Source organism: Pongo abelii, chromosome 3 (assembly GCF_028885655.2).
Source record: "Pongo abelii isolate AG06213 chromosome 3, NHGRI_mPonAbe1-v2.0_pri, whole genome shotgun sequence".
NCBI classification, from domain to species: Eukaryota; Metazoa; Chordata; class Mammalia; order Primates; family Hominidae; genus Pongo; species Pongo abelii.
In genome coordinates this window covers 143,187,128-143,259,216 of record NC_071988.2, presented here as the reverse complement: position 1 = coordinate 143,259,216, position 72,089 = coordinate 143,187,128, and the positions used below count along the sequence as shown (strand labels likewise).

Genomic DNA, 72,089 nt, shown 5'->3' with positions numbered 1-72,089 from the left:
GACATACTATTAACTAAAGTCCTTTTTTGTTCACATTTCCTTAGTTTTTATCAAATGTCCTTTTTCTTTCCAGGACTTTATTCAGTATATAACATTTTATGTTGTCATCGTGTTTCCTTAGGTTCCTTTTGGCTATGACAGTTTCTTAGACTTCCTTTGTTTTTGATAACCTTGAAAATTTTGAGAAATATTGGTCAGGTATTTTGTAGAATGTGTCTCAGTTGTGACTGGTTTGATTTTTTTTTCCTGATTAGACTGGATTTTGGGGTTCTATAGAGGAAGACCACAGAGGTAAAGCACAATCCGCATCAAATTGTATCAGGTGTATATCATATCAGCACGACATCACTGTTGGTGATGATCTAGATTACCTGGCTGAGGTAGTACTTGTCAGGTTTTTCTACCATAAGGTGACCCATTTTTCCTGCCTTTCCATACTGTACTATTTGGAAAGAAGTCGCTATGTGTAGCCCACACTTAAGGAGTGGGAAGTTCTGTTTCACTTCCTATGATCAATTTTCAATTAATTTTTGTGAAATGAATACAGTTTATGTCTAGTTTCATTTCTTTCTGCACATTACAATTATTGTAGCACTATTTATTGAAAAGAATATCCTTTCTCCATTGAATTGCTCTTGTACTTTTGCTTTTGTCAAAAATCAGTTGGCTATATTTATTTGTAGGGTCATTTCATTTCACTTCTTTTTGTTTTGTTTTGTTTTGTTTTTTTGAGACAGAGTCTCGCTCTGTACCCAGGCTGGAGTGCAATGGTGTGACCTTGGCTGACTGCTAGGTTCAAGTGATTCTCCTGCCTCAGCCTCCCGAGTAGCTGGGATTACAGGTGCGCTCCACCACACCCAGCTAATTTTTGTATTTTTAGTAGAGACAGGGTTTCACCATGTTGGCCAGGCTGGTCTTGAACTCCTGACCTCAAGTAATCTACCCACCTCAGCCTCCCAAAGTGCTGTGATTACAGGCGTGAGGCACCACGCCCGGCCTGTTCATTTCAGCTTAAAGGTATACTTCAGTGTGACTGTTGAGAAATTAGTTGATTTTAATTTTGTTTCCACTAGTCTGTGTAATCTAAATTTATTAAAATTTTTTCCTCTAAATATGTAGTTATCATCTTAACCTATGAAAATGGTGCCTCTTAATAACAAACAAAAGATCTTCAAATTCATTTTCGTCTTTCAGAGGTAAGAGTAAAACAATATTAGGGTGAGAAGGGGAATTTAGAGACCCCTCACTTTAACAATATTGTTTATCCTGTGAGAAAAGCTGAGATGCTAGTGAATGACTTGCTCCAGGTCACACAGCTGGTAAGTGACAGAGTCACTAACCAGCAATCAGCAGCTCATGGACGACTCCAGCCAGCCCTCCACTCCACGTGGCATCCTGGTTCAAACAGGCTTCTGACTTTTCAGCTCTCTCTCCAAGCACACTAATCCATAGATAACATGCTTCTCAGGTAACAGTAAAAGTTGATATCATACACAAGGCTAACCGGAAAACTAGCCCAGGGGAATAATTTTGAGAAGCTAGGTTGGCTGAAACACAGTGCTAATGAGGCAAATTCCCAAGTTCTTGCATCCCACGAGACAATTAGCTTATTTTTTATTGGTAGCCAAACTGCAGCTATAAAACTTTTTAACAAGCTGGCAAAGCTTTACTTCTGGTCACAAAGAGAACTCAGTGAGAAAATGCTAGTTATATGTACATTCCACATTGTTTTTGGGAAAACAGCTCAATGGACATATCCTGCTGATACTGAATCAACAAGATAATTTTCATATCAGAAAAGCAATAGTGTACCTAACCCTGTGTGAGTGGGCATTATGTTAGGTGATAATTCCTGCTGCTCTAACAAAATACCTTAGACTGGATAATTTATAGACAACAGACATTTATTTCTTACAGTTTTGGAGGCTGGAAAGACCAAGATCAGGGTGCTGGCAGGTTCAGTGTCTAGTAGAGGCCTTCTCTCTGCTTCCAAGATGGGGCCTCATTGCTCTGTCTTCCACGGGGGACAAATGCTGTGTCCTCGCATGGCAGAAGAGCAAAAAAGGCCTTGCTATCTCCCTACAGCCCTTTTATAAGGTTGCTAATCCCATTTATGAGGCTCTACCCTCATGATTTAATCACTCCCTAAAGGCCCCACCTCTTAATACTGTAGCATTGAGGATTAAATTTCAACATGAATTCTGGAGTGAATACAAACATTCAAACCATAGCAATAAGATTACTTTATTAATAAACAGAGATATGAAGAGATTACAAATCATTTAATAAATGGAGAGAGAGACAATCTTAACTATAAACTTGATATTCTGATTCCACAAGATATGTGTGCTAAACAGTTTGATCACAAGATGTTTCTAAGTCTTTGGCACATCATTCAAAGCAGCAAAAAGAGATGTTCGAAAACAAAAACTAACTCTGTGAGTTGGATTAATTTTTTCTTTCATTACATTTTATTCAGAACTACTACCACAATCACCTTGCCAGTTCTTTTAAAGCACATTTGGTTCCTTAAAATTTTTTAAATCATTTTCAAAGTCATTATAATTAATTATGAAAGTTATCACTGGCCAGGCAAGGTGGCTTACCCCTGTAATCCCAGCACTTTGGGAGGCCAAGGTGGGTGGATCACTTGCGGCCAGGAGTTTGAGACCAGCCTGAAAAATGTGGTAAAACCCCATCTCTACTAAAACATACAAAAACTAGCTGGGTGTGGTGGAGTGCACCTGCAGTCCCAGCTACTTGGGAGGTTGAGATGGGAGGATTGCTTGAGCCCAGGAGGTTGAGGCTGCAGTGAACCATGATTGCGCCACTGTACTCCAGTCTGGATGACAGAGACAAACCCTATCTCAAAAAAAAGTTATACTTTATTGAGCACCTACTGGGTGCCTAAACTATCTTAAGCATTTTTATGCTCATTATTCTCATGCAATCCTCACAACGATCCTAAGAGGGAGGTTACATTCTTATCTTCATAACATCGCAACTAAGTAGTTTATGTTCAAAAATTCATCGCTGTGCTTACTGCATCCCAAACTCAAACTTCATCATGTCCCTGACCACAGCTAGTTGCCTATGAGATTGAGTCAATTCCTTAATTTGTACTAAGGTAAGTATGATGACAAATGTTTGATTTATCTGTATAGAAGAGGCTTGGGGAAATCAAATCTAATGGTAGATTTTTCTGGCAGCAAAAAGATGTTGGGGAAGGGAGTTGGGGCAGGAAGGCGATTCCTGCCTTTGAGTCCACTGTCATTTCAAATATATTCCTTAAACGTTTATCTGGTAAAGTGGTGAACCAGGTATGTGTGTCTGTCAACAAGAACCATATGTGTCAGAGAAGGAAGACTTTCTTTATTCAGGGAGTCCTGCTGAAAAGAGTAGAGATCTACAGTGGGGTGGAATTCTCTGTCAAAGTTCCCTACTCACAGGTTAGATAAATGAATTAACTGTGTAGTTCTGCAGCTAAAAATCCACAGGTGGCAATTTTAATAATTAGAGAGTGTCCAGGCAGAAGTTTATAAAAGTAACTTAGGTGATGGTTAATATTGAACACTGTTTTTGGTCAAAGTTTACATGCATGTTTTTATTTTCTATTTTTAGTCTACTTAAAATTAGATACATTTCTTCTCAATCTTTCATATACACAAGGAAACATTATTGGGCAATTAATAGCCTAAATTGCATAAAAATATATTTCTACACAATTTAGGCTAAATTGGAACTATTTCACGTTCACATAGTTTGGGGCCATGAGAAAAACAGAAAAAAATTTAGTGACCAAAATAATTTTAAGGCTGGGCACAGTTCATGCCTATAATCCCACATTTTGGAGGCCAAGGTGGGAGGATCGCTTGAGCCTAGGAGTTCTACTAGCTGAGGCAATATAGTGAGATCCTGTCTCTACAGAAAAATAGAAAAATGAGCCAGGCATAGTGGTGTGTACCTGTATTCCCAGCTACTTGGGAGGTCTCAGGCGAGAGGATTGCTTGAGCTGGGGAGGTTGAGGCTGCTGTGAGCCGTGATCATGCCATTGCACTCCAGCCTGGGTGGCAGAGTGAAACGCTGTCTCAAAAATAATAATAATAACAATTTTAATTGTCAAACTTTTTACATCTCTTTAATCAAAACATTATCGATCTATAGCTCTTGTAGTTGTGTAAGATACATGCACTATATAGTATCATGATTAAAAGTGAGAACTCTGGGATTGGACTGTCCGAGTTCAAATTCTAGCTCTGCCATCTATTAGTCATTTAACTATAAGCATTTATTTAACCATCTTGTACCTCAGTTTCCTCATTTGTAAAGTGGGCACCACAATAGTGTTTATTTTACAGGACTGTTGTGGGAAATCAGAGTCACTTAGAGCAATGTCTGGCATAAAATGAGACTTCAATAAATGTGAAATATTGTTATTATTACCTTTTTGATATACGTTATGCTCCACAATTCATGCCTATATTTAGTTTTAAGTAATGATAAACACTTATTTTATCTATTTTTTTCTGAATATATTAATCATACTTAAAGTTTTTTTGATAACTGAAATATCTGAATCAGATCATCCCCTTGGTTTTTAGATATTTCCTCTTGGTTTTTAGAAATTGTTTCTAACTCCTGGAATGCCTGCTAAATTTTGATCCAATGCCAGACTTTGTATTCTTTAAATTATAAAAGCTTTGGGGTAATAGATTCCTCCAGAGATGCCCTACCTCATCCTCTGCTAGGGAGCTGATCACCTGAATCCAGTGAGAGACAGAACCAATTCCAGACTGCATTATAGATTTTTTAAAACTAGACTTTTTTTTTAGAGCAGTTTTAGGTTCACAGCAAAATTGGGTAGAACTTATAGAGTTCCCATATATTCCCTGTCAACCCCCCGCAACCTCCCTTACTATCAATATCCTACCCCAGAGAAGTGTATTTTTTACAATTGATCAATCTACATCAACACACCATTATCATCCGAAGTTCATAGTTTACAGTAGGGTTCACTCTTGGTACTGTACATTTTATGGGTTTTGACAAATGAAAAGAGATATGTGTCCACCATCATAGTATCATAAAGAGTATTTTCGCTGTCCTAAAAATTTTCTGTGCTCCACCTACTCATCCCTCCCTACCCCAAGCCCCTGGCAGCTACTGATCTTTTTACTGTCTCCATAGTTTTGCCTTTTCCAGAATGTCATATTGTACATTACTGTTTTTGTGAGTCTCTTTTCCATCTCAGATTCATCCCTGTTCCTAGAGGGTAGCTCTCCTAGAGTTCCCTCTGAGAACCTGGGATGTTCACTGAGGCCCTTTCCTCCTGGTGAGCCTTTCAAGACTGCAAAACCTCTGCTGTATTTAGACACTTTTTGCTTAGTTGCTTAATATCCTGCTCCATGCAGCCTCAGAATTTGGCAAATGTTTTGATAGGAAAACAGGTCAAGTGTCAGACTCAGTTTTCCATTAACCTTTCTCATTGGGTTTCCAGCCTCATGAGATTTGGATTTTTCCAGTCCCCAAAACTGGAACCAAAAATTCTGCTGTCTTTACTGCCTCTTAGAGGCCTTCTGCCCAAGTCTGTTGCCTGGATTCTTTCCCTCTTGCCAAGTACTCTGAACTAGCAAGTGCCCCAAAGGAAAAATCAGTTGTAAAATGTCAACATTCCTCTCTAAGTTTTCTCATTCTCCAGGACTTATTGCCCAAGTCTGAGTTTCCTAATCGCTTCTTCAATGCCCTCAAACAGATGCTACTTTGTGTATATTATCCAGCTTTTCTAGTTGTCTCAGTGAGAGCAATGGCCTTCATCTCAGCTGAAAGGGGAGGTCCCAATATACGTTCCTGACAGATGTTTCTGTATTTCCTTATTACTTTGTTAAGATTACAAATATTATTTTAAAAATCCCCCAAATCTACTTGTTCTACTAACCATGTCTTTGGTGTTTTTTGGTATGTCATTCACAAGTATAAATCTCTACTTTAATATGGCATGTTCCTATATAAAAAGTATTTGGTCATTTGTTGTGTAAATACTTGTTTTATAAGTTTTTTTAAATGAATTTTAAAATAAGTCTCTGGGAGTTGGAATTACCATATTGTATAGTGTATATAAATTTCAACTAACCAATAGAAATATTGAGGAAATATAATTTTATATTAATATTTTAATAACTATATTTAATTTCAATATTGAGCTTTCATTTTACTTGGATGACAGAAATTAAATCTCAGTCAATTTTAGGATTTCCCAAGGATTTCATTTAAGAACGAAGGGGCTTACATAGTGCCAAGGCATCAGGCTGGGGAAGGATCTAATGGTCAGTGTCGCCTGTCATGTTTGCTATAATTTGAATGTGTCCCCCAAAGTTTATATGCTGGAAATGTAATCCCCAATGCAACAGTGATGAGAGGTGGAACCATTAAAAAGTGATTAGGTCATGAGGGCTCTGCCCTCATGTGTGGATTAGTGTCATTATTGCAATAGTGGGTTAGTTGTAAAAGTGAGCTTGGCCTTCTCTTGATTTCTCTCTCAGCACCACGATGCCTTCTGCAGCAGGAAGGCTCTCACCAGATGTGGCTCCTTAATCTTGGACTTCCCAGCCTTCAGCTGTGAGCCAACAAATAAGTTTCTGTTCATGAATTACACAGTCTCAGGTATCCTGATGAAGTAGCACTAAATGGACTAGGATAGCGTTGCATCCATTGACATGGGCAATGCAATGTTTCCTCATTGAGCAGTCCATTCGGGCATTTCTTGACATTAATTCCTATCTAGGAGGCTCTTTAGATCCTCTGGAATTCTCTGTTTACCTTGTTTTTATTCTTAAATTCGAAGGAAACTTTCTGCTGCACCTGTGCCATTCTAGAGGGAGAAACTGGTCCCAATTGCCTAGGCACACTAACCATTTTTTCAGCAGGACTTTGCTGCTCCCCTGGAGCTAAGCTGTGATTCTATTTCAGGTCAATCTTCTCATTCTAGGGGAATGGTACAGGTATGCTTCACAATGTTATCATGATGCTTTGCCTCAGTATTTCCTCTATGCCATGAGTCCTTTCAATTTTCCTAAAGACTTAAGCTTTTGAAACTCAGGATAGAAGAATAATTTGCTTTTTATTGTTCTATGTGTTCTCTGAAACAATGATAATAGATTAGCTGAAAAGGGGAAAATAAAATACTGGAGAGAAAAACAAAGCCGGACGCTGGTTAACATTTAAAAAATGTCATTGTGCTATATGTGTATTCATTCAATAAAACCTTACTTACTGAGGTCCTAACATATGCCAGGCATTATGCTAGATGCTGTACTGTAATAATGACCTAGTTATGGTCTTCACCTCACCTCAGTTAGCTTCAAATCTAACAGGAAATACATACCGACAAAAAAAGAGGCTATTTCACGACTTCTGGCTAAACATGGCTGAGTGAACATATGTCCACTGACCCTCCTTCCCAGAATTACAGAAGAGGAACAATGAAGTACACAAAGCTATAAAGACAAAACTGAAATACTTACACGAAATACCTCTATGTAGACAAGATAGAAGCAGTAGAATTTTGGAAACTAGAAAGCAGATGAAGTAGTGGTAAAACCGACTTAACACACCAGAGAAAGCTGAGGTGAAGGATGCTTTGAACTATGGAATCTCAGAACTACTTAGAAATATTAACATAGGGGGTACAGGTAGTCCTGAAAACGGGAAGATAAGTTGCAAGTCAGTAAAAGAAATGAATTGGCAGCCAAACTTACTTCTCAGGTGGGAGTTGTGGTTGAGTTCTCTATGGGAAGCTAGCTGAAAACAAAAACTAAAACAAACAAACAAACAACAAACAATAAAACAACCTTGCCAGATCACTTTACAAGAATAAGTGTCAGTCTGTTCCTGTCACTTTTTTATTGCCTTGTTTTAAATATAAGCAGATAGCCAAGGATCACCAGACACTTAAGGAAGGCCTATGTCATAACAGAACTGAATCTTCAGGAAAATAGAGCTATGTATGGACCAGAAGAAAACATAAAAACAAACGAATGAACAAATGAACCAAAAATTTCGGAAGAAAATCTGGAAGGGAAATTGGGAAAATCCAGAAAGTCAATCAAAAATAGAGAAATGAAAAATAGAAGAGAAAAGGAAAATAGTAGAGTTCAAGAAGCTCAACACCCAAATAAGCAGGAGTTCCAGAAAGAGAGATTATCAAAAGATAGGGTAGGATATTTTCACAGAAATAAGCAAAAACATTTTTCCTGAACAGAAGTCATGAGTTTACAGATGGAGAGAGCTCACTTTGTGCCCCGCATAATGCATAAAAAACAAAAACACACAAAGGCATGTCATGAGAAATTTCAGAACCTTGGAGATAAAGAAAAGAGCCTATAAGTACCCAGATATTCAAAAGACCCAGCAGTGGAAAGATACCAGACTTCTCACCTGCCACATGGGAAAGCTAGAAGCCAGTGCAGCCATATCTTTCAAATTCAGATGGAAAATGACTTCAAATCTTGATTCCTATTCCTTGCCAAATTTTCTAACACGTATGAAGACGTATTAAAAATATTTGACATGCATGGTTTTTAAAAAAATTATGTCCTTTTTATTATTTTTCAGGAAAATATTAGAGCATGGATTCCACAAATTGAGGAAATAAACCAGGAAGAATACAACATAGGATCTAGGAAACAGAGAACTGTCCAGATACATTGACCGATTGTTCCAGTTTGCCTTAGCCTTAGGGATTGCCAGATCTGGGTTATGAAATTGGGACGGTTCCTGGCAAATGGGAATAGCTTTGTCATCCTATGTCCACAATAACAATGATGGGAAGTCCCAACTGAAAGGCTGGTGGCCGATAATAGAACAACTTGACCAGAGAGGTTAAGAGAGTGCTTTTTTTAAAATTTATTTTTTATTTTTTATTTTTCTTTAAATAGGGTCTTGTTTTGTTGCCCAGGCAGAAGTGCCATGATCACGGCTCACTGAAACCTCAACCTACCAGGCTCAAGTGATCTTCCCACATCAGTCTCTTGAGTAGCTGGGACTGTCAGTGCATGCCACCACACCCAGATCATTTTTAAATTTTTTTTGTAGAGACAGGGTCTTGCTATGTTGCCAAGGCTGGTCTTAAACTCCTGGGCTCAAGCAATTCTCCCCACTCTGCTTCCCAAAGTGCTGGGATAACAGGTGTGAGACACTGCACCAGGCCAGAGAGTGCTTTAGAAAGGATGTCTCTAGGGAAAAATGCATACACATACCTGTGTGTGGGCACACGTATGTGTGTGTATTGCCTGTTGAATTTGAATGCATTAAATAAATTCTTCTTTTAAGGTTGTGTTTAGAGGTAAATAAGTTGTAGGCATCCAGGACATGAAACCAATGAGAGTAGTGGAAATAATAAGGAAAAAAGTTATAGATGAAAGAGAGTGAAATCAGAGGACATTAACACGGATCTTCTATGAATTATATTTATGTAATCATGGTAATGTAAGCACTGAATATTGCTCCAACCAGAAACTATAACTATTGAAATGATGGAGGGACAGAAAGAGATAGACAGAGGAAAGCTAAATCATTATCTTTATGGTTGGAGATAATGGTATGGAGTTGATAGATACTATTCTAAAAAAGTCAACATAATCATGTTATTTAAAAACATAGAGGTCAAGTCCAGAAAAAATGGTTAAAACAATTAAAAAATTTTTGCTTCTGGAGAATGGAAGTTAGTGGGAGTGAGACAAGAGACTTTTTTTTCTTTATTGCTAACATGGTAAAAAAATTTTTGACTTTTAAAATTATGAAATGAATATCTTTAATAGAGTAATATATTTTAAAAAGAAGTAATTACATTCTGCAACTCTTAACTTCATTTATGTAACATATTGATGTTCAGAGTTTTACATTTTAGTGTAGTCAAATTTATTAGTTTTTCTTTTACAATTTGTTCTTGCGGTCTAAATTTCTTCATTAATACGTCAAAACACAATGTAGAGTGAAAAAATAGCTAATGAGCATGTATAGTGCATACCATGTCTAATTGTATTAAATTTGAAATAAATCAAGCAATACTATATTTGTATATGATTAGATATATAAGTAATAAATATATGTACAGGAATAACAATGTTAACATTCTGTGTCTTTAATATTTTATTCCTCTATTTTTAAAATTGGTTTCATTAACAAGGTATTTAATTGTAACAAGGTTTAAATGGTAGCAAAATACCTTTACATTTCTATAGTTTTAAATATTTCATAGTTAAAAAATTAATAGGCAACCATAATACCCTATGGCAAAGCTTAGAGGAAGGTACCACAGAAGAAGGTACTTGGTGCTAGATAATCCATAGAAAAGTACCTAATCCAAATTAGGGGGGCTGGTAAGGAAAGGCTTCTGAACAAGGCAATGACCTGTAAGCTACAACCTCAGAGAAACATATTGGGACTGGGGGTGGGCCAGGATGTGGTGGAGATGTAATTCTCTAAGAAGGTAAGGGGAGTTGATGTGTTAAAGTCGTCAGAATCAAAATGGAGTCACTTGTGCCAAACTCTAACAAATACGGCCAAGAGGCTGAGAAGGGGGAAGGTTCTCAGGCACATATGCCTATGATAAGAATGATTACAAAGACTTTCTGAAGAGGGTCTTATGCACGTATCCCTATAACAAGAACTTTTGCCAAGGAGTTTTTTTTAACTTTTTTTTTTTAAGTTCAGGAGTATATGTGAAGGTTTGTTATATAGGTAAACTCATTCATGGGGGTTTGTTATACAGATTATCTCATCACCCAGGTGGTAAGCTTAGTACCCAATAGTTATACTTTCTGATCCTCTTCCTCCTCCCGCCCTTTATCCTCAAGTAGGCTCCAGTGTCTGTTCCCTTCTTTGTGTTGAGTTCTCATCATTTAGCTCCCCAACTTATAAGTGAGAACATGCAATATTTGGTTTTCTGCTCCTGCACTAGTTTGCTAAGGTAATGGCTTCCAGTTCCATCCGTGTTCCTGAAAAGGACATGATCTCATTCTTTTTTATTTGCCAAGGACTTCTCAAACTAGCTAGCCAGATGCACAAGAACACTTGCCAGACACTATCTTCACTAATGAACTGGCATCAACTCCTGCCACAAGCCCCTGTAAGCAGTGTTCTCTTTGCCTCAAAACAAATTACATCTACTTTTCTCTTTTGGTTTTATAAGCTTTCCCTCAATCTCTTTGGATATACTTATGGGCCCCAGAGCTCGCATATCCCAGATTTGCAAATCCCCTGCGCATTTCCAAACAAACTCAGTATCTCTGAAAGGACTCTCTCGTGATGTAGGCGAAATGATAAAGGATCCATAAACCATGATCATGATGACGAACTTCATCCTAAGAAGAAGGTGAGTCATAAGGGATGTTGAGCTGCAGGGCAAGAGCGATCCTAGAGACCAGGTGAGGAATCTGGTGTCTGTATTTCACTGGTAGATGCCCAAATTCTTTACAAAATGATTTCCTCCCCACATGATGCCTTCTGCCTCAGTGGCCTCACCGTTTTCACTTTTTCTGTTCTCCCCACATCGGGCCAGATCGCGATTCCTTGTTCCCAATTGCTGTCCCGTATTGTCATGCAGAGGCCCCTGGCCTTCCCCAGTCTTGGCTAAGGCTGCCAATCGCTCCCCTTCTGTCCCAGCAGCAGCTTACATCTGTCCCTCCGGCAGCTGTGAGGCCTTGTCAATGTGGTTTTTTTTTTCCTCTGGCCTCCTTTCTTTGCCAAAATCTTCTTTCTGGCCCCCTGGGATTCCTGGACGCTGAGTCACCCGCGGACCGCTGTGACTCCCGCCCACTGCCGCTTACTCATCTCCAGGGCTCTGCCTTGCCGGCCGCCTCGCAGCGGGGAGGCCCAGACCCCGCCCTGTGAGTGCGCTCCGTTCAGAGCAAAGGCTCAGGAGTGAGGCAAGCTGGATGGTGATTTTCCTACCAAGCCCAGCTGGAGAGAGGACAGGGCTTGTGCTCAGCATCAGTGGGTATTTATCATGGCTCCAACAGCTGAGGTTTACTCTTCCCAAAGGTAGTTTCTGAAAAATATTTGGAAATACTGATTTCGTTTCACTTGTGTGATGGTGGAAGCTCTATTTGACGTTCTGAATGCCCTGTTTATGTCTTCTCAAAGAGTGATTGCCTTTCAATAGGGATTTGAAACATGATTTGATTTTAGTATTACATACTATTTTTTCATGTTGTCTTTTTTAGATTAAGGTAAAATTTCCATGAGGAAAAATAAACATAAGTATTTATGTATTTATAATAAATATTTATTGAAATAATATATTTTATTTGTATTATACATACATAAATTTATTTATATTATACATACATAAATTTATTGTTTATAAACAATAAATAATAAACATAATTTAATCAATAAGTTTAATTTAATTAATAAGCATAAATTAATATGTTTAATTTAATTAATAAACATAAATTATAACAAACTATAATTGATGAAATTTGACAAATACATACACTCATGTAACCATCATCCATATCAAGATATAGAAGCTTTCCATTATCTCAGGAAGTTTTGTTGCTCCTCCTTTTAGTCAACCTCACCCTCAAAACTCCCCAAAGCCTTCCATCCCCCCAAAACAGCTAACTCTGATTTCTATTATCATAGCTTAGTTTTCCTGTTCCTGAACTTCATGTAGATGGAATCAGACAGAATGGTTTTTCCTCTGTCCTGCTTCTTTTGCTGAACACGTTTTTGAGATTATTCCATGCTGTTGTGTTCTTTTTTGTTGCTGGACATCATTCCATTATATAAATAAATCACAATGTATTTATTCTTCTTTGATGGACATTTCAGTTGTTTCTACAAACAAATTTTTAAAATGAGTAAACTGTATAGAAAGGTTTAGTACGTCTCTATATAGTGGAGAGTTTTCTTCCTGAAATCAAAATTACATTCCTAGCAGATTATCTAAAAAATTGGAGTTAGATTCTCTGTTTATATCCTATAGACTCAAGATAAAAATCTGAATTTCAAAGGAGACTGTGTTTTAATGCTCTTTCAATCCCTATCCTGAGTCTTTAAAGAATAAGTAAAAATATTTTCTTCAGAACTCTTCCTTTGCATATTACTTTGTGAATATTGATTAGATAATCCACTCAAAACATTCCTTACTGTAATTATTTTTACTGTATTTCAAAATGAAACAGAAATAAAAATAGGTCATGAGTTTTATTCAAAACACAGGTGAAGCTTGAGTTAGGAACACTGAGTACCCTAAACTTGAAACTTGGGTCTAGAATGTCAGTCATGTTGACCTCTGTAAGCAAACTTTGGATTAGTCATCTATTGTTCTGTAACAAATAGATGGCTATTTGTTAAAATTTGGTGGCTTAAAACAGTAAACTTTTTTTTTTTTAAATCTCACAATTTCTTGGGACAGGAATTCAAGAGCAAACTAGCAGGTGGCCGTGGTCCTAGTTTTTCAGCTTGCAGTTAAGGTATTGGGACACTTGGTCAAGGAGGAGCCTTATGAGAAAGAAAAAAATTAAGAGAAGATGGTTGCAGTGGGTTTTGAAGCAGGAGTAGGAGTTCACCAGGTGAACTAAGAGAATGTAGGGTGGGGGAGAGGGTGTTCGAGCAGGCAGGGGAGATAGCAAATGCAAAACCAGGAATTTTTTTTTTTTTTTTTTTTTTTTTTTTTTTTTTTAGATAGAGCCTCGCCCTGTCACCCAGGCTGGAGTGTAATGGTGTGGTCTTGGCTCGCTGCAACCTTTGCCTCCCGGGTACAAGTGATTCTCCTGACCCAGCCTCCCAAGTAGGTGGAATTATAGGCACGCACCACCACGGCCAGCTAATTTTTTGTATCTTTAATAGAGACGGGGTTTCACCATATTGGCCAGGCTGGTCTCGAACTCCTGACTTCATAATCCACTCAACTCGGCCTCCCAAAGTGCTGAGATTACAGGCGTGAGCCACTGTGCCCCGCCAAAACCAGGGATTTTTATGTAGTTTCTCAGCAAGAAAGCAGAGGTGAAGTAAGGTTGGAAAGAGGGACATGGAAAAGTTCAGGAAGGTCATTGTACACCTTGCTAAAGAGTCTCGACTATTTTTCACAAGCAATCTGGATCTGCTAAAAATCTGTTAATTTGAAGTATGGAACAACATGGTCATATTTGCATTTAGAAAAAAGTAAATCTTAAAGCAATTTGGAAAGTAAATTAGAGAGAGAGGAGAAATTAAGAGCCCAGCAGAAAACTTGCAGGAAACTTACAATTGGGTAGAAGTAGGCTAATACAAGCTAAGAAAGGTGTTGTTAGAATCTACTTCTTTAGATGTGGTGATGGGAGACGGAGAGGTGAGGAAAGATGAAGGATCCAGAATCCTGCCAAGATTCTGGTATGGATGACTGATCAACTGTGATACCTTTAACCAGGACAGGAGCTGTGGGGAAAAAGCTGGTCTTGGAGGAAAAATGATGAGTTAGATTCGGGCATGTTTGAGTTAGCTATGGGATATCTTGGTTGAGACATGAGTAGCAAGCAGGTAGATATATCAGCCTAGAGCTCAGGAGAGAGGTCTGAGCTGGAGATGGGGGTTTGGAAGTGTGGTTTGCTATGGTCAGGCCACTGCAGGCTGGGTGACATGGTTCTCAGATGCAGGTGATTTTGCTTAGCAGAGTCCATTGGGCAATGTTGGGAGACACTTTTGTTTGTCACAACTGGAGAAGGAGGGTACTAATGGTGAATAGTGAGTAGAGGCTGAAGATGCTGCTAAACATCCTGCAATGGACAGGAAAGCTACCCTTACCCTACCCCCTATTCCCCAACAAATAATTATCCAGGTCAATATGTCAATAGTGCGATGGTTGAGAAACCCTGATTTACAGAGGCAGGAAATGCTTCATTTTACTTCATACTTCAAATTAACAGATTTTTAGCAGATCCAGATTGCTTATAAAAAATTTTTGCAGATGTTCCACTAGATCATGTGGGTGGGGGCTGCCACTGGGGTCTGTAACCTTGCTGCTTCAATCTGATTTTTTGAAGTTGAGCTTTGGAAAGATGGCTTTTGTGGAGCTAGTGGAATGAAAGACTGAGCTAACTATGGCTATATTCTTGCCACAAGCAGAAAGCTGGTCACTGGCCTATGAGAAAGGAACATGAGACAGAGAGCTCTGAGCAGATCATCACAATTCCCTTCACAATTTTTCTTTATTTCTGTTGTTGGTTTTTAAAAATTTCTGTGAACTTAATGTGGGGATGCCCCATCAGTGGTGCCAGTAGTGGTGGCCTCTTCACTGGAGAGTTTGGCAGTGTGATTTGGGCATTGTCCAGCCTACATGGCCACCAAGCCAGATTTTCTGATCCTTTCAGAAATCGTATGAGCTACCTATAGTCCTTCAATAATTTTTTTTGCTGAAATAGTTAGAATGGGTTCTCCTGCTTATCGTTAAGGATCTTGCTAGACACACTTTATACCTAAGCTAGCTTGATTTGGGTTTCTTTCACTTGTAGCTAAAAGGGTCCTGGCTTAAACAGGTTTGCTAATTTGGGCTGAAAGGAAGAAGCTAGTGGACAGAAAAGTTTTAAATACATGTGAGATCAAGATCATAATCCTGGGCTAGTCATGGTGGCTCACACCTGTAATCCGAGCACTTTGGGAGGCTGAGGTGGGTGGATTGCTTGAGTTCAGGAGCTCAAGACCAGCCTGGGCAATGTGGCAAAACTCTGTTTCTACGAAAAATACAAAAAAATCAGCCGGGTGTGGTGGTACACACTTGTAGTCTCAGCTACTCAGGAGGCTGAGAAGGGAGGCTCACTTGAACCTGGGAGGTGGAGGTTGCAGTGAGCCAAAATGGCGCCACTACAGTACAGCCTGTCTCAAAAGAAAAACAAGAATCATAATCTTGGAGGATAAACCTTAAACCTTAGGCAGGAAGAGGGGCCTCTCACCCTTTGAGCAAGAAAGAAGGAGGTAAGAATGAGTGTGGGCAAAGATAAGTTTGTAGGTGTAAGGTGAAAAACAAGGGCAAGTATGTTGAGTCAGAGTTAAGGCCACCTGCTGGGGGAAAAGGTGAGGGCTGGGATCTGAAGGACAACAACAGTGAAAGGTTAAAACTAATGTCATGAGGCATGGGGAAAGAGCTGAGCAGGGACATATTGACTAAAGACTGGATAAGAAATGCTGATGACTGACAAAGATTCTTTGCTTGGCCAAACTTTAGTTAGGCTTTTGAAAGTTCTCCTAGGCCCATGTGTGCACTTCTTTGTAAAGTCCAGTTTTAGTAAGTAACACTGCCAAGGCAGTTTAGTAAGAATCCCCCACCCTCGATACTTAATCATACTTGATATCTAATCAAAACTCTTCCCTCACCATTGTTGCTCTCTAATCACCTCGGCCTGCCTTCAGTAGGAATCCTGTTAGATTGTTTCAGCCAGAATTCCCCCAGCCTTGATGTCTCCTCATAGCAATTTTCTATCCACCAATGCCCTGCTCCCTGACTATACATCCGCACTTATCACTGATGCATTCAGAATGGAGCCCAGTTCTACACTGAGGTCCCGCTTTCCCTATTGCAACAGTCCTGAATAAAATTTGTTTTCATTACTTTAACTTCTGCCTGGCTCTGTTTTCTTGATCATGACCTCAAATCTGTCATAAGGCCAGTCTGTGGTATGATGTGGTTGCACTCAGTAGCCGGCACTTATGGGTGGGTGATGGTGGGGTATGAGTCAGCAGGGGTGTGAAGAGAGCTGACTGGAGTGAGGAGGGTGAGGACAATGACAAGATGGTAAATTAAAGCATTCAGTGTTGAGGCCATACGTTGGATAGAGAAGAAACTGAAAGCAGGAGAAAGAGTGGTAGGCTGGGCGGAAAAAGAAGGGCTGCTGGTTTGGATGATGTCAAGGAGTAATTATTGCTGATGTGGTTGGATAGTGAGAAAACATGGAAGACAGGAGGAATCAAAGGGGGAATGGCAGGGTCCAGGGTGCGAGAGAGTGACTATTACCCTATTCCCTTCACCATCCTTTAGAAGGGGAGTCTTCATCTCCTTTCTCAGACAAGATGCCTTCTCTCTATTTCCCTCTTCCCTGAGCCTGCATTTCACCTCACTCAAATAAGTTTGCATGAAGGGGAAAAACTTGCACTGTGGCTAATGCAGAAAAAATATATATGAATTGTGGCTGGGCGTGGTGGCTCACGCCTGCAATCCCAGCACTTTGGGAGGCCAAGGTGGGTAGATCACGAGGTCAGGAGATCAAGACCATCCTGGCTAACACGGTGAAACCCTGTCTCTACTAAAAATACAAAAAAATTAGCCAGGTGTGGTGGCGGGTGCCTGTAGTCCCAGCTACTCGGAAGGCTGAGGCAGGAGAATGGCATGAACCCAGGAGGCAGAGGTTGCAGTGAGCTGAGATCGCACCACTGCACTCCAGCCTGGGCGACAGAGCGAGATTCTTGTCTCAAAAAAAAATATATATATATATATACACACACATATATAATATATATATAATATATATATAATATATAATATATAAAATATATATGTATGAATGGTGATGCTAGGCTGTCCCAGAATCTCTGACACTTTAGAATTGAAAAAATCTTGGGGTCATTGTTGAACCTCTTCAGTTATGAATATGAAAACAGGTCAGCAGAGGTTAGTGTGTTGTATCCAAGCTCCCAGTGCAAATTCTTGGCAGTTCTGAGACTAGAATGCAGACTTCCTGACTCTCAAGGCTAAGTTCTTCCCATCACATGCATTGATGCCTGTGAGGCCGACTTCTAGGATGGACACTCACACAACCCCACACATATGTACCCATCTGTGTAGGCCTTTCTTTTATACTTGTGTTTGTGGCTTCTAACATCTACATCAGCATATTTGTGATATTGTGATAGAATAACAAATGTATATTGGGTTTTTGTCCTGGTTCTTGGCACAGACCTCCTAAAACCTTTGGGATTTTCTGGGTGGTAGGTAGGGGTGACAGGAGCATCTTTTGTTATTCATAAGCCCCTTCCAACCATACCTGAGTTTATGCTAAGGAGGTAGCTCTTAAAGGATGGGGGATGGTTGCCATAGGAACCAACTATGTGATTAAAGGTTTGGAACTTTGAGCCCCTCACACCTCCTATGAGGAGGAGAGAGGGGCTAGAGATTGAGTTCAATAACCAATTGCCCGTGATTCAATCAATCATGCCTATATAATGAAGCCTCCATAACAATCATAAACAACAGGCTGTGAAGAGCTCCTGGGTTGCTGAACAAATGGAGTTGCTGCAAGGGTACCATGCCTGGAGAGGGCCTGGAAGCCCTGTGCCCCACCCCCATGCCTTGCCCTATGTACATTTTCATCGGCATCCTTGGCAACATCCTTTATAATAAACTAGTAAAAGTAAGTAAATGTTTTCCAGAGTCTTGTGAGCCATTATAGTGAATTATCAAACCTGAAGAGTAGCTTGTGGGAAGTCCCAATTTATACTACAGGTGACAACTTGGTTCTTGTGACAGGCATCTGAAGGTGAGGCAGCAGTCTTGTGGGGTGTGCATTAACTCCAGATAGTTAGTGTCATAGTTTACTTGTAGGACATCCAGTTTGTGTCTGGAGAGTTGGAGAATTGCTAAATGTGAGGATAAACTCCACACATTTGGAGGCATAAGTGTTGCATGAGTAGAAAAAAGTTATTTTTTTCTTTAGAAGACTGAAGTCAGGGTTCTCCAGAATAACAGAAGCAATAGGATATGGAGATACATACATAATGAGGTATATTATAAGGAATTGCTCTCATGATTATAGAGACTAAGAATTCCCACTGTCTACCATCTGTGAGCTGAAGACCCAGGGAGCTGATGGTAAAATTCTGAGGCCTGAGCCTGAGAGCCTGAGAGCTGATGATGTGTGGATTCGTGTTCAAGTCTGAAGGCCTGAGAAACAGGAGTGCTGAGGGTAGGCATGAGCCACTGCGCCCAGCCCAAAATTTTTTTTTTTTTTTGAGGTGGGATCTTGCTCTGTCACCTAGGCTGAAGTGCAGTGGCAATCACAGCTCACTGCAGCCTTGAACACTTGGGCTCAGGCGATCTTCCTGCCTCAGCCTCCCAGGTAGCTAGGGCTTCAGGCATCTACCACCACGCCTGCCTGATTTTTAAAATTTTTATTTTAATTTTTATGAACAGGGTCTCCCTATGTTGCCCAGGCTGGCCTCGACCTTTGGGCTCAAGTGACCCTCCTAGCCTTAGCCTCCCGAGTTTCTGGGATTACAGGCACAAGCCACTGATCCTGGCTAATTTTAGATTTTGAGTGGGATGGATGGGGACTGAATCATCAGCATGGAAAATGAAGGTGGGATTTAGTGTTGAGAGCTTTGGAAGAAAAAAAAGGGGTGAGAAATTTAAACTCATCTTCTTGTTATTTTTAGGCATTAAACAAGTCAGCACATTTAATCTTAAACAACATTCCAAATAAGGAAAAATCAAATCATCATCCAAGGTCATACACTAGTTAAAATCATAAAATAAAACTTAACCTAACCAGGGATGAGTTCTTTCTGGAATTTAGAATGCTGTCTGAGAATACATTTATTCCCCTGGCAAAGTTCTCTCTTATAAAATTTCCTTTTAACTCTTTTTCATATCTCATTTCATAGCCTTCTTAATATAAGTAGTTTGCAGTTAATAGCAAACTTCGTTTAAAAAATCCAATAACCCTATACTATAATGCATTGAATGCATTCATATATACATTCACTCATCCATTCAAAACATTTCATGAGCAGTTACTTAGTGCTCATGAGTTTTTTTGTTTTGTTTTGTTTTGTTTTTGAGATGGAGTCTTGCTCTGTCTCCCAGGCTGGAGTGCAGTGGTGGTACAATCTCGGCTCACTACAACCTCCGCCTCCTGGGTTCAAGTGATTCTCCTGCCTCAGCCCCCGAGTAGCTGGGATTACAGGTGTGCACCACCACACCTGGCTAATTTTTGTATTTTTAGTAGAGACAGGGTTTTATCATGTTGGCCAGGCTGGTCTCGAACTCCCGACCTCAGATGATCCGCCTGCCTCAGCCTCCCAAAGTGCTGGGATTACAGGTGTGAGCCACCATGCCTGGCCTGGTGCTCATGAAATGTTTTGAATGGATGAGTTAATGTATTAATATGTGCACTGTGCTAGGTGTTGGGGATTCAGCAATAAACAAGAGATGCAGGATGCTTGTCCTTTTATAAGCATGCTTAGTATTTTTATTGCTTCTTCTTCTCTCTTTCTCTTTCTCTTTTATTTTATTTTTTTGAGACAGGGTCTCACTCTATCTCCCATGCTTGAATGCAGTGGCACGAACTCAGCTCACTGTAGCCTTGACCTCCTGGGTTCAAGTGATCCTCCTACCTCAGCCTCCCAAGTAGATAGCTGGGACTTCAGGTGTGTGCCATTACACCTCCCTAATTTTTGTATTTTTCGTAGGGATGGGGTTTTGTCGTGTTGCCCAGGATGGTCTCGAATTGATGAGCTCAAGTGATCCACCTGCCTCAGCTTCCCAAAGTGCTGGGATTACAGATGTGAACCACCATGCCCAGCCTTTACTGCTTCTTTTATTAATAGTGTTGAGAATCTCAATCACACCTAAAAATTCTGCATGGAAGTTTCCTATGAGATATTCTAATTGTCTATCCAAGATCTACATTCCAGTGTCCTGCTAGGAAAGTTGATTTAGATTTTACTGGATAAATACAAATGTTTTTAATAAAAACAATGGAAAGACATCTAAAACTGAAAATCTCCTGAGGAGTCTCTGCTTTTAATTTCTTGGTGAGCACATGGATCTCAATAAGGGGATAGTTAGCACCGTTGGCTCAGGATGAGTTTCTGAAAGATACCTGGGCCTGTTGCTATGTCTGAATGTGTCCCTCTCAAATGGATATGTTGAAATCCTCACCTCTAAGGTGATGGCACTAGGGGTAGGGCCTTTGGGAGATGATTAGGTCATGGGAACTCCACTTCATGATTAAGATTAGTGCCTGCTATGGTTTGAATGTGCCCTCCAAAGTCCATGTTTTAGAAACTTAATCCTCAATGCAACAGTGTTGAGAGGTGGGCCTTTAAGAGGTGAGTAGGTCATGAGGGTTCTGCCCTCCTGAATGGGAGTGGGTTAGTTATCTCGGGAGTCAGTTCCTGATAAAAGGGATGAATTTGGTCCCCTTTCTGTTGGTCTCAAGTGCTTGGTTTCCCTTCTACCTTCTGCCTTCCTCCACAGGATGATATAGCATGAAGGCCCTCAGCAAATGCTGGTGCCATGCTCTTGGACTTCCCAGTCTCCAGAACTGTGAGCCAAATAAACTTCTGTTCTTTATAAATTACCCAGTGTGTGGTATTTTTATTGCAGCAGAAAAGGGACTAAGAGTGCCATTAAAAAAGAGACCCCAGAGAGTTAGCTAGTCTCTTCTGCCATGTGAGGTTACAGTAAAGATGGCTGTCTATGAGGAAGCAAGCCCTCACCTGACCCCAAATCTGTGGAACCTTGATCTTGGACTTTCCAGGCTTCAGACTGTGATAAACACATTTCTGTTGTTTATAAGCTACTCACTTGATGCAATTTTGTTATGGCAGCCTGAACACACTAAGAGACCTATTTTCTCCAGGGACACTACAACCACTTTAAATCTAAAGAGCAAGAATGGGGAGCCACTAGAATAAAGCTACATTCCAGTATCACTGCTGGGATGTAGAGATGATGGTGGAAAAAGACTTGGCAGAGCCCACCGAGGAAGGCAGCCCCACCTCTAATCTTACCCTGGGAGTTTAAGACATGAATGAGTTGAGGCCAGATAGGTGACTTGAATTAAATTCCAGGTGATGGTTTTACAGTTGTTGGCACCAGCAGATGGGGATCAGAGGGCCTGCATGTGGAGAGAAGGGTAGAGGGTGGGGGTCTAGGCTAGTTGTATGTTGATAGGGGCCATTGATGGTAGACTCTGGATGAGGAAAAATAGGTGGGCAGAAGGGGGAATGGCACCAGGAAGCATCAGGTTGGCCCCAAGGGTTGGACCTGCCATCTCTGAGAGACTGGCTGGCAATAGGTCCTGCTGCAGTGGAGCAGTGGGTCCAGAGGAGGTTATTTTTGCTTTTAATATGAAGGCGGGTCTTTAATAATCAGAACAGGAGCTGAGAATGATGGTGAGGGTTTCTGAAAGAAAAAAGAGCCACGGGGGGATGGAATCAACCCTTTTTCACAATTTGTTAGGCAGTTTCACAAATTAACTTATTTGAAACTAGCCTCTACTCTAGATAAGGAAGCCAAGGATCAGAGAAATCACATAATTTGTCCAAGTCACATCCCTAGGGATTTGAACTCAACTGTCTCTGTCTTCAGAGAGTGTGCTTTTTCCAGATCTTGCCTGGAAGACATGATGTTCCTTCTTTCCCTTTGTATCTAGCCCCTACCTTACTCCTCAGCCACTCTCTCTTGTTTCTTCTGCTTCACGCAATTCATTCTCCTGCCATCTTTTCTTCTTCTTTAACTGCCATAATTTGCAACAGATATATTTATTAAACAAAATCAATTTTTAAAGTAGACTGGTTGAAAATGTTATAATTTTCTAAAAAACAATGTTCCAATTCCTCTAAAATTAAAGAAGAGTTGTTTTGTACTTATTTATAAAAAGCCTGTAACTCATTTTCTTTTCTTTATGTGTCATTATAATCAAGGGAAACAGTAGGGCCATGAATATATGATCAAAATATTAGAGTTGAGAGATGTAGAAACTAAAACACAAAGAAGCTCAGCAACTTATTTACAATAAATTGGCTAGTTCCTGAATGATCCAAATAATTGAGAGAAATAGGGAAAATCCTGAGTTAACAAATAAATAGAGTTTCAAGAGTATGTTAGTAAATTAGTTCTCTGGCATTTGATATATTTCTCTAATAAAAAGAAAATTGATGTGACCTGAGTGTCTCATAGAAAACAGCTGAAACTGATTATTTATATCTAAGAATAGTATTAAAAAACTCCCCAAAATTATTATGTAGTACTTATAATGAACACAACACAAAGACACTACACTGAGAAAGAAGGACTTTAATTTTTAAATGTATAAGAAGAGAAAGTTTAATTAGAAAGATGAAAGAGTTAACTGGCGAATCTGGCAGAGATTCTAAAGATGACATTTGGACACTGATAAAGGCCATTGGGGGATGAATGACGGACACTTGTTTTTAAGAGTGTGAAAGCTGTCTTTATCAAAATGGAGTCACTTGTGTTAAAAAACAAGACAAATCCCTGACAAATGGCTGGGGAAGGCCATGAAGGGAGGGTTCTAATACATAAATGCCTGACAACAAGAACTACTGAAAAATACTGCAAAAACCACAACTTTGGACAAAGGCCATTGCAACCACACACACACACACACACACACACACACACACACACACACACACACCCCCAAAGAGAGAGAGAGAGAAAGAGAACTTCTGCGGAGACATCTGCCCAGCAACTGCCTGTACAACATTAGACTGGTGCCACTCTAGTTATTGATTACTGTAGCCAAGGATAATTATCTCAAAAACAATGATGTAATCTTCCTTCTTCCTTGAAAAACCTTTGCCTTCCTTTACCTCCCTGAATACACAAAATAGTTTAATATGGCACACATATTCCCATTGCAATGCCCATTCCCAAATAAATATCATTTTCTTTTAGAAAGTCTCCCTCTCTGTTTGTTATTAGGCTGACAAGAGGTAGTGAAAGAGATTTCCTGAGTGCCTATCATTTATATCACTCAGTAGTTAAGAACATCAGTTGTTCAAAATCCATCAATTAAATACACAATTCAAAGCAGAATGTTTATGTGGCAATCTCTTTATTCTAAATAAGTCGCTGAGCTTCTTTGTGTTTTAGTTTCTACATCTCTCAACTCTAATATTGTACCTTCCACTCCAGCCATTTTAGACAGTTCAAATCACACAGACACAGAGATACCTTCCTTCTTTTGGTTTTGCAGTTCACTTCACCAGACCACCCTTTCTCCCCTTCATAGTTTGATAAAATATCCTCTCTCAAAAGCCTAATCCAAATGCTATGTCAACCATTTGACAAAATATTAGCTCTTTCCTCTGAAACTAATTGCATTTTGATTGCATTCTAGGAATTTCTTTCATGATTTATAGTCTCTCATTGTAGTGTTTGTATACATGCTTTATCTATAATATTAAAGTGCAAACTCTTAGGTATGGCCTTTCCACAGGTGCTCAGTGTATAGTTGTCAATACAATTAAATTGTATCAATTTAGGTTTCTGTTCAAGGCTTCTCAGAAATGGCTTCATATCACCTTTGCAAAATAAGTGTTCCCTTCTTTTCCATTCCCTAGCCTTTATTTTCTTTATATCACACATCACACAGGACATATTAGATATTTGTTTATTGTTTGTTTCCTCCACCAGAATGTATGACCTATGAGGGCAGGGCCTTTGTTTCACTTACCGTGTTTACCCCAGCGCCTAGATCTGTGCCTGCTCCAGAGTAGGAGTTGAATAAACTGATATTACCGGAAGTGAAAGAAATGCTACCTGGAGTACTTCAAGACTCTGAGTCCAATAACTCATCGATTTTGTCAGTATTTAGCTGCAGGACATAGAGCAAGTCACTAACCCATGATGAGTCTCATGTCCCTGTAAAATCAATGATTGTTAAATACAGGATCTCTGAGGTCCTGTTTAATTCCATTAATGTGAGAGTAGAAAGTGAGAGAAGCAAACTGAGTTCAAGTGGATGTGGGTGAGAAAAAAGAATGCTCTAGGCAAGATTAAAGGTCCTGCTTTTGGTGCAGGGCAGAGAGAAAGTAGAAAAGCTGGAGCAACGGAGACAGATGCTCAGAAAACGGCTGCCTTCAGATATATTAATACCTGTAAAGAAAACCCGGGGGAGGTGCTGACTTGGGGAGAGCCTGAGGCTGAGTAGACAGCTCGGCTGGTGGAGAGGAGGCTCCCAGAGGAAAGGCAACCCGCCAGTGGGGTGGGGGTGATGGGGTTGGCAAGCTCCACAAATTTTGCAATTTTTGCCTCCTTTTCCAGAGAACAACCACTCTGTTGTGACTTTGTCAGGGCTGGAATAGGCATGTGGTTCACACGTGAAAGCGAATGAGAAGTTCTATACAAAGAACCACATTTGCTGTCCATTTAATTTATTCTTCCTCATTCTCAAAGAAGACTAGATCCTCATCTCTTACCCTTAACCTCCACGTTGAGAAGCACTTTGCACTTCCCATTCTAGCATATGTCTACAACACTGCATCTAGTGTCGCAAACTTGTCCTCTTGCCCCCTCTGCCCTGGCACCTTCCCTCCCCACACCAGTAAGTCTGAGAAAGTCACTGTGTCTTCTACTTTTCCTTTTCCAGCATATGGAGACAAAAGTGATTATATCCTGGATGCTAATCCGCCATGTTGACCTTTAATAACCCCAGTCCCATGAATACCTCCTGATTCCTAGGATTTTTTTTTTTAGCTGTCCTTAGCATAAGAACATGTCAACTTTGATGCTATTGCCCACATTGTAGGCTATGACGCATACGGCATTCTCACCCGTTCTGGAGGGCTGCCTTTAATTGTCTTGCACAGAGCAGTATACTCTTTCCTTACGGTATATAAGGCCAGGGTCTGGGGAGTAACAGTGCAGAAATTCATCTGCTTGCCGCCGCCCAAGGCCACGCTTCCGTCTACGATATCCTCCAATAACACACCTATTACTTACAGACTGGATTTGTCTGTCTTGTTCTTTGGTTTCTTGGCTCCTTCGCGTTTGGGGGCTGCTTTGCATATAAAGCCCTTTCACAGAACACAGCACCATGCTAGTACAATACGCTGTAGATTCTCCCTTCCTCCCCCTCTCTCTCATATACTCATATATTTTATGTTGAACCAATATGAGGCATTACTCAAATTTAAGTCATATTAAAGTTCTAGGCTAGTTTTGAAAACAAACTGATTGGAAGCAGAGGTCTTCAAATACCCCACATATGCTACTAGAAGGCTGTACATTTAAGAGAGGGCCATCTAGGAAGCAATAATAGGCATTAAAACAACAACAACAACAACAAAACAAAACAGAAACAAAAACAACTTGGGAAACGGCCCTCCCTTCACGTTTTTTCTATCCCATCGACAAAGGCGCGCTGTCCTTAGCTGCGATGATTTTGTCTCGCCTCCAAAAAGACGCCCACGCACTGCTATGTTGAGTACCCGAGTGAGGCTACGGTTCCTGCGGTCACAGAGGGCAGGGAAGCTCAAGCACCTCCAAAACCACCAGCCCCGGACAGCTCCGCACCCCCTTCCCGCGGCGCGAGGACAAGAGGTCCCCGGGGCCCTCGGGGGAGCGGGGCCCCCTCCTGGTTCCAGCAGCGCTGCGGCTGCGCCCCACCCAGGCCCGTGAGACCAGCTGGACAGTCCGCGCCGCGGGAGACCGACTGGGACGAGCAGCGACCCACGCAGGCGCGCTGACAGGGGCGGGCCCGGCTGGCGCGGCCGGCCTGCGGTTGAGGCCCTGGCGGGGGTGGGCCGGGCCAAGCCGGGCAGGGCCGGGGCGGGGCCGCTGGCGTTTCCGTTGCTTGGATCAGTCTAGGTGCAGCTGCCAGATCCTTCAGCGTCCGCATCTCGGCGTCGCCCAGCGTACTGTCTCCCGGCTCTCCGCCGCTCTCCCGGGGGTTCGGGGCACTTGGTTCCCACAGTCTGGGTGAGTGGTCGCAGCCCGGGGAGGGGGCTCCTTCTGGAGAGGGGAGCGGGGTCGCGGGGCACTGGATTCGCGCGGACGCTCGGCTGAGAGCTGTCCCGGTAGCTGCGAGAGGGCGGGTCGTCCCCGTGGCGGGGCCCTCCGGGCTGTCTGAGCGCCGCCGGGTCCCCGCGGACCTGCGCTTGGGGAGGGCGCGAGTTGCGATTGGCGCGCTAAGCCCGAGGTTTCTTCTCTTTTGCAGTCCTGCTTCACCTTCCCCTGACCTGAGTAGTCGCCATGGCACAGGTAAGGCCGTGCGCCCCGCACTGCGCTGGATTTGCCCACAACTTTGTATGCTGCGACGAGGGACTTTTAGGATTTGTCTGAAAGCCAAAAAGTTTAGGAGGAAACGGAACCTGCTTTGGGGACATCGCTTCCACCTTTCTTGTTCCCCCTTTGCTTCCCTGCCCCCTTTCGTGTGTCCCGGTTCTTCCCGCTGAGCGCCCTCCGGAACCAGCACCGACGCCGCCAAGCTGCCTTCGCGCGCAGCGGCTGGTGACGTGGCCGAGTTTGTGTGCGCTCCCTTTTCGTGAGTGAATGTGTAAAAGTGGGCCTTCCCCAAAATCCAGAGAGTAGCTCAAATTAGAACCAGAGCAAGAACAGCTCATAGTGGTCATGTGAGGCGAACGCATTCCACCCCCCCGCCGCCCCCCGACTTCCTTTATTTTTTTTCCGCAAAGTTTTCTGTATTTTAGTACTGTGATTGAGCATTGGCTTTTTCCAGTTGCTCAGCTCAGTTTTACTAAAACTGTAAGGTTGTAGGCTCTGATTTTTTTTTTTTTAATCCAAAAGATTAAACACAAGCGCTGTTTTTCTTAAGCAATGAACTCGTGGAACGAGTTCTCAATTGAATTTGCCTTGGGACTGTTTCAGAAATTGATAATCTACTACAGGCTTTCTTTATTGTTTTTTTTTTTCCTTTTTTTTTTGAGACGGAGTCTCACTCTGTCGCCCAGGCTGGAGTCCAGTGACGTAGTGATCTCGCTCACTGCAACCTCTGCCTCCCGGGTTCAAGCAATTCTTGTGTCTCAGCTTCCCAAGTAGCTGGGATTACAGGCGCCCCACCACGCCCAGCTAATTTTGTATTTTTAGTAGAGGCGGGGTTTCACCGTGTTGGCCGGGCTGGTCTCAAACTCCTTGCCTCAAGTGATCCTCCCGCCTCGGCCTCAGGACTGTAATCCCACTGCGCCTGGCTTCTTTACTGTTATTAATGTTTATCAAAAATGTAGGAAAGAGAAGATAGTTTAAGGTCTTTAAATATTGACCATGTTATACAGTCTTTTGTGAATAAGATATCAGGGCTTAAAAACTCCAAAACTGATTTCACAGATCTTGTCAATCTAACTGGCTTGTCAGAGTCCAGATAGTTTTTTTTAAACAAGTGTTTTAACTGCTAAAACAATGCTCTCTCTTATTTATAGTTCACTTTTTATCAGATTGACTTATAAAAATTGAAAAAGGTTTCTTGGTCCTTTCCAAGTGAAAATGGGAGGATTAAGATGAGTTGATTACTTTATTAAACTTACGCAGTGATCCCATTCTTACCTCCTCTTTTGCACTTAAATGTTACAGTAAACCAATTCTCATATTACTTCAAGTGGAAAGTTTGGTTTAAGTTCTTCTCCACAGAAAGGATACTTTTATGTGAAATTAACTTTCCTGAGTAATATTTTTCCTATCTTGATATGCTGATGTGGTGATGTACATGAAGATTTAACAAGCATCGAATAATAATTCCCTCTATCTTTGCTCATTTGGCAGTTTCTTGAATCTCTTGTAAGTTCCCCAGTGATGTCTGAGGGTCCATCAATTCCTTTTCATTATGTAGACTGTTTACCCAAATAGTGTAAGTGAACACATTTTCCAGTTGTGGACATTAATTTTAATAATTTCAAAGAATGATTAGTATCATAAAGGCCGTGTGTATACAAAACCTAAGAGAATGGTGGTTTGCATATAAAATTATGTACCTGAGCCCTATGACAATATAACACCAAGACTGTTTTCTATCAAAACTACAGCTTTTACTCATCATAAAAGTTACAAGTAATGTTTTAAAAAAGATACAGAGTGTTAAATTTTGCTCTAGTTTTGTTACTAGTTATTTTTGGAAATCATGCAAGTAAAACATTTTGTTAAAATATTTAGTATTGGCCAGGCATGGTGGCTCATGACTGTAATCCTAGCACTTTGGGAGGCCGAGGCACGCGGATCACGAGGTCAGGAGTTCGAGACCAGCCTAACCAACATGGTGAAACCCCGTCTCTTCTAAAAATACAAAAATTAGCTGGGCGTGGTGGTGCACAACTGTAATCCCAGCTACTCGGGAGGCTGAGGCAGGAGAATCACTTGAACCCGGGAGGCGGAGGTTGCAGTGAGCTGAGATCCCGCCGCTGCACTCCAGCCTGGGCAATGGAGTGAGACTACGTCTCAAAAAAAAAGTTTAGTATTAAAGTTGGGTGCGGCGTCTGAGCAGTAAGAATGTCATGAAGGCAAAACTAGGCTACGTAATTGTTCATTAGAAGCTTCATGAACATCAGAATTTTTTTTTGTTTATTTTTTATTTATTTTTTATTATATATATATTTTTATTATACTTTAAGTTCTAGGGTATGTGTGCACAACGCCCAGGTTTGTTACATATGTATACATGTGCCATGTTGGTGTGCTGCACCCATTAACTTGTCATTTACATTACGTGTATCTCCTAATGCTATCCCTCCCCCCTCCCCCCAGCCCACAACAGGCCCCGGTGTGGATGTGTGATGTTCCCCTTCCTGTGTCCAAGTGTTCTCATGAACATCAGAATTATCTCTATGGTATATGTTTAAGTTACAAGGTTTGATCAGAAATATTTTCGGTTGGTTTAAAATTATTATAATAATTTTAAAAAGCCCTGTGCCGAGCAAGCAGGATAAATGTAAATAAATAAATTTGAGATGAAGCCCCTTCCAGTGGAGCTGACTGGATATTGATTGCATCTTTTCATGCCATTCGTTTTTTAAAGTCAGGTCTCTCTGGAGCTAATGATCACTTTTGGGATCTTAGATCCGGGTTACCTGTTTACCCATGGCCTGTGCTGCTCCTGGTGGTCTCTCTCAGTTCCTTATCTGTTTAACTCTTAAGTTCATTTTGGCTGCTGAGAAAGAACTAGATCCAAAACTGCTTGGCTGCTTTGCAAGCCACTGAGCAATTCACTGGCATTCAGCAAACCCTGATTTCCTTATGTAATATCCAGTTCTCCTTGGAAGGCCTACGTAGGTGATCAAGCTAGTTACAGGCAGGCAGTCCAGCTTTCTTCTTTTAATGACTTAGAAGTTCAAAATGGTAGAAATATAACAGTGCTTTTATGGCATAGATTCATTCCTGAAATACATTTTATTCATATAACCTTCATACTATTCTAAAATTTCACAAATGCATCTGTTTTTTAAAAATTAGGGCTCCTAAGACCTTTGCTTTAAGTACTTCTTAGACCCAGTCTTTCAGTTTAGTTAATTTACATAATATGTAAACATATCATCAGTTGATTAATTGCGAGGAATTATACTCCTGGCTTCATTTCTTTGGACACTAGTTTTTTGTTTTTTTTTTTCCTCCCCCGAGATGGAGTCTCGCTTTCTTGTCCAGGCTGGAGTGCCGTGGCGCAATCTCAGCTCACTGCAACCTCTGCTTCCTGGGTTCAAGTGATTCTCTTGCCTCAGCCTCCCGAGTAGCTGGGATTACAGGCATGTGCCACTACACCTGGCTAATTTTTGTATTTTTAGTAGTTATTTAGTAGTATTTAGTGTACTTAGTTTCGCCATGTTGGCCAGGCTAGTCTCGAACTCCTAACCTCAAGTGATCCGTGTGCCTCGGCCTCCCAAAGTGCTGGGATTACAGGCATGAGCCACTGCGCCTGGCCGGACATTAGTTCTTAACTGTTCTCTTTTTCATCCATGCATGCATTCATGAATGTATGAGGCTTTTGCATTTTCACTGTGTGCCAAGTATTGTTAAAAATGAGCGCAATGGGAAATGGATCTAAGATTTATTGATATAATAGATGCATTGCCAAGTCTTTTGTGTGCATTATTTAGTCCTCATAACATAGTTTTGGAAATAGGTATTACTATTTTTGTTTCACAGAAGGGGAAATTGAGGTTACTTAGCTGGCATTCTTTGTATGGGACAAAGGAGGGAAGCCATTATACAGAGAGGCAACAACAGCAAATAAATACTTAGGGGTGTGAAAGAGTTTGGCATGATGGAGTGAAACTGCAGTGAGGTATGGAAATCAAGCTCTGTCTTGGAAGGGATAGAACTTTTCAACTGTTATTCATGGAATGCCCAATGGAACAATTTGGTAAAAGAGCATACTCTCCTCTGACCTCCAATGTGAACTCATGGGAGGCCAATGCCACCTGCTCACTTTAACTCACTCAAGACATCACTGGACTTATTCTTGGGCAACTTATAGGAGCACACAATTTAACTTCCCATTTTATTGGTGTTTGCCAAGGGAAGTCATTCTTCCACTGGTAAAGAGACACAACATTAAACACAGAGCATTAAAGAAATACACAACAAAATTTAAATCATTTTACAAATCTTCACTCTGTTATCAAAACCTTCTTTTCTACCACGATGCAAACAACTTAGTCTGTTCTCCAGTGATTTTTTTTTTCCCTTGCATTTGATTTTAAGAAACAGGTCAAAGGTGGTAGGATGGATAGACAAATGGAAAGAAGCAAAAACAAGTAAGATAGAGCATGGAAAGGAAAGGAAATTACACAAAAGTAAGCAATAGGCCAGTTCGAGTTTAACACTTTGAACTGTATCATTCACCTTTTCTGAGTTGGGATTAGAGCAAGGGTTAGGATTGGGGGTTGAGAGCATATCTCTGACCTCTGATGTGTTTGTAGTCCTCAGTCTTCTTGGAGGTCCTAATTTTTTCCCTGATATTTATTTTGCTTTGCAGCTCAAAGCATAATCAGGTCACACTGACATTTCCCTCTCTTATGCCCTTCTTATTTTTTTCTTAGTACAGTGATAAATAATTTATTTTCTCATTAGCGGGAACCATTATTGGAGGAAATATTAACGGGCCTCTAATACGTACATAAGATAGGGCCCTAGTGTACGTACATGGAGTGGGGAGGCAATTGTCTTCCCAGCTTACTGTTTTTTGGAGTGGCTCCAAGGTCTTTGGAAACCTGGGCCTCAGAAGAACCACCCTTAAAAATCACTGCATAGCAGCTTAGCAGTTGCTCAGCTTGTGGTTTGCTTCATGATTTCCAGCTCCTAGTTAATATTACGTGGAATGCTGGAGGTGGGGGGGTGCGGTATTTGAGTAAATATTGATTATATGGAACTGGAGTACAAAGAGAGTTTAGTCCTTTTCTGTGTCTTCAGGAAGGCTTTATTTAAAATGTTCCAGACAGGTGAATACTTTCTCATCTTTAAACTTGAAATTGTTATTTATGTCTAAGTTCTGTGTCTAGAAAAGCAACCCTTCCCTTGTTGTTTGGTTGGTTTTATTCATTTTATTTTGGCATACCTAGTCCTTGCGGGTAAAGAACTTTTTCATTTAGAGAAAAAAAAGCCAACAAAATTATAGACCTAAAGAATGGATATTTTTGAAGGTGAGAATTAAAAGAGTGAATTGTATATTTCGGCCAAGTATTATCTAAGAATATATTATAATTCTCTTCGTAAGGCATTGGTGGTAGCAGATAAAGGGAATTGAAGATGAACTGAGGATGGGTGAATGGGTGAGGGAACAGTACCTACTTAAGAGTTGGCATTAATCTGGGTAAAGTGTGGGGACTCCAGGAAACAGGGGAAGCCCTCTTGAATGAGTCATTTAAAGTCACATTTGCAGACAGTTTTGTGTGGGCAGTGATGGGGTTTGCGCAGGATGTCCAAACAAGGGTTCTGCCCTTCTGACTCATTTCTCTGATTCACATCTGGTCTCTTAATACCGCTACGTGGCTTTGCTATCCTTGGTGGGTGACTCTGACTGTGTGGAATGTAGCAAAAGTGTTTCACAATTTCTAGAAAGCTCTCAAAAAGAGGACCAGCAGTTGTTTCTTCATACTTAGTAGGTGAGATTTTTAAGATGCTTTTCTTCATTCATCTTTCACCTAATTTCCTTCAGTCTCTGGTGTCAGATATCTTTTTTCTTTAGACAAATCCCTCATGTCTCTTCTGTTTCTAACCTCTCCCTGTTTTTAACCTCTCTGTCTCTCCAGAAGTTTCTTCATAGCCTACAAACCTTATCAAGCCTTTTTTTTTTTTTTCTTAACTGTGTTTTTAAAAGCCTGGTTTGCAAACTGTTGTTTCATTGAGATGGTCTTTCCCTCAGTTCATTCCTGAGTGTCCTATAGCCAGACTGTTAAACACCACCAAAGATCTCCTACAAATCCAGTGGACCCTTTCACTCTTAGCTCTTCCTTGACTTCCTGTGGTATTGGACACTGCCTCCTCTTTCTTTCCTCTTGGAACGTTTGCCTCCTTCAGCTTCCATGCCATCACCCTTCTTGGATTTTCTTCTTGCCTTTAGGAGTGCAGTGTAGCTTTATGGGTAAGAGCCCAGGAGCCAAGGTCCTGTGGCTTCAAGTCCCATCTCTGCTACTTGCTTGTTTGATGGTCATTTGGGTGACTCACTTGCTAAAACCTTTCTGAGCCAGTATGTTTCTTTGTCTGTAAGATGGGATTTCCCTGAGATGATCTATGTGAAGCTCTGTGCACGGTGCCTGGTGCATTGCTGCACTCAGCAGATACTAGCTGCCACTCTGATTGTAGGTCACCTTCCCTTTCCTCCTCCTCTGGCTCTTTCCACCCCATTAATATTGTCTTGCATGGTGGCCTCCTCCAGCTACTACCGGCGTATGCAGACAACTCGCAAGCCTACTATGGAGAAATGCAAAGTCAGCCATCCTCTTTCTCATCCAAAAAACAGAATCACCCTAAGTAGTTCCTGTCTACCTGGGGCCTGTTTCTGTCCCTGCCTTTGTTTAGGTCTTCCTTTCCTTCTTTGTGTTGTTAGTTTCTAAGCAGTCTTCTTGTCACTCTTGCACAGTCGGTTCCATCGTGTCCACTGATGCCAGACGCATATTGCTGTGCAGAGTTGACATTGTTCTTCCCTGCCTGAGTGTCCTCCAGTGGCTTCCTGTTGCCTACAGGATGAGGTCTGCACATTTTAGCATGGCTTTTATGCCCTTCCCCTCCCTTCACTGTGACCTTTCCCTTGTTTTTGTTTCAACCTTACTGCTTGTTCCAGTCTGTTGAAATACTTAGCTCTTTAGCCAAAGTACCAGATTGGCCTGGCAAATTCACAGGCAACTTTCAAGACTGTTTGGAATTTTTTTCCGAATTTTTTCTCTTTTCACACTTCCCAATATAGTCCTCTCAAATGTGCTCACATCGCCCTAATCCAGCCTCTGTGTGTACATATTCTACTGCACTTGATTAGTTATATGCCTGTCATTTCATACTTAACTTGAGGGATCCTGACTTTTAACTAGTAGTTAGTATAATACTTTGGACCGGGGAGACATTCAAAAGATGGTGAGTCAATGAGTAAAAAGACAGATGAACTGCAAGGGGCATTCAGTCCTAAGTGCTCACATTAAGAAAACTTGTGGAGTTTATTCATTTTTACAATGATACTGATCAATTTGAAGTGGTCTTATTAAAGAGAAGCTGTAACTTGATCTGAGAGAAAGAACTTTCCTAACCCAGGCTAATTTTGAGCATCGTCTTCTCAAATCTTACCAATTTCTCTTCTAAACTATAACTCCTTTTATGAAGTTGTCAGTATTCAACCATTCAGTTTCATATGGATTAAGGTATCGAATGAATGGCAGGGAATCTATTGGTCTTTATGTATCTGTGCTCCTTAGATGGGGTGGAAATGGAGACTAGCCTGGCTGTGGGTGGATTTCCCTCTTGGTGGAATGAACAGCTCTGGCTTAGTTTCATAACCTCTCCATGAGACAGGTGGGAGAGAGAGGCTCCCCTTCCCCTTTTCCTAGTTGGCCACAGTCCCTTGTTTAGCTGAGGCAAATAGGGAGTGAAAGCTGCTGCCAGTGGTGCTTTCAACAACCTGGGGCTGGGACATCAACCTGGAAAACACCTCTTTTTCTCTTGAATTATATTCTTTTGGCCTCATGATCATACCACTTGACTTAGGAGTTAAGGTCATGTGGGGCTTCATGAGGTCAGGTTTTCTGATAAGTTCTCTCATAGCTGCCCCTGTTCAGAGGAAAGAACAGTGTGTCTTCTCTGCTTGAACAAGGGTAAGGACTACTGTTGAAGAAAAAGTTATCCTGGTGGTAAGGAAGACCTCAGTCAAGAATATTACAATGTAAGTCATGACTATTACCACAGGGGAGAGAGATTAGGTTCAACTCTGAATACAGTGAAGACAATTGGGGATTTATATCTAACAAGCAGAGTGAGGTCGGTGCATGGGAAGTTACTAACAGGAAACATCAAGTTAGGGGGACTCGTGCTAAACTGACTTAATAGGATTCTTGCTGAAGGCAGGCCAGGATGATCAGATGTTGGGGGAGGGGATGAGGAAATTGATCAGATATAGAGGGTGCCTTAGTTCACTGGGCTGCTGTAACAGAATACTATATACTGGGTGGCTTATAAAGAAAGAAATTCATTTGTCAAAGTTTTGGTGACTGGAAGTCTCAGGGTGCCAGCATGGTTGGGTGTGGTGAGGGCTCTCTTCTAGACATTATTGTAGCCTCACATGACACAGCAGAGAGAAGCAAGCTGTCTCCAGATTCTTACAAGGATGCTGATCTCATTTTGGGGGCCCTGCTTTCATGACTTCATCTAATTCTAATTATCTTGCAAAGGCTCTACCTCCTATTTACTGTCATGTTGTGGGGTAGGGTTTCAACATATGAATTTTGAGGGGACACAGATACTCAGTTCATAACAGAGGGTGATCAGATACCAAAAGTAGGGGTATCCTCCTTAAACTGACTTCGCAAGCTTCTTGCTAGGCAGGCAAAGGAGGCCCAATGACAAGGACTAGTTGAGAAGAGGGCTCAGGGGGGCCTGTTCAAAGTGCGGACAAAGGGAGAGTCTTTGTCATTATCTCCTGGATCCATGAGTGCCACTTTTTCAGGAAGGCTAATTTAGTGCCACTAAAGAGAGAAGACCACTGAACTGACCTTTGACACTGTGCCCTGGGGAAGTTCTTCACCATGGCTATCTCTCTCTGTTGTCGTCTTTTAAAATTTGATTAGTATTATGTTATTGTTGGCATATGCAACAATTGGAGGCTAAGATGGAAAAGAAGCTTTCCTCCTTTTTGGTGACTGTGCTTTCTTGCATTTATAATAAGACATGTAAGATTGTAAACCAGGCTAGCTTTATAGTCCTTTAGCTGTTTGTTTCTCAGTTTAGATGGTACCTAAGCAGGAGTTTTGAGGGAACGCAAAAACATTTATTGGTAAACTAAATTCTGGGAGCCTCCATTTAGCGTAAGATAAACATTTATGGCTCAATATTAATAAAGCCTTATGACTCTCAGGATCTAATGATATCACTAACTTTTTTTTTTTTTTTTTTTTTTTTTTTTTTGTGAGACAGAGTCTCTGTAGCCTGGGCTGGAGTGCAGTGGCGCGATCTCAGCTCACTGCAAGCTCCGCCTCCCAGGTTCACGCCATTCTCCTGCCTCAGCCTCCCAAGCAGCTGGGACTACAGGTGCCTGCCACCACGCCCGGCTAATATTTTTAGTAGAGACGGGGTTTCAACGTGTTAGCCAGGATGGTCTCGATCTCCTGACCTTGTGATCCGCCCGCCTTGGCCTCCCAAAGTGTTGGGATTACAGGTGTGAGCCACTGCGCCCAGCCGATATCACTAACTTTTTTTGAAATATGAAGATATTTTGGTTATTAGAAGCAGTGTATATATATGATAAAGTAATGTGTAACAGGAAGCTTTATGAAGAATGTCTTCCAATACACCTTTATAAAGTTCTAAATTCAAAGATTTTTATTCCTCTGGCACATGAACTATCATTTCAGGCTTTGCTGGGTTATCGTAAAGTCCCTAAGTAAGTATACAGAAACAGGACTTAGATCAAAAGGCACGTAACAAGAGCACTGCTTAGAATTGAGTACTCAGGATAGGGTATTAAGATTTAATGCGGGCTCAGTATGCTTGTAGATCAAAATGGTGTGAGACTTAATGGGAAGGGAACCTGCAAAGACGTGCCCTCTGTGAACCAGGAGGTGTTGGTGGAGTTTCGTCACAGAGAAGAGGGAGCCAGCCTTCCCACTGATGGTATTACAGGTGATCAGGATAGCTTCTGTGCTGAATCGGTCCTGCCAATTCCCATTGTAAATGGTTCCATTCCGAGTTCAAAAGGGGTCACAAATCTTATCAAATGGTAAATTTATTTAATGACTGAATATGATATATAGCAAGCGGCTTCCTGTTTGTGTTATGTACTTTGTCGTATTAGTCATGATATGAATAATACCACTGTGTTTCCTGAATTAGGTTCTCAGAGGCACTGTGACTGACTTCCCTGGATTTGATGAGCGGGCTGATGCAGAAACTCTTCGGAAGGCCATGAAAGGCCTGGGTAAATTTAGCTTCCTCTTTCTAAAGCAAATGTGATATTTGTTTTTCCAAACAAGTCATTAATTACAGTAAGACTAATTTTAGAATATTTTGATCTGAAATCTGTATGAGAAGAGATATGTTAAGATAACAAAATAATACTATAAACCAGAGTGTCCAGTCTTTTGGCTTCTCTGGGCCACATTGGAAGAATTGTCTTGGGCCACACATAAAATACACTAACAATAATGATAGCTGATGAGCTTAAAAAAAAAAAAAACACACACACACACACACAAATTTCATAATGTTTTAAGAAAGTTTATGAGTTTGTGTTAGGCTGCATTCAGAGCTGTCCTGGGCCACATGTGGCTTGCAGGCCGTGGGTTGGACAAGCTTGCTATAAACCATCCCTAATATTCAGTCTCTAGAACTGAACAGGCAGTTAAATTCAGCCTCCGTGCTTTTGAGCTTGTCACCCTCACCTGTGTGGTAGAGGCCCGAGTCGATAAGGCAGTCATTCCTGCAGGTGAGCAGCTGTGCAGCTCTGTTCCCTATCAGATATCCCATTCACATTCTGCTAGTCTCTTCTCTTTCCCCAGCCTCTTTTCTAGTCATTTAAAAACCTCTCTTCTCAAGGATTTCCATGTGTCACTGATCTCCTGTGCTCAGGCTCTTTTTGTACTACTGTTCATGTGCTTTCTGGCCCCACAAGTCCTTCCATTGTATCCAGCCCACCTTTTCAGACTCATCTCCCATTACTGTTTAATGTGTTCTCAGACCCAACCATGCTGGCTTATCTGCCGTTTGTGAAAGCCCTGTATTTCCCCACTGCTGAGCTTTTCTCTCATTCTAAAAGCTGTCCTTCCTTTCGTCACTGCCTTTCACAATCCTTCCATCCTTTAAGACTTGTGGGTGTCACCTTCTCCATGAAGCATTCTCCAAGACTCCCTTCCACCTCCTATTAGCTAGAAGAACCTTCTTTGAGTCCCATTTAACACCTAGATCTCTCCTGAGGCACTTGTCACATTTTGCCTTAGCTCATACTTATTTGTGTGTTTTTAAAAAACTAGGTGCACTAAGTTTTTTAAAAGGCAGGAGTATTTTTCCATCTACTTCCCAATATGTTGGGAATAGGGGGGTAGAATATATTGGAAACATAACATTTTATATATTGTAAATTTTTAATAAACTGTTTAATAAAACATTTATGTATATACATGTGTGTGTTTGTGTGTGTGTGTGTGTGTATATATATGTGTGTGTGTGTGTATATATATATATAGATTTTTTTTTTTTTTTTTTTCCTAAGAGATGGGGGTCTCACTATGTTGACCAGGCAGGTCTTGAACTCCTGGCCTCAAGCAATCCTCCCATCTTGGCCTCCCAAAGAGCTAGGATTACAGATGTGAGCCACTGTGCCGGCCATAAAATATATTTTATATTCGCATAGGGAGAGGCAAGGAAATAAGGTGACTGGGAAGCGGATTGCCAAGATCATTGGGAGAATATGCAGGTAGGAGCCAAAATGTAATTGTTAACCATAAATTGCAGGCACAGATGAGGAGAGCATCCTGACTCTGTTGACATCCCGAAGTAACGCTCAGCGCCAGGAAATCTCTGCAGCTTTTAAGACTCTGTTTGGCAGGGTAAGACCACACTTCATCCCAAGCGAGAATGGGAGAACAGCTATCAGTTATAAGACTAGTTTGGAATATACTGATATTCTTTTGTAAGCATCATTTATTTTGTGACTCTGACTACCCTACTTCTGTTTCTTTTCCACTCTCCTCTAAATTATCAGCTCTTGGGATACAGTACTCACCCAGCTTATCCTCACATAATTGTTTTTCCTTGCCTAATGCTGTAGAGGTGCCAAAAGATCCTGTGGTGAGAACTGTTTCTCTTCTTTTCCTCTGTGTTTCCCACTCACGTTCACATGGATGTCTTACTATCCGTTTTCTAGGTGTAAGCCTGTATTAAAATATGTTTTGTTTTAACACAGTCACAGTCTTGGTTCCTTTTGTCATGATTTTAACTAATGGATTTTTAATTAGTTGATTTAAATGCTTTTATTTGATTAATAATTCAAAAAAATTTATTTGAATTATTTAAATGAATTATTTGAATTATTTAAATTTAAATGAATTAGTGCATGCGTGGAAAACTTAAATGTAGTCTTGTTATTCTGAAAACGTATATCGCTTAACTAAGAAAACAAATGCAAAGCAAAAAAGAAAGTATTCTAAACACCATTTTTAGTTGTGTGGTATGCTGAAACTTACAGGTAGGAAATACTGTTTTTTTTTTTTTTTCACAATTACATAATTTTTTCATAATTACATACACAGTTTCCCCATAGGAACAGATATCTCCCAGTGGTCAGGAGTCATAACAATGACTATAATCTAGTATGTATTTGAATGTTATTACATATTGAGAGAAAATAAGAAGTTATTATGTTTGGGTATGAAAGACTAAATGTTGTCCTTTGTAAATTTCATTTTACGGTTATTTTTTGAAATTAAAAAGAAGATATGTTTCTCAGAATAGTATTTTTATAAAATATTTTTAGACTACTTTTAAAGGTATTTGTTTTTTTTCAAGTTAAGAAAAACATCTTTTAGAAACAAATATCTTGACGTATAAGTGGGTTTGCTTTAGTTTAAGATTTTGGTCACAGGTTAAAAGTATGTTATTCAAGGTTATGGGGTTTTGTTTAGCTCATGGACCTTCTACTTGGAGACAGCAACATAAAGAATTCATTAGAACAAAGGACTGTCATTCATATTTAAGAAGAATCTTATTACAATTTCTGCTGGTTAACAAATTTGTATTTTCTGTGGGTTAGGATCTTCTGGATGACCTGAAATCAGAACTAACTGGAAAATTTGAAAAATTAATTGTGGCTCTGATGAAACCCTCTCGGCTTTATGATGCTTATGAACTGAAACATGCCTTGAAGGTAAAAAGGATGAGTGAAAGGAACATTCTTGTCATAAATAGTATTATTTTGTTTTGGTAATTACTTTCTCTTATTTGTTATATTTTAAAAATTTTATCTGATTATTTCAGTGAGAGTTGCTTGGAAGACAAAACTGGGAGGCAATAAGTAGTAAAGGAGGGAGAAAATTACAAGTGTGTCATTTCATCTTTTTGTAGATTTAAACTCAATAATACTGGGCTATTTAAAATTTTAATATTTTTATAGCTTTTTCTATTTTATTTTCATGCCTGTCTTCTGATTTTGAGGATGTTTAAAAAATATTACAGATGAGCTATTTTATCTTTTTCAATAGAAAATTGCCTGATTAGGGAACGATAATATTGCTCATCATTTTAGGTTAAAAGGTAAAGCTTCAGAGAGAATTTTCAAGGTAAATATTTTCTCATACTCTTTCCTTCTTTCCTGCCCCTCTGAACACTAAAATGAAGTAGCTGGTAAACTTGCTGTAATTTCAGTTGCAGCGAAAATTAAATGTGTAGTCCCTTGACTGGTGTTTGGAATGTTGTATAAATAAGACAGCATTGACACATTTATTTAGGCTCATGGGACAGAAAGTAGTTCAGTTGTTAACTGTTAGATTTTGAATGGGCATTTTGAGATTTAACAAGGAAATAATGTTCCTCAGGGATTCTTACTGATTGAGTGGAGAGAGGAGAAGGGTCATCCTGATAGGAGCTGGTTTGTGCTCAGTCTCTTCATTTTCCTATGGTGATTCTTTTGGAATAAACAAAAATCTGAAGTTATTGAGAAAAGTGCTTTTTTTGCTAAGTACTTCTGAAATGTCAGCAGTAGTTGAAATTCTGCCAGAGAATGAACTCTAGGTTTTTCACTGCTTGATTTTTGGCAAAAATAGAAATATAAAGAAAATAAGACTTAAATATACTATCTTTTAAAAAAAATTAAGTTCAGCTATATTGTTGCATCTCTTAGTTTAATGATATAGATGTGATTTTTAAAAGCAGAAAAATAAAAGCCAACTAAAATGATTTTTCAAAAATCCAGAAAGCAAGTCCCAATTCCTTTATACTGTTCTAACTCCTAATAATTAAGCAATGCTATATTTATTGTTACCTTTGATGTAGAATTTTCCTGTGACTGCACAGCACTTAACTTGGGGGTCAGGGGTTTATCTTTTGAAGTGCTTATTAAGTATCAGTGCTCTTCCATGTACATTTATATGAAGTTTTCATTTTTACTCTTTCAGTTTTTAAAAAATTACTTCATGTTTCATGAAAATGTTTTACTTTTAAGCTAGAATTAACTGATCAAATTAAAAGTTACAAATTTATGTAACTGGTTATGTGTACTTACACATATATACACACATACACATGATAAACATTGTTTTCCATTAGACAAAAAGAATAAAATGGTCTTTGGAGAGAAAATCATTTAAAACTTGTTATTTCTATAACTAATGGAACTCATATACAAAGAAATCCATGTTATACTGGATAATATTTATGTAACTATGCAATTTGGGTAACATCTATTCTGGGAAAATAACTTTCTTTTTAATCTTATTGACATGTTTTCTCTATTAAAATCTCCAAACAGGGAGCTGGAACAAATGAAAAAGTACTGACAGAAATTATTGCTTCAAGGACACCTGAAGAACTAAGAGCCATCAAACAAGTTTATGAAGAAGGTAAATGTTTGTGAGTTATATTTTGACTTCCCCTCCACTGTCACTTCCTTCATTTCTCTGATTTGAATGCAGTCCTTTGTAGGTATGGGAAGCAGGCAGTAAATGATGGTTGAATGAATGAATGAATGACCTGCAATTCAAGCTATTTTTCTCCTTCAGTAAGGAAAAGACTGCCTTGTTATCCTCTACTATTTTAATATTTTATAAGAAGCTACTGCTGAAGATGGAATTTACTTTTGCATAGGATTTGCAATTAGTGTAGAGATATACAGGTTGTCTTTATGTTAACATTAAGGTAAAAATGGTTTTTCCTCCTTTAAAAATATTTAGCTTTGTGCTAGCAAAATTTAGGAGTTATATGAAAAGTACTTTTGGAACTCTGGAAGAGAAACCTAAACCCTTTCCCACATCAGAGTTGATAAAATACATTTGAGGAAATGTATGTTGTCTTAGCTAATGGCAATGCTTGAATAAAATATTCTGCATTTTGATTTTTCTTTTTAGTGTGTCTTTTTCATGAACAGAAATCTGCATTTCAGCCTAAAATATGTCCCATGAATAGAATCAAGAAAATGAAATAAAAAGTAGAGGTAGAGAGTCCTTTTCTTACCAGATTTCTGGTAGCCAACTCTTTCTCCTGGCTGACTGAGGAGGGTCAGACTATCCAGTTTCTCAGCTCAGTCAACAGACTCCAAGCCTAGTGTCTTTTGCTAGGGGCTGTATCTTGCCATTAGTTTGTTAATCTTAGAAATGGCTTTGTTAACCCAGCAAGTCAAAACAGCAAGTCAAAACAGCAAAAAATTGTTTAGAGCAACTGTATAATTACCTTTCTAAAGGGCTGAATCTCTCTATCCTGCTTCTCTTTTTATAGGCAGTAAGTTCCCAACCGCTAAGGCAGAAGTGATACATGTATCTCAACTTTGAACTTTATTTGATGTACTATTCAAAGATCTCTTTCTGGGGATGTTGACATTGATGAGAGCCTTTGTGCTACTGGATTACAAATGGTGTGCTCAAAGGGGGTAATAACTGTGTGGTCTGTCCTACTCAGCCGTGTAATTGAGCACTGGCTATGTGTCTGGCAGTGTGTTAACAGGCTGTCATGAGTGACAAAAGGTGTGCATAACACAGCTCCTGTCCTCAAGCAGTTTGCATGCAGTCTCCTCAGGGGGTGACATGACAGAATGACTGCAATATTTAAAGGATAATAAAATTCAAGCTAAAGTAAAATACCAATAATATTAAATGCAATAATGCATTCAGAAGAGAGAGGTCATCATAGCTTTGGATGTTAGGGAGGTTTCATGGTGCAAATCACACATGCAGCAGAGTTTCAAGACTAGGTGGGTTTACAAAGTGTCCATTGACAGATGAATAGATAAAGAATACACACACACACACACAAACCCAGACACACACACACAGGAGTACTATTCAGTCTTAAAGAGGGGAAATCCTGTCATTTCAACATCATGGATAAACCTGGAGGACATAATGCAAAGTGAAATAAGCTAGGCACAAGGCATAAGCTATGCATGATCTCACTTCTTATGTTGAATCTAAAAAAATTGAACTCATAGAAACAGATAGTAAAACAGTGTTTGCTAGGGTGTAGGGGTGGGGTGAATGGGAGAAGGGACTGGTGAGATATTGATCAAAGCATACACGATTTTAGTTAGGCAGGATGAATAAGTTCTGGGGATCTCATGTATAGCGTGGTGACTATAGTGAAAGTATAACTATTATATACTTGAAATTTGTGAATAGAGTACATTTTAAATGTCCTCACCCCACACAAAAATATAGACTATATGAAGTGATGGATATGCTGATTAGCTTGATTGTGGTAATCATTTCACAACGTACACATATATGAAAACATCATGGTGTATAACCTTAAATATATACAATTTTTATTTGTCCATCATAACTCAATAAAGCTGGGAAAAAAAGACTAGATGCATTTTGAGTAGGTAGAAAAGGTATTTTTGGGTGAGGTAATGCCTGTCTTTAGTGGCATGGAGACTGGACTGTGGAGAGTATATTGAGGGACGGAGAGGGCCTGGCTGCCGGGGAGGATGTGTGCATGTCCATTGTGGGAGGTAAATGGAACAAGCGAGGTTAGGCTCAGATATAGATGGTTTTGCATGACTGGATTAGGAATTTGGACTTAATTCACAGGCACTGTAAATTCCTGAATGAGCAGTGGAGTGCTGAAGGAACAATTGAGGGAGGAAGGAGAGGCTAATTGGATAGTTATGTGTGTGGGAGGTAAGCTAGGTATTTAGGAATTGTGGCCCAACCTAGGTTAGTGAGAGGTGTGAGGAGGATAAATCAGGGACAGGAGAAACATGTGATAGGATTTAATGGTTAATATTTATAGGTGTTGGTGTAGAAGAAAGAATTAAAGATTCCTACAAGGTTTTGTATTTGGGTAACTTGTTGAAATAAACACGTAACTTTTCTGGGCCTTTAAAAATAGAAGTTTCAGGCTTTTAAAGTTCGTTTGCTTTTGCATAATAATTAAATATTTAAATACCTTAGAGTAAGGCCTCCTTTCCTTTAATAGCAACTGTTTGAGAGTAGTGAAAAAGACTTGTAGACTCTTGTGGATCCCAATTCTCCCCTTTTATATGGCCTTACATTGAGCAGCTGGAAATAGAGCTGGGAGGGGGGCATACTTTAAAATATCATTGCTGTCTCTCAGAGTTAACTTTATTTCTGCAGAGGAAAAATACCTTATTAGGGGGAGTGATGGCCATGCCCAAAGAAATAAATCTCAGAATATTAGAGATAGAAGACATTTGGAAGCTAACCATATAAAAGATTTGAAAGAAAGCAAAACAGAGTTTAAGCTTACGATTGATTGTGTTTTGGAGACTTTCCAGTACCATCATGTATCTATAGATTAATGACTACGTTGGTCGAGAGAATTTCTAAATGGCTGAGTCTTGATTTAAGTTTGAATTGAGTGCCTTTGGGAGACTTTAATTCATTTTTGTCCAACCACTCACTGAAAGCATTTGCTTAGAGCATTGAGAGATGGAATACAGGGAATTTATGTTAACCAAATATAATTATTTCTTCTTTTACATCGCTTTCATTTGATTAATAGGGCAAGATTATTTTTCTAGTTGAAAGAAGATGTAAATAAGTATGAAATTATTTTGTTGCAGAATATGGCTCAAGCCTGGAAGATGATGTGGTGGGGGACACTTCAGGGTACTATCAGCGGATGTTGGTGGTTCTCCTTCAGGTATTGGGTGGAGATTAATTACAGTTTGATTAAAAAGCCTGAAGTTGGACTGGGCTGAATCTAGTTAAGTAAGGTCACTTAAAATTCTTTTAATAATTTGTGGTACTTGCTGATTCTTACTGCGATGATTCTGGCTGTATGTTGCCTGTGCTTGTTTGTGTTTCAGAATATCTGGTCTAAATTCTTAACAGCTAACTCATACATTTGTTTTAGATAGTAATATCTTGTTCCTTTCATAGAATGATAGCAGTATCTTGTTCTTTCATAGAATTTAAAATCAGGAGGGTCATTACTGGTTTTGGACAGTAATGTGTGATGATAATGTGAAATAGTGCAGGATTGATCTTAATAAAAGCATATTATTCCTAAAGAAAGAGTGTTATTGAATAACCATCAGGTGGACCATTTTTCCTTTTGAATGAGAATGCTCTATAGTTCAGTATTGTGACATATTACCTCTCATAGGCTAACAGAGACCCTGATGCTGGAATTGATGAAGCTCAAGTTGAACAAGATGCTCAGGTGAGTGACACCAGGATATGATGACTTTATTATGCTGTAGAAATGAAGAAATAATTCGTGGTAATGAAAAATCACAATGTATGTTGTAATAGCTTCTAGTGATAATCTCGTTAATGGGTTCTTTACATAGCATAAGACCTACATAAGTAGCTTTTTCTTATTCTGACCTGGTCAGCAAAATATTTTACCTTAAAGCTGAAACGAAATAAAATAAAATATATAGTGAGTTCCAACTAGACATTTTTTTTTGTGTGTGATTATTGAACATTCACAAAATAGAGAATTTTACCAAAAAACAGGTGTTATTACTTCCACTGCCAATTATGCAGTGGGTCTCTTAGCAGGAGAAGATAAAGAAGAAAGAATAAAGTATTTAACAGTAAGTGGTGTTTAATTACATAAGAAAGAGATGACAAGTTATTTTGGTATTAGGAAATTTCTCTGCATTTCCTTTGACAGAATTTTAAGTAGCATTGGTCTTCTGTCAGCTGCTTTTTAGTGACTCCAAATGAAAATTTCCTGTTAAGTGACTTTTAAACCCCTATAAAGTCTCAGTCTGGTTAATAAAACAGTTATTAAAACATAGGAAAGGAAATTTGAAACATGAGAGCTGAAAACTGGAAATTGGTAATAAAGGAATTACTTGGGTTCCTAGAACCACCAATCATAGACCTCTTTCTGGTCACATGTTTCAATTACAAGATACAATTGTATACAGTTCTTGGTTGTTTGTCATGTATCATTGAAAAAGGAAGAGCCATATCCATTCCTCCAGTGGAACAACCCATGGATGTGCGATCTCACTTTGCTAACAGGAAAGAGGAGAGCGGTTATTCTTTTAGGTAGGTTGATTTTATAATGGTTTCAGAATGCTGTCATTTCTGTCTAGCTGGAGAGAAAAAAAGAACTGAATGTTTACCGAGGGCTCTCTGTGCAATATTTGACTCTTGCTTCACTCTGTCTTAGAAAATGCAAGCCAATTGTGTCCAGCCCCTTCAGACTCTGGTGGTTCCATTGTCCTCAGGATAAAGTCCGGGTTCCTGAATGGGTTACAAGCCCCTTTGTTATCTGTGTCTTGTTTACTTATGCCTCCAGCCTCTCTCACATGCTCTCTCTGCCCTCTTGCCCCTCCCACCCCGCTTCACCTGAGTCCTCTTCAAGAGTCAGTCTTCAGCTTAGATACTTTAGAGTTAGGTGCCCCTCACAGGGAAAACAGCCCCCCCAGGCTTCCTGTCACAGTTCTTGCCACCTTCTCTGGAAGCCACCTATTTACTTGACTGCCTTCCTGGGCCCCCTGAGCTGTCAGTTCAATTGTATCCTCAGCTTCTGGCATAGAGTAGGTGCTCAGTAAATAACTGATGAATGAATGAGCACATAACTCTACCAGAGAGGGGCAATTTCCCTTTTATGGATAAAGAAACAAACCCATGGCTTCCACTGAATAGCAGTGGAGTTGGAATTCCTAACGAGGCCTGACTCCAAAGCTCTTTCTCTTTCACTAGAAGATAGTCAGTGTTCTTGAATATTAATATTTCACTATAAGAATATTTCACTATAAGATATTCAGTGTTCTTGAGTATTAGTGCCTTCTCTGATTTTCTCTATCATTAAAGGGCTTATTAAATATCAACTCAAGCATAGATCTAGCTTAATTCCACCTTCTTTCGGGGAGAGGGCTAGAGCAACCCACAGTTGTACTCCTGTTAGGGGCTTTGTTCAGTACTGAGATGATCTTACTGCTTTCCAAGCATTGTTTGTGGCTTTGCTAGGAGATAGTGTTGATTCTCTCATTCCTACTGTCAAGAGTAGGATAGGAGTTCTGGGAGCTTTTCAGGGTCACAGTGTAAGAAACCAACTCTAGTTCTCTCAGATGTCTACAGTGAGGCCTGCATTCACAAGCAGAGGGCAGATTTCCCAGCATAGTTGGTGATGTAATGAGAGCATTGCTGCAGTATGAGGCTCCTGAGGGGAAAACAGTACATTTTAACCTTGTTTTCATTGATTTCTCTCCTTGGAGCACTTACTGGATAGCGCTGCTGCTCAAACTTTCATGGGCATGTGGAGCACCTGGGGACCTTTAATTGCAGATTCTGATTCTATGGGTCTGGGCAGGGGCTGGAAGTCTGGATTTTGAACACGCTCTCAGGTAATGCCTGCATCCTTGGTCCTTTGATTACTGAGGCTGTATAGGTGACACTTAGGTGTCATGCAGTGGATATAACCATTCAAAACCCTGAGAGTAGATGTGAGACTGTACATGTGAAAACTGCTTTATGGAGTTACTTTAAAATATCCCTTGAATGGAATCCAGGCTTTTCTTAACCTTCTAGTGACTAGGAGCAACACAGAACATGTTACACTGGCTATTATTTTTGATTCTTTCAAATGTATTATTATTAATTAATAAACCTGTTGAAAACAAATAATCTTTTGGCATTATAAAAAGGAACACACCAACTTGTACCTTGTAGCAAGGGCAGCTGGACTGTTATCACTAGTGAGAATTTGGGATTTCTTAATTGAGAGTAAGCTGAGACAGCTAAAGGGCCGTTTTATAAGCTTTTGCATTTTTGTCTCTGCTGATATCTGGCACTAAGAGGATTTCTGTTATTTGAGAGGTTTGATAAGCCATAGTGAGTCATTCACTTGGGAACTGAACATTTTGTAGATAATCCACTTTTTAACATTTTTAATGTGTTAAATTGATTTAATATTTTTAATGCATTAAAACAGATTTACCTTCTTCCCCAGTAAATCCTTGTTTTATTCTTTCTCTGGAGGGAGAGTCAAACTCTTAGAGGAAAGAGGGAGAAGGAGAAGTAATCAGTTTACTGGGCACTTGCTACTGATTACCTGACACTGTTCAATGCATTATGTAAGTTATGTAATCTCCGTTAATGACTATATACACTGAGGCTGAAGAGGAGATTAAGTAGTTCATCTGAGATCTTGCAGATAGACCACATCTGTTTTGACTCCAAAGACTCATCCTTTGCACTGAGCCAGGGCCTATGAAACTGTACTCAGGCTGAACCGTAAAGCTTAGGGAAGGGGTGTAAGAGTCCCTCATCCAGATGGATCCATGAATATTGGGCATCCTCATTTAGAAGAAAAGATACTTAGATTAAAACAAAACTGGTAAATATCATTGTTTTACATGAAGAAGCCATCATTATTATTGCATATGATTACTTAATAATAGTTTTACAATAGATATTGATCCCAAACATAATTCTCCCAAGAAAATTAAAACATTGTGGTAAAAATAACTGACATCTCACTAGTTATTGCCATACAACAGGCTTAACTCCTGTACCTACTAGAGAACATTTCTAGACATTTAAAACAGTTGATAAGAAGTGTGTGCATCAATGTCTGTGATATTGTACAAGATGAGTCCCTCACCCATTTAGGTGTTAACATATTTGTATATTTTATCTACATGTAGAAATATACCAGAAGTAGTAACTAGCACCCTCAGGATATTGATATTAATAGCAACTTTTCTTTTCTTTCCTTTCTCTTTCCCCTTTCCCCTTTTTCCTTTTCTTTCCTTCCCCTCCTCTTTCCTTCCCCTTCCTTCTCCTTCTTGTCCCCTCTCCCTCCCCTCCCCTCTCCCTCCCCTCCCTTCTCCCTCCCCTCCCTTCTCCTTTCCGTCCCCTCTTCCCTCCCCTCACCTCCCCTCCCTCTCCCTCTTTCCTTTCCTCCTTGCTCTTGTCGCCCAGGCTGGAGTGCAGTGCCATGATCTAGGCTCACTGCAACCTCTGCCTCCTGGGTTCAAACAATTCTCTTGCCTCAGCCTCCCGGGTAGCTGGGATTACAGGCATCTGCCACCGTGCCTGGATAAGTTTTGTATTTTTAGTAGAGACAGGTTTTGACGTGTTGCCCAGGCTGGTCTTGAACTCCTGGGCTCAAGCAATCCACCTGTCTCAGCGTCCCAAAATGCTGGGATTACAGGCATGAGCCACCATGCCTAGGCTGCAACTTCTATTTTCTTATTTTTGTTCTTTCTTAGTTTTATAAAATTTCTCAATGAATTTGTATTGTTTTTGTAATTAGATTTTAAAAGTTATTTTAAGAAAGGTCTGTGTCATCATGATACAGTTCTAAAGTTTAGATACATGCATGACTTTCAGAGTTACTGTCTTTTCAGGTTTTAAGAGCATGTTCACATGGCCAGAATTGATATTATTCATTTTTATCATTAAAATAATTAGTTTTAAAATTGAGCGTAAAGATACATGAGTCTCATTTTTTTCTTATTCTCCAGAAATATAATAAAAAGTAGATCTTTACCACCATAATCTACATTTTTAAACATACGGTGATCAAAACTTCTATATTCAAGCCCGTTATTATCACTTCCTGTCTTTATTTGGATTGCTGCTTATGGGCATAAGGCCAGCTGCAAGTAGCAGCCTCAGCAAATTGCATTCATCTTGCTTTAATATGTAGACTTAGTTTGAAATGAATAAAAGGATAGTACAGTCATTGTGAAGGTTGATTCTTTGGGTTTTAATAAATTATTCTCATGTCAATAAGTGGATTCAGAGTTAATGTTGATGTTTGTATATAAGCTTATTTTTTTAGGCAGTTATATGAGCACAAGAAAGCATATTTTTTTCCCCATGTCAAAAAGGAAGTACGGGCACTCAAACTATTCAACCACTATTTATTGAGTGCTTCTATATGCCAGGCACTGTGCTATACCCACAACCTTTTAAAAATTTATTGTGATCTTTGGAAATATGAAAACATTTTATAGCTAGCCTTGGTTAAATCTCAGTTGTAAAGAGAAAATATGAAGTGTACTCTTACTCATGTGCTATTGAACAGCTATACAACAAGCAAAACAGAAAAGGCAGACAATTTGGCTTCCAGTTAAATCCTTTCCCAGTCTGTAAATGGATGTATCAACAGTGAGGTAGTCATAACTTTCCCCTGACCCATACTGTTGCTTCTGAAAGATTGGAGGTTATGGCAGACATTTTGGGAACATGTAACCTTGCACCATTGCCGTGCTTTGTTGCTTGGACCCATGAATCTTCTGTGGCACAGTTCAGTGGCAAGCTCCAAAGTTGCTCCAGACTCAGTAAGCTGAGTTTCAGAGTAGGAAACATTAGAAATGAGAACTATTAATACAAGATGATGAATCAAGTGAGTTAAAATTCAGGGAGTAAAAAACAAGTGTGTTTAGGAACCTGGAAATGAGATGGAGGAACAATTTATTAATTGAGTTTGAAATTTCTGCAGGCTTTATTTCAGGCTGGAGAACTTAAATGGGGGACAGATGAAGAAAAGTTTATCACCATCTTTGGAACACGAAGTGTGTCTCATTTGAGAAAGGGTGAGTGAAAAAAAATCTGTATGGGGCACATTGGTAAATTTGGAAAGTGCATGAGCCAGTGTGACAGAATACCTGCTACATAGCAGGGACTTAGAGAATGAATCAATTTTTGTGTTTCTTCCTTTTGGTGACCTGGAGAAATCTCAACATTGTTTTTGCCGCTGTTGTAGCTTTTACAAACTAGAGATCCTGAGTCCACCCTTCACTATTGGAGGATGGCAAGGGAGGTCAGATCTCTAGATTGTTCCTCTCATAGTCACACATCACTGAGTAGTGGCTCACTACACGTATTTCCTCCTAGAGGTTGGTACCCACGACCTTATCTCTGGACAGTCATCAGCACTTGTGGTATCAGTTGGGAATGAATTTAGTGCAAGTGACAGAGAACCCTAATAGTGGCTTTAAAAATTGGGCTTTTTTTCCAGAGGTGGGATTCCATGGTTGATTTGGCAGGACCTGAGATCTTTCTGGTTTTTTTTTTTGCTCCATTATCCCTAGTGTTTTGGTTTTCTTTCTCATATTCATTTCTTCATTATCACAAGATGTCTGCTCTAGCTCCAAACTTAACCATTTCACAGCAGGAAGGAAAGGAAAGGGTAAACTAGTTATATCTGTGTATCACTTTGTAAGTGAGGAGATTTCTCAGCATCCCCTCCAGTAGATTTACGTTTAGGTCTCATTGGCTATAACTATTAAGGGGGCTGGCAATCAGTGAACAAAGTATATTTACAATCCATTGCTTAGGGCTTGGCACATTGAGGCTTTGAGCACAAGGTTCTGTCAGCAAGGAAGAAGCGGAGATTTGTGTTCAGTAAGACACGACCTAATCAGAGTAAATAACAACTTTCTGGAATGAGTGATCCTTATATGATTAGGGAATCATTTTTATTTTTTCTAGTGTTTGACAAGTACATGACTATATCAGGATTTCAAATTGAGGAAACCATTGACCGCGAGACTTCTGGCAATTTAGAGCAACTACTCCTTGCTGTTGGTAGGTGATTTACAATGTATTGATATTTTTGGTGGTAAGAGCTAAAGTATTTTATTCAATTGAGGCTGCATCTGAAAATAACCACCTAGGTGTGAAAGGAAGAGCTTGATAAGATATTTAGGGGAAGCAAACTCCCAAATTTCCAATTCAGAAATTTATTTTGATGTTGGAAATACAGGGTTGTCTGGTTAGTTCATCTAAATCCTATGGAAATACTAAGATAATTGTTTAAAAATCATTTGGAAGCTGCATTAAAAATATTATTTCTTGATAAACCTGAAATGTCGTGGACATTATCTCAGAGGCTTGTAAACGTTATTTCTGTTACCTGTGGAATTTTAGAGTTTTTTTGAATATTGTTCTCGCAGCTTTGAGGCAGACTAAGAAATTGTCATCCGGTTTAGAAAAGAAGAATATCTTTGATGTAATAGAAGATGTGATGATGGTTGTTTTCAAATTAAATAATTTAGTTTTATTTTAATTAAATATTCAGAATAATCTGGAAAAATTGGAGAACTGAATCTGTGCAGTTGATTGCAGTATTATGTACTCTCCAAAGCTAGGGAGAATCTAGTTTGTGAGTCTCCTGTGGTCCTTTTGTTCATATGGGTCTGCAGTGAGCCTCTGTCTGCTGTTTGTTCCAAGTATTTGGCCTTGAGCTCACACTTTTGTGTTCTCTGTCTTCAGGAGACAGCTAAAGATGTGCATGAATGAACTCTAAAAGTAGCCTTTCACTTGAGTACACAGTTAATGTACTTTCACCAGAAAACTTTTAGACAGGTCCTTCATAATTAGAATACACATACAAATTAAGACATTTTCAGTTACTGGTGGCTGTTTTTCTTAAGACTTAGAAAAGGGAGAATTAAGAAATCTCCACATGCAAGGATTATTTTTGTATATTAAGGAATTTTCATGGTAGGTTTTCTGAAGCTAAGCAGACTGAGGTCTGAGCAGCCCCAACCTACATTTAACATGTACATGTTCATAGAAGAGATCCTTTCTGATATTGATTTATCTGTTTTTGTACTGAAATGGATAAATCTCATGCTGCTTTATGTGAATCATTGATATTAAAGAATATGTAGAGAGTATAGGAAGATTGCCCAAGAGTTTAAAAAAATTAGACAGTGTAGTAATCTTGTATTATTTGCTTGAATGTCTTGGAATGAAAACTTCCAAAGGATTTGTATAATTTGATGAAGAATGTTGTGGTATTATGATAATCCAGGCTGCCCAAACTGCAGTATCCAAAAAGGCCTCACAGAACCAAGGGGCATAGAAAAACCTGTGCCCTTATTCTCCATGCCTTTCTATGCAGACCTCAGAACTCCAAGGAAAACCCAAGCCAGTGTCTAAGAAAATACTTGGTGAGTGAGGAAATCAGATTAGCTTACAGCTCTTTAGCCTCTGGTACTTTTGTGTTTTTATAGAAGTAGAGCTATAAGCAGGAAGCAGCACTTGATTTTTAATTACTTAATCCTTTACATATCAAAATAGCATTTGACCATTGTATTGTTTATTTTCTTAGTGAAATCTATTCGAAGTATACCTGCCTACCTTGCAGAGACCCTCTATTATGCTATGAAGGTAAGTGGAGACCATGAACCTTCTGTCTAATACATTTCTCTTTCTAATTATTATTCTTCATTTTTGTTTATGTTTTAGATGATAGACCTTGGGAATTTTTCCCTTATAACATTCAACCCAGTTCTACTAAATTGTTATACCTTATTGATTCACCCGCACCTGGGAGCATTTGATCCTATGTTTGAAGTTTTTAAGCATTGTGCCTCTCTTTATTTTTTTAAAGGGAGCTGGGACAGATGATCATACCCTCATCAGAGTCATGGTTTCCAGGAGTGAGATTGATCTGTTTAACATCAGGAAGGAGTTTAGGAAGAATTTTGCCACCTCTCTTTATTCCATGATTAAGGTAGTAGAACCTTTCTTTAAATTATGTTTGAGAATCCAAAACAGACCAGTATGTCGCATGAAAGACAAGGATTAAGAGAACCTGATTCTTGTGTTAAGTTTAAAATTTTAGTGACACGATTAGAGCAATGAGTTAAAAAGCTTAGCATAATGTTTCCTGAAGTAGAGATGATGGCTCCCAAGTGAAAGCATGGGTATTGATGTGGCTGAGGCTCTTGGTGAACTCAGAAGCATTATTTAGTAGTGGTGACAGACGACTCAACAAACCAAACCCCTTGCCTATGATAATAATGTGTTCTTTCTGTCTTTTATCAGTTCCAGCTGTCTTTATTAGTCCTTCTTTTATTTCATATGGGCTTTTCCTTTCTTTGTCGTCTGTTATCACCTTATCTCTGATGCTGGTTTCTAATTCAGGAAAGAGCCAACCAGGTCATATTGGGAGTAAGGAGCCCCTAGGTATTAGTATCATTTTTGTTCTTTTTAAAACAAGGTGCTCTGTGGCCTATAATTATATTTAGCTTAAAGTCTTTTGACTTTTTTTTTTTTTTTTTTTCCAATAAAGGTTAATGTGGACCATGTGCAAAGCAAGATTTCAATTGAGCAGAAGCTTTTAGTTTAGCATGTGTGTGGTTTGGCTAGCCCAAAGGACACCAGAGAGTTTACCCATGCACTTTTAGCTTGAAACATTAATTTATCATGCATGTCTGCATGTGAGACAAGCAGATGCAAAGCATGTCCTGCCCTTCTGTCTCGGAGGGAGAGCCATGACAGCCCTGCAGCCCCAGCACTGCCCGTGTTAGCTGATATATACCAATGATAGAAACTTCTGTTTAGAAGGCTTGATTTGACTATAGTTGTTAAAGTTTCCCAGTTCTTTGTGTTACCAGAGGGAATACTGAGTGTCTGAGGTTACATTGGTAGGAAACTCCCCGCATAACATTCCTGATGTGAAAGTCACAGAGATTACCCACTTGGGAGAAGAGTCTTATGAATAAAATTTGTTGCCAGTTATTTGTTAGTTTTAAAATTTTCTACGGCTTCTGTGAGTCATGGAGGTTAATGGAATACATTTGGTTTCAGGGAGATACATCTGGGGACTATAAGAAAGCTCTTCTGCTGCTCTGTGGAGAAGATGACTAATGTGTCAAGGGGAAGAGCTCCCTGCTGTGTGCCTGCACCGCCCCACTGCCTTCCTTCAGCACCTTTAGCTGCATTTGTATGCCAGTGCTTGACACATTGCCTTATTCATACTAGCATGCTCACGACCAACACATACACGTCATAGAAGAAAATAGTGGTGCTTCCTTCTGATCTCTAGTGGAGATCTCTTTGCTGTAGTACTAAAGTGTACTTAATGTTACTAAGTTTAATGCCTGGCCATTTTCCATTTATATATATTTTTAAAGAGGCCAGATTGCTTTTAGCCTTTTTTAAATACTTCATTTATATTTCATTTGTAACCATGATACCTTAATCAGAACCTTAGCCTTGAAATTGTGAACTCTTGGAAATGTTATTAGTCAAGTTCGCAACTAAACTAAACCTGTAAAATTACGATGATTGTATTCAAAAGATTAATGAAAAATAAACATTTCTGTCCCCCTGAATTATGTGTACATGTGTGTTTAGATTTATTATTAAATTTATTTAACAATGATATCTCTTTTTAAGCTAATAATTGACAGTGGTGTTAGTTGAGAACTGAATTTACAGTTGGTCTTTTGGGCAATAAGAAATGCAAACCATAGACTGAATTTCCTTCATAGTATATGATTTTTCCTAAATATAGGAAAGATCGAAGGGGTCTCTGGTTTATTTGCACCATGTTTATTTAGGCATCTATTAAAGCAATGCTTGTGGTGCTGCTTGCTTAGTAGAAAAGCTAATTATAAAACTTAATGCAAAAATTCAGAGTACTACCTTTCTCTTTCCTCTTTCCTATTGTGAACTTCCCTTCCATTTACCGTCTGTCACTTTCTTTGAGATAAATAAAAAAGACAATAGTTTTTTCTAGAAAGAAGCAGTTTATCGATCTCTTCTAACATGTGCCTTTCAGTTTTCTGTTTTCAAACTGCCATTTCAGTTGGTGTCATTTTTCTTTTTGTACTTATGCCCTTCTGGTTGCATTTTTTTTTTTAAAGCCAAGTAATTGCCATTAATAAGATTTTTTAAATAAAATGAACTAATCTTCCTTTGAAAACTTTAAAATAGTGATAATATTCTTTTCACCACCGTTGATGCTCATCAGAATAACCAGGGGAATCTTAAAAACTGTATGTGTACACATGATATTGGATTTTTTTTTTTGAGAGGCCTCGTAGGCAATTTTAATGCAGAGGCAAGTTGAGAATCAGTTGGTTATACTTTTCATATAGAAGATGATATGTTTCAAAGAGTTCTGTTATTGAAAATAGGCCACTGGCTTTAAATATAAGCCCTGGATTATTTATTAGTCACACTTTCAGATAAATCCACCCGTGAACTTTAATATTTGCTATATTTTCTGTAGGTCTGGATCTGAAAATTTATTAATAAAAGAATTAAAAAAATAAAAATCCACAAAAAACATTTGCTATATTTATCTACTTAGTGACCTTCTTCCCAGCTCTCTGTGAGTTTATTGGGAGACAATAGATAAGCTGATTCTAAACATCATGCAAAAAGGAAGGATTGTTAGTAAAACTTAAGAGAGTAGTGAGGGAGCACTATTCTTTACACAGATTAGACTATATATCCTGAATAGCTGAAACAGTATAATACTGTGGCATGAATAGACAGACAAAACAGCAAGTTCAGATATGGAAACAAATCATTTGGAAATTTAGTATATGTTAAAGGTAGATCTTAATTTGCTGGGTAAAGATAGCATTTTTTTCTAAAAAATGGTGTGAAGACAGTTGGGGAGCCATCTAGGAAAATACAAGGCTGATTCTATATCTCATATATCAGGTAACTCTCAAAATGAAACATTTAAACTTAAAAATAAAATCATAAACATAAGAGAAAGAAGCATGGAGGGATTTCATCATACCTGTATCTTTTAGATTCTCTGGGAAGCAGATGCTGGGATGGAGTTAGGGATGCAACAGGTTTATTGAATGGAACGGGCAGAAGGCAGGATTGGGCAAGGGGTGTCATCAGATTGCACTGCAGACCTGACCAAATCTTTGCCAGTATCATGTGGAACTCAGGCAAAGATTTCCTGCAAAGAGCCCTTTGTGAGACAGAAGTGCCTGGGCCTTGTGCCACCACCTTCCTTACTCAATTATTGGCTAAGTGTCTTCTGGAGAAGAGCTTGGCTTGGCTGGAAAGCTGAGGCAAAACCTGAAGGAGATTAAGAGTTGGAGGCTGTCAGCAACCCACATTTTTCACAGCTTGGAACTGAGTCTTTTCTTGAAGGGGGATCTAAGTGGTGCAGTTCCATGTCTGCCATAATGATCTTGAAGTGGGAGGCCTTTCTATCACCCAAAATCCAGAAGCCATAAGAGAAAAGATAATTATTTTTGATTTCCTGAAAATCAAAAACTACATGAAGAAGGAAGGAAAGCCAGGCATAGTGACTCATGCCTGTAATTCCAGCACTTTGGGAGGCCAAGGTGAGTGGATTGCTTAAGCACAGGAGTTTGAGACCAGCATAGACAACATGGCAAAACCCCATTTTTACTTTTTAAAAAACCAAACAAAAAATTAGCTGGATGTGGTGGCACACGTCTCTGGTCTCAGCTACTTGGGAGGCTGAGGTGAGAGAATTGTTTGAGCATGGGAGCACAAGGCTGCAGTCAGCCTGGAAGGAGGGAAGGAGGAAAGGAAGGAAGGGAGGAAGGGAGGAAGGGAGGGAGGGAGGGAAGGAGGGAGGGAGGGAGGCAAAATCACCACCAAGAAAATTTAAAGGACAAATGAAAAGCGGGAAAACATTTACAGTTCATACAACAAAGATCTAGTCTCCTTTGTACATGCTGACACACCTTGTTTTATTGCACTCGCAAATAATTAAAAAAAAATTTTTTTTAAACAAATCGTAAATTTGTGGCAACACTGCATTAAGTCAGTGTATCAGCACCATTTTTCCAATAGCATGTGCTCACTCTATCTGTTTGTCACATTTTGGTAATCCTTGCAATATTTTAAATTTTCATTATTATGTATCTTATGGTGATCTGTGATCAGTGATCTTCAATGTTACTGTCATAATTAAGGTGCTATGAACCATGCCCATTTAAGGCAGTGGGCTTAATTGATAAATATGTGAGTTCTGACTGCTCCACCGACTGGCTGTTCCCCCATTTCTCTCTCTCTCTCTCTCTCTGATCCTTTCTATTCCCTCAGACAAAACAATATTGAAATTAGGCCACTTAATAACCCTGCAATGGCCTCTGAGTGTTCAAATGAAAGGAAGAGACTCACACATCTCTTACTTTAAATCAAAAGTTCGAAATGATTCAGCTTAGTGAGGAAGGCATGTCGAAAGCCAAGGCAGGCTGAAAGCTAGGCTACTGGTGCTAAGCAGCCAAATTGTGAATAAATGTAAATTTTAATTTTCTTTCTTGAATAAAATTAAAGGTGCTACTCCATTGAACACATGAATGATTAAGACAGTGAAATAGCCGTATTGCCGATATAGAGAAAGTTTGAGTGGTCTGGTTAGAAGATCAAACCAGCCACAAAATTCCCTTAAGTCAAAGCCTAATCCAGAGCAAGATCCTAATTTTCAATTCCGTGCAGGTTGAGAGGTGAGGAAGCTGCAGAAGAAAAGTAAGTGAGCAGTTTTTGTTCATGAGGTTTAAGAGAAGAAGCCGTCTCTGTAATAGAAAAGTGCAAATTGAAACAGCAAGTGCTGAGGTAGAAGCTGCAGCTAGTTTTCTAGATGACCTAGCTAAGATAATTGATAAAGGAGGCTACACTAAACCACAGATTTTTAGTGTAAACAAACAGCCTTCTATTAGAAGATGCAATTTATAGCTAGAGAGGATACATCAATGCCTGGTTTCAGCTTCAAAGAACAGGCTGACTCTTTAGGGGCCAATGCAGCTGGTGATGTTAAGCTGAAGCCAATGCTCATTTACCATTCCCTGGATCCTAGGGGCCTTAAAAATCATGCTAAATCTACTCTGCCTGCATTCTATAAATGGTACAACAATAGATGATAGCACATCTGTTTATAGCATGGTTTGCTGATATTTTAAGCCCACTTTTGAGACCTGCTTAGAAAAAAAATCCTTTTCAGAATGTTACTGTACATTGACAATACACCTTGTCACTTAACAACTCTGATGGAGATTTAGGAGGAGCTGAATGTTGTTTTCATGCCTGCTAACACAACATATATTCTGCACTCCATAGATTAAGGAGTAATTTTAACCTTTAAGTCTTATTTAAAAATATATTTTATAAGGGCACAGCTGCCATAGATAGTGATTCATTTGATGGATCTGGGCAAAGTAAATAGAAAACATTCTGGAAAAGATTCACCATTTTAGATGCCATTGATATGGTTTGGCTTTGTGTTCCCACCCAAATCTCATGTTGAATTATGATTCCGAGTGCTGAGTGGTGTGAAGTAACTGAAGTGGTGTGAAGTAACTGAAGTGGTGTGAAGTAACTGAAGTGGTGTGAAGTAACTGAGTGGTGTGAAGTAACTGAGTGGTGTGAAGTAAGTGGTGTGAAGTAATGGGGGTGGTTTCTAATGATTTAGTATCATCCCCTAGTGTTGTCTCATAATAGAGTTCTCACAAGATCTGGTTGTTTGCAAGTGTGTAGCACCTCCCCCATCACTCTCTCTTCCTCCTGCTCCACCATGGTAAGATGTACTTGCTTCTCCTTTGCCTTCTGCCATGATTGTAAGTTTCCTGAGGCCTCCCAGCCATGCTTCATGTACAGCCTGTAGAACTGTGGAGTCAATTCAGTTTCTTTTCTTTACAAATTACCCAGTCTTAGGCATTTCTTTATAGCAGTGTGGGAACAGATTAATACAGCCATTAAGAATATTCATGATTCATGGGCAGAGGTAAAAATATCAGCATTACCAGGAGTTTGGAAGAAATTCATTCTAAACCTCATGGATGACTTTCAGGGGCCTAGGACTTCAGTGGACGAAGTAATTGCAGACATGGTGGAAATGGCAACAGAAGTAGAAGTAGAAGTGAAGCCTGAAGATGTGACTGAATTGCTGCAATGTCATGATAAAACTTGAATGGACAAAGAGTTGCTTCTTATGGATGAGCAAAGAAATTGGTTTCTTAAGATGGAAACTCTTCCTGGTGAAGATGCTGTGAACATTGTTGAAACAACAACAAAGGATTTAGAATGTTCCATAAACTTAGTTGATAAAACAGGCCATAGGGTTTGAGAAGATTGACTCCAATTTTGAAAGAAGCTCTACTACTAGACACTGTGGCTTATGCTTAGCTACTCAGGAGGCTGAGGCAGGAGGACTGCTTGAAGCCAGGAGTTCAAGACCGGCCCAGGCAACATAGGGAGATCCTGTCTCTCAAAAAAGAAATGAAAAAATAATGAGCTTGGTGTGGTTGTGCATACCTGTAGTTCCAGCTACATGAGAGGCTGAGGCCTAAGAGTTCGAGGCTGCAGTAAGCTATGATCATGCTGCTGCCCTCCAGCCTGGGTGACAGAGCAAGAGCTTGTCTCTTAGAAAACAAAGTCTGCTTCAGAGAAATCTTTTGTCAAAAAAGAGTCAATCAATGTGGCAAACTTCATTATTGTCTTATTTTAAGAAATTGCTGCTGTATCCCAACTTTCAGCAACCTCTGTCCTGATCAAGCAGCAGCCATTAACGTCAAGGCAAGATCCTCCACTAGCAAAAAGACTATGGCTCGCTGAAGGCTCAGATGTTTGTTAGTATTTTTTAGCAATATTTTTAAATTAAGGTATGTACATTTTTTAAAGGGAAAAAAACCCAAACCAGTACTATAGTAAGAAAAAAAAAAGGGCAAAAGGGATGAATAGGCAGTTCATAGAATAAGAAAAATGGCCCTTAAGCATGAAAAGATGCTTGATTTAACTCATAATAAGGGAAGTGCAAATTCAGATTACACTGAGATTCCTTTTTCCACCTATCAGATTGTCCCAAATCCAAAAGTTGGAGAACATTGTTGTTGTGATGGCAAGCTATAGTGAACTAGGAATTCTCACAGATGGTCAGTAGGAATGAAAAGTGGTATAACCCCTCTGCAGGGTAGTTTGGCAATATTTACCCAAACTATAAATGTATTTACCTTCTGACCCAGCAATAGCACTCTGTGCATTTTTCTACTCATCACCTGCATTTATGAAATGCTGTGTGCCTAAGGTTATTATTGTGACATTGTCAATTCTTCTTAAATTCAACTATACATTTAATGTGATCTCATTAAAATACCCAGAGCAAATTTTTGGAAGTTCATGTGAAAAAACAGACAAGTAAGAGTGCCAGGAGAATTCTTTTTAAAGAATTGGACTGTTATCAGGTAGCATGATGCCTCCAGCTTTGTTCTTTTTGCTTAGGATTGTCTTGGCTATGTGGGCTCTTTTTTGCTTCCATATGAACTTTAGTTTTTTCTAATTTTGTGAAGAAAGTCAGTGGTAGCTTGATAGGGATAGCATTGAGTCTATAAATTACCTTGGACAGTATGGCCATTTTCACGATATTGATTCTTCCTATCCATAAGCATGGAATTTTTTCCATTTGTTTGTCATCTCTTTTATTTCCTTGAGCAGTGGTTTGTAGTTCTCCTTGAAGAGGTCCTTCACATCCCTTGTAAGTTGGATTCCTAGGCATTTTATTCTCTTTGTAGCAATTGTGAATGGGAGTTCACTCATGATTTGGCTCTCTGTTTTTCTGTTATTGGTGTTTAAGAATGCTTGTAATTTTTGCACATTGATTTTGTATCCTGAGACTTTGCTTAAGTTGCTTATCAGCTTAAGGAGATTTGGGGCTGATACAATGGGGTTTTCTAAATATACAATCATGTCACCTGCAAACAGAGACAAGTTGACTTACTCTTTTCCTAATTGAATACCCTTTATTTCTTTCTCTTGCCTGATTGCCCTGGCCAGAACTTCCAACACTATGTTGAACAGGAGTGGTGAGAGAGGGCGTCCTGGTCTTGTGCCAGTTTTCAAAGGGAAGGCTTCCAGTTTTTGCCCATTTAGTATGATATTGGCTATGGGTTTGTCATAAATAGCTCTTATTATTTTGAGATACGTTCCATCAATACTACAAGGCTACAGTAACCAAAACAGCATGGTACTGGTACCAAAACAGAGATATAGACCAGTGGAACAGAACAGAGGCCTCAGAAATAACACTACACATCTACAATCATCTGATCTTTGACAAGCCTGACAAGAACAAGCAATGGGGAAGGATTCCCTATTTAATATTTAATAAATGGTGCTGGGAAAACTGGTTAGCCATATGTAGAATGCTGAAACTGGATCCCTTCCTTACACCTTATACAAAAATTAACTCAAGATGGATTAAAGACTTAAATGTAAGACCTAAAACCATAAAAACCTTAGAAGAAAACCTAGGCAATACCATTCAGGACATAGGCATGGGCAAAGACTTCATGACTAAAACAGCAAAAGCAATGGCAACAAAAGCCAAAATAGATAAATGGGATCTAATTAAACTAAAGAGCTTCTGCACGGCAAAAGAAACTACCAGCAGAGTGAACAGGCAGCCTACGGAATGGGAGAACATTTTTGCAATCTACCCATCTGACAAAGGGCTAACATCCAGAATCTAGAAAGAACTTAAACAAATATACAAGAAAAAAACAACCCCATCAAAAAGCAAGCAAAGGATATGAACAAACACTTCTCAAAAGAAGACATTTATGCAGCCAACAGACCTATGAATAAAATCTCATCATCACTGGTCATCAGAGAAATGCAAGTCAAAACCACAATGAGATACCATCTGACGCAGGAAACGACAGATGCTGGAGAGGATGTGGAGAAATAGGAACTCTTTTACACTGTTGGTGGGAGTGTAAATTAGTTCAATCATTGTGGAAGACAGTGTGACAATTCCTCAAGGATCTAGAACTAGAAATACCATTTGACCCAACCATCCCATTACTGGGTATATACCCAAAGTATTACAAATCATGTTACTATAAAGACACATGCACACGTATGTTTATTGTGGCACTATTCACAATAGCAAAGTCTTAGAACCAACCCAAATGTTCATCAATGATAGACTGAATTAAGAAAACGTGGCACACATACACCATGGAATACTATGCAGCCATAGAAAAGGACGAGTTCATGTCCTTTGCAGGGACATGGATGAAGCTGGAAACCATCATTCTCAGCAAACTATCACAAGGACAGAAAACCAAACACCACATGTTCTCACTCATAGGTGGGAGTTGAACGATGAGAACACATGGACACAGGGCAGAGAACATCACACACCAGGGCCTGTCATGGGGTGGGGAAGGAGGGAGGGATAGCATTAGGAGAAATACCTAATGTAAATCACGAGTTGATGGGTGCAGCAAACCAACATGGCACATGTATACCCATGTAACAAACCCTCACGTTGTGCACACGTACCCTAGAACTTAAAGTATAATTAAATAAAAAACTAAAAAAAAAAGAATTGGACTGTGATAAGGGGCTAGAATTACCAGATACTAAAGCAAAAATGACAACTGTTGTAACATTTTTAGAGGCCCCCAAATGTTTTAAAAACATAAATCCACTTATTGCTACCATTATCTTCTCACACGCAAATGATTCCAAGTATATTCATTATATTTCCCACAGACAAATATGCCTTCCTGATTTTTCTGTTTTTGGTAGTGGCTCTAAAATGAAGTGTAGTACTCATACAGTAGGCAGACAGACCAATTAAATAGAATGTAAATGACAGAAATAGACCTCAATACAGATAGAAACACAGTATAAAACAGCATTTTAAGTCAAGAGAGAAAATATAACTATTAAATAAATAGTGCCAGGACCCACTCTTTTGGATAGACATCTCAAAAAACTAAAACTGGATCCATAACTCCCAGCTCAGGATGATCAATGATTTAAATATAAAAAGAAGAAATCATACAAATATTAAAATAAACTCTATTATCTGACTTTGGAAGAAGTGTTAATATTTTATAAAATCTAGTAGCCATAAATGACAAAAAGTCTGATTAAATTCAACTAATAAACCTTAAACTTTTAGAATTGAAAGTTAAAGATTTATGAATGGTCAAAGGCACAATAGGCAAGTTTAAAAGAAAAACAATCACCTACAGAAAAATATTTGCAACTCATAGGTGTAGTTTCCCTAATACATATTGAAGTCCTTCATATTGAAAGGAAAGGATCAATAACTCATGAGAAATGAACGCCAATGACATGAAAAGGTCATTTACAGAGCAGGCAATACAAGTTATCAGTCAACAATTGGAAAGATGTTTAATCTCATTCATAATAAAAATAATGCAAGATAAAACTATGGTGAGGTACAATGTTTCAATGAGCAGATTAGACAAGACAAAAATAATTGTTGATAAAGGCCTTCTCAATCAGCTGCTCTTATAACTGGATGGTGCCATTGTGAATTGTTCTGTCCTCTTTGGAGGGCATCTGGCATTATAGATTACATTTATAAATATATATATACTCTTTGATTCAACAGTTGTATTTCTAGAAGTTGTCTTATGATACCACTGATGTGCAGTAACATAGGCATAAGGCTATGCATTGTAGCATTGCTTCTAATAACAAAATATGGAAACAATTTAAAAGCCTGTTAATAGGGGGCTGGGTAAACTAATGATGGTACATTTGTACAATGGATACAGCACAGCCACAAAGAGTAAGAAAGCTTCCTCTGTACTGATGTGGAAAAATACTGAGAATTAAGGAATATTATTAAATGAAGATATTGAGATGTAGAATAATGGTTACAGTATGGTTACCCTTTGTGTAAAAAAAGGAAAAATAAGAATTCATGTATGCATTTGCTGTGCAAGAATAGAATACTTTTGAAGGATACATGAGAAACCAGTAATAATGATTGTGTGTGCGGAAGAAAACTGGGTAGATGAGGGACAGGGAAAAGAGGGAGATATTTCATTATATACCTTTTAAATCTTTTGATTGTTGAATCAGGTGAATATATATTTTAAAACATTACCCTAACATAAATACATAAAATCTTTGATAATTCATAATGGAAAAACATGAAGAAGAACATAATGAATGTTTCTAAAACACTTTCCATATAAACCACATGAGTGTGGGGGAACATGTTGGCTATTGCTCAGCTCAATCTCTGCTTGATTTGAGATTGCGCAATTCTGCAAAGCTCAGGTATTACCAATTCAGGATAATCTTGAAGTTAGCAAATGGCCAGTCCAGTTTCAAGTTAAGTCCAGTTTCAACTTACTTGATTTTTTATTTTTTTAGAGTTAGGTATATTGAAGCTGAGTTTACACTCAGTAGAATTCATCTTTTTTTAGGTGTACAGTGTCTTGAATGTTGTCAAATGCATGCAATTATGAAACCATCACAACAATTAAGTTATAGGATATTATCATTACCCCCATCTTCTCCCCCAAAAGTCTTCTAAAACCCTCTCGTAGTCAATCCTTTTTGCCTACTCCCAAACCCAGGTAATTATTAACCTGGTTTCGGTTTCTATTGTGTGTTTTTTTTTTTTTTTTCTCCCAGGATGTCATATAAATGGAATCACACAGTATAGCATTTTGAGTATGAATTCTTTCTTTTTTTATTTTATCTTTTACTTTTTGAGATGGAGTCTTGCTCTGTCACCCAGGCTGGAGTACAGTGGCGTGATCTTGGCTCACTGTAACCTCCGCTTCCTGAATTCAACTGATTGTCCTGCCTCAGCCTCCTGAGTAGCTAGGATTACAGATGCCCACCACACCTGGCTAATTTTTGTATTTTCAGTAGAGATGGGGTTTCGCCATGTTGGCCAGGCTGGTCTCAAACTCCTGACTTCAGGTGATCCACCTGCCTTGGCCTCCCAAAGTGATGGGATTACAGGCATGAGCCACTGCGTCCAGCCGAGTCTGAACTCTTTCAAAGAGCATAATGCATTTGAGATACAACCATCTTATAGTGTGTATAAGTAAATAGTTTGTCCTTGTTTTCTGAATAATATTGTCTTATGGATATAACACAGTACATTTATTCATTCACCAGGTGGTAGACATCAGTGTTGTTTCTAGTTCTGAGTGATCATGAATAAAATCACTATAAAGATTCATGTACAATATTTATGTGGATATATGTTATTTCTCTTGGGTAAATAAGAATGGGATTGCTGGGTTATATGGTAAGTCTATGTGTAACTGTATAAGAAACTGCCAAACGGTCTCTCACAATAATGGAACCATTTTTCTTCCTACAGCAATGTGTGTGTGTGTGTGTGTGTGTGTGTGTGCATTTATACATATACATACATTTTCATATATAAATATCAAATATATATACCTACCACAAACACAGTGGCTTAAAATATCACAAATGATTATCTTATAGTTCTGGAAGTCAGAAGTCCAAAATTAGTATCACTGGACTAAAGTAAAAGTGTGAGCAGGGCCGTGTCCCTTTCTGTGGGCTCTCAGGACCATCTATTTTCCTGCCTATTTCAGCTTCCAGAGGCTGCGCACATTCCTTAGCTGGTGGCCTTCCTTTATCTTCAAAGCCAGCAATTGCTTAACTCTGACATTTGCTTTCTATCACCACATCTCCTCTGATGGACTCTCCTTCCTCCCTATTTCTCTTTTGAGGACACTTGTGATTAAATTCAGCCCACTTGGGTAATCCAGAATAATTTCCCCACCTCAAGATCACATCTGCAAAATCCCTTTTGCCATGTAAGATAGCACATTCACAAGTTTTGGGAATTAAGACATGAACATCTTTGCGGGTGAGGAAGCCTTTTTCTGCTTAGCAAAGATGATTTCAAGAATCATGATTTTGTAGCATACACACCATTTTATTTTTCTTAGGGTAAAAGTGATGCTCTTTCCAGCTTTCCATGTCTTAGGCTGAAGTACAACCTCCAAATAATATGCCTTCAGTTAATTTTGCTGATACGAATGAGGCAAAACAGTTTATTACTTGATTTAGAACTTATACCTAATTTTAGTTATCAAAAACTTCTGTGGATATGTTTTTCCTTTCGTGTGTGTGTGCGCGCGCACGTGTGTGTGCGTGCATGCGTGTGTGTGTGTATGTGTACATCCCAAGTCTGGGCAGTCTATTTTGTGCCCAGAGGGTGGTGCTGTTGACATAGGTTTACTTCCATCACCTTCAAACTACACTTCTATTTATACTGATTTTTTTTCTTTTTTCAGCATCACAGGATATTCTTTTATTTTATTTTAAGTTTTACATGTGCAGGACATGCGGGTTTGTTACATAGGTAAATGTGTGCCATGGTGGTTTGCTGCACCTGTCAACCCATCACCTAGGTATTACGCCCAGCATGCATTAGCTCTTTTCCCTAATGCTCTCCCCTCAACCCCAGTCCTCCCTCAACAGGCCCCAGTGAGTGCTGTTCCCCTCCCTGTGTCCATGTGTTCTCATTGTTCAGCTCCCATTTATAAGTGAGAACATGCAGTGTTTGGTTTTCCGTCCCCGTGTGATCACAGGATATTCTTATAAAATCTTCCTCACCCCAACACTTATACAGAAAGTGAATCTAGATTTTAATCTTCTTCTTGGTTAGTCACTTGCTGCTTGGTGGTTTAGAATCACTTTAAATTTTCATTTTAGGACATTCAGTTTTGTTTTCAAAAGTTTGTATTCCTTGTTCTGATTCCCATCCTCTCTCCTGCTCCCAGGCCTTCAATGGAGCATGGAACATGTCTCTCTTTCGTAAAGTTTTTAAATGTTTTCTACCAATGTTGCACATTTCTCTCCATTGCTGTTACCTGGCAATAATGAGATATATAGCCACAGGCACACATAAGAAAAAAGATTCCCTTCTGCAGAATCTATTTGCCAGCTAGGTTTTGATATTTGAAATAAATAAATGTTTTAAAAATGTAAATTCACTTATTGCTACCATTATCTTCTCATATGCGAATGACTCAAAGTACATTAATAGTATTTCCCACAGACAGATATGCCCTCCCAATTTTTCTATTTTTAGTAGTGGCTCTAAGATCCTTCTGAATAAAAGGCTTCAGATTCAAATCTTTGAGAGTATTTTTATATCATCTCTTTCTTTGTCTTTTGTGTTAAATTAATGATCAAGCCTGGATACTTCTTTCTTCATTCTGTCTTTTCCATCTACCCCTTCTTTCCATTTCTGCTGCTATCCTATTTTTGGAACCAATTACTGCATTTGGATTATACAAATGACTTATTTTTATTAAAGAAAAAATTTATTATTTTTATCGAAGTAATAAATACAAATGTTTAAAAAGTTAAATAGTGTGGAAATCTTCCTAGGAAAAAGAAAAGTCCTTATTCTCTCAATTTCCCACTCCCATTCCATTTCCCATGGTGGGAAACTCTTTTAACATTTTTATCATTTTCCATTTTTATTTGTTCTAGGTAGTTCTATCCATACTTATAAATAATATGCATAAACTATGATTTCTTCATTCCTTCTTTTCAGGTTTTTCTATTGGATTCCTGCCACGATAGATGGTGGTTAAGTTCATTTTCTCTTCTACTGACTGTTCTTAGTTCCTCTTTTCAATACCTATGCAACTTTAAATAATATATTTGCATTTTTATTTCTTGTTCCAACAACTATAGAAAAGGTCTCCTCATTTTGAAAGGTTAGAGCACTAGAGATGTCCTTCATCTTTCCTCTTCCCTTTTCATCTTCCAACACGTCACCTGTAATTTTGCTTTGAAATTGTTAGGGTTGATTCTATTTATATTCTCTGATCCCAATTAAGTCTTGTGTGCTCTGTCAGTATATTGATTCTGTAACTGGGAAGAAAAACGTTTAGATAAATTGGCTAATATCTAACCCAGCTGTGCTCTATGATTTCATTCCCCTTCTTGTATACTTGTCCCTCCCCCCCTCATGACACCTGCCTTTATTGTTTCTTAAGTGTTTGTAATATTCAAGCATTATGGGATGTTGATGTCACCTTATACATATTTTTCTTCCTGAAAATTTTTTCCTGGAGCCTCCATCCTTTGATTGCATTGATTTCTCTCTAGGCTTGCTGCACAGCCATCATCCTGGGGGCCTCTAAATGTCAGCATGTGAGGGTGGCTGTCTTAGTCCGTTTGGGTCATAAAGGAATACCTGAGGTTGCGTAATTGATAAGGAAGAGAGGTTTATTTAGCTCAAGATCCTGTGGATTGTACAGGAAGCATGGTACTAACATCTGTATTTGGGGAAGGCCTCAGACTGCTTCCACTCATGGCAGAAATGGGTGGAAAGTTGGCTTGTGCAGAGGTCACATGACGAAACAGCAGACAAGAGAGAGTGGAGGAGCTGCTAGGCTATTCAAACAACCAGCTCTCATGGGAACTAATGGAGCAAGAACTCACCATCCCCCTTTGGTTGGGGGCAAAATAGGAAGAGCTTTAAACTACAGAGTGAGGAACTGGGGCTTTACACGGTTGACCATGGGAGCTACTGAAGGTTCCTGGGCAAGCGGAGGCATGACAAAATTGATATCTGGAAAGTAAACTGGCAAATGTTAGAGCAGTATTTTTCAGACTTTTTTTCATTATTGTCCCACACCCCAGGACATTCATAGACATTTTTTCCCTAATTGCCACTCCTCATGAAATTTTAAGAGCACAAATAAACTGTATGTCTGTTTTTGGAGACAGCCTTTCTCTTCATCCGCAGCCTCTTTTCTGTGTATTTCTGGTTAGGGCTTCATCAGTCACCACTTCTTCAGCTTTCCATTTCTCGAAAATTTGATGACATCGCTCTTGCGCTAATGGCTTTTCTTCTGTTCTCTTACAAGTGAGTTTTTTACTCCCATTACTCTCATTTAATTGAGTCCACGGCTCAGACTTCCATCTTGAACTGGATGTTCCGAAATGACTTCTTAAGTGCCCATGCTGTTTACAGCTTCTTCTGCCATTCTGCCAACACTGCCTAGATTCCTTTGTGTGACCAGTATATCTCATTTCTTGAAGACTCAGCCTTACTTCTAGGCCAAGTCAGCCTGTCATAAAGAAGGTCATGGTTAACCACCTCTGTACCTCTGTACCTCCTTCACCAAGTATCACTAGTTGTCCTCCTGGGTTGTGGGCCAGGTCTGAGTGCTCATCTCTGGGTCCCAGATTAGTCTGCAAATCAGAGCTTCTCTTCTATGTCCTGGGCTCCTAGGACTTAATTTCTGCTTTGCTTCTGTTTCTAGCAGCTTTTTCTGTTGTCAACCTCTCCTCTTGCCAGTTGGCAATCTGGTGAATCTGCCACAGCTCCAAGATGACTGTGGCTTTCAGGCCCCAGTCGCCAGCTCAGATTCCCTGTTAGTGGGTGCTGGCTGCCTCCTTGGGACCTCATACTCTTCTCCTGGAAACCCAGGTGCAAACTGCTGCCTGCACCTACCCTGAGGTGGCTGCCTCTTTAGAACACTTCGTTGTCCCTTCTCCTGGTTGACTGCCCTGCTGTTAGCTCAGTCCACCTCCAAACTGTGCTCTGATCTAACTTATTTTCTTTCATTAGGCCCTGTCTTCTTTATCCCCTGTGCTGGTTTGGGCTTTTACGTGGAATACAAAAATACTTCCTACTCCCATCTGTTGATATATCATCCTCTGCTATGGTCTGAATGTTTGTGTCTCTCCAAATTTATGTTAAAATCCTAACCCCCCAAGTGGTGATATTAGGAAGTGGGACCTTGTGGGAGGTGGAGCCTCATGCATGAGATTAGTGCCCTTATTCACAGGCCCCATGGAGCTTGTTTGTCCCTTCCACTATCTGAAGACATGGTTGGAAAGTACCATTTATGAACCAGGGAAGAGGCCCACACTAGCAACCATATTTGCTGGCACTTTGATTTTGGACATCCCAGTCTCTAGCACTGTAAGAAATAAATTTCTGTTGTTTATAACCTACTTAGTCTATGATATTCTGTTATAGCAACCCAAATGGACTAAGACATCCTCCAATTTTACACATCGTGTAATCTACACATTCTCAGTGGGGGCAATTTTACTCATAAGAGGGTGAAAACTGGTTTTCGGGAGCTGAAAAAATCGTACTCTTTTCATGTTTATATATAAAAAGTACAGATATATACACACAGTTCATAAACAGACATACAGTTTATCTGTGCTATAAATATTTTACAGGGGATGGCAATTAGGGGAAAAATGTCTATGAAGGTTCTGGGGTGGGGGGGACAATAATAAAAACAAATCTTTTCTTTTTTTGAGGCAGAGTCTCATTCTATCGCCCAGGCTGGAGTGCAGTGGCACAATCTCGGCTCACTGAAACCTCTGCCTCCCGGGTTCAAGTCATTCTCCTGCCTCAGCCTCCCGAGTAGCTGGGATTAGAGGTGCTTGACACCTCGTCCGGCTAATTTTTGTATTTTTAGTAGAGATGGGGTTTCACCATTTTGGTCAGGCTGATCTTGAACTCCTGACCTTGTGATCCACCATCCTCAGCCTCCTAAAGTGCTGGGATTACAGGCATGAGCCACCGCGCCCAGCCGTGAAAACAAATCTTGACAATACTGCTATAATGTTTGTCAGTTTAGTTTCCAGACACCACTTTCGTCATATCTTCACTAACCCAAACACCTTTGGTAGCTCCCATGGTCAACTGTCTAAAGTCCCAGTTCCTCATTCTGTAAAGAATGTCCCTAACCATCTTTCTAGTCCTAGCTCTCACTCCTCTCCTGACATAGATCATCCACTCTAGTTAAGTTGCTATTCATACCCTTAACCACAGTTTCTGCTTTTCTACTTTGCTCTCACCAGTATGTTACCTGAATATCTTCCCCTCATCTTTTTCCCTACGAAAATCCATTCAGTTTTAGTGTCCTGTCCAAACCTGAATATCATATTTAAAACTTGCCTATTCACTTCAGCCAAGAGATCTCTCATTTTTCTGTATCTCAGTGGTATATCTTATCTGTATTCTGCAG

General features: G+C 39.4%; 1 protein-coding gene across 1 annotated transcript; it reads left to right on the top strand.

The window, feature by feature from the left end:
• The first annotated feature begins 26,493 nt into the window (after positions 1-26,493).
• ANXA5 (annexin A5) lies at positions 26,494-55,631 on the top strand. Its single transcript, XM_002815104.6, has 13 exons — positions 26,494-26,704; positions 26,943-26,986; positions 37,253-37,337; positions 38,870-38,964; positions 40,167-40,280; positions 41,880-41,970; positions 45,147-45,226; positions 45,692-45,748; positions 51,002-51,095; positions 51,994-52,089; positions 53,621-53,679; positions 53,903-54,025; positions 55,105-55,631. Exons 2-13 carry the CDS (start codon positions 26,978-26,980, stop codon positions 55,162-55,164), a joined length of 963 nt encoding a protein of 320 aa, XP_002815150.2. The 5' UTR covers positions 26,494-26,704; positions 26,943-26,977; the 3' UTR covers positions 55,165-55,631.
• The last annotated feature ends 16,458 nt before the right edge of the window (positions 55,632-72,089 follow it).

Excerpts from the sequence above, each read along its gene's own strand:
- ANXA5 (XM_002815104.6), top strand. Across the intron at positions 45,749-51,001 it reads AAGTTGAACAAGATGCTCAG|GCTTTATTTCAGGCTGGAGA; the intron begins GTGAGTGACACC and ends AAATTTCTGCAG. Across the intron at positions 52,090-53,620 it reads GCAACTACTCCTTGCTGTTG|TGAAATCTATTCGAAGTATA; the intron begins GTAGGTGATTTA and ends TTATTTTCTTAG.